Source organism: Triturus cristatus, chromosome 6 (assembly GCF_964204655.1).
Source record: "Triturus cristatus chromosome 6, aTriCri1.1, whole genome shotgun sequence".
Classification (NCBI taxonomy): domain Eukaryota; kingdom Metazoa; phylum Chordata; class Amphibia; order Caudata; family Salamandridae; genus Triturus; species Triturus cristatus.
The window spans coordinates 4,193,322-4,265,410 of NC_140589.1; the positions used below are offsets into that span (position 1 = coordinate 4,193,322).

The following is a 72,089-nucleotide window of genomic DNA, read 5'->3' on the forward strand; positions in this document are numbered from 1 at the left end:
CCAATAATCCGAAGCGAAGAATTGTGGCTCTCAGGCGAGGCATGTGGCCATCTCTGAAGCATCCAGCCCGTTGGCGCCGTCCAACAGAGAGGATTCAATGCAGGAGCTGCAGCCAGTGAGACCAATCCTTTGCGCAAGCCCTGGGCCTTTGCCCATCCCCTTTGGATGAGTGTAAAACTAGACTCTGAGGTGAGTGGAACAGTCTGGGAGTTTGAACCTGCTAGCAGGGCACAATAGCAGTGCTTAATCCAGACAACAACGCCTTCAACATCCGGTGGACTACATGTGTGCGCCTTCCATACAGAAGGTCTAGGGGCTTCGGTGGCCCATGGGATGGCTCAGCAGTGCCACCTATTATGCCTCTTGGATAATGTGCCTCCACCCGGCCATCACTCATGCCCTGTGCCAGCACCTTATAAGCCTCCCCCATGGAAGCGATGCCCAAAGCTGCCTCTTGTGCTGATTAAAGTCACCAGACGTCATTCATTTGCTCTCCACACTTGAAGGCACTGGTTTGATCCTTTTGCATTCATGCATTTATAAAAAAATAATTATCTGGTTCTTCTATAATGTTCCTGTCATTTTCTTTCTTTTATCATCTCAAACAGTTATCAGTCTTGCACAACGTGAAGATTTGAATTTACCTTATACAATGAAGGATATTATGACTCCAGAAACCCACAAATTAGGAAGGCAGTGGTGGAGTCAAGGGGTGGAGTAAGTCAAGGTCCGTTTATGATCTGTTTGTCTTGCTGGGATTGAAACGTAGAAAGAGAACAAGGGCTCAGAGGATTGTGTTATATCCTAGCCACGTTGTAGTTTATGTCCTTCAGCCCTCCAGCGGTGGAGCCCTGTAAGGATGATGCAACATGGAATGTTGGTGTCTGGAAACCACCGTTGGATAAGGGCTGAGCACCACGCTGGCTGCTCCTGGTGGGGCTGTATGATTTCTGTGTTATTGATCTGCAATAAATACTCCTAAACACATAGAGAGAGAGGCTTTTTTATAAATTTATTTTTATTTCTTTAATGAGTTTTTATGTAGCACAAACATTACCTGAAGGCGTCAGAGCACTTTACAAAAGAACCAGTTGCGTTACATAAGGACTTTGGATTACATGAGTTCCATAAGAGATACAAACAGTAAAAAATGCAAATGTACAAGTTGTGAAGTCACTCAAGGAAGAGATACAAACAGATAAACTCTAAGATCACGTAGATAGAGTGGTAGTAGGTACAAAGGTCTAATACATATACTAGTGGTCAGAGTTACATATACACAAATTGCAAATTTACTCAGGATTACATTTTAACAGCGATTAGGCTGCAACAATTATATATGACATATTTACAGAGCAGGAAATTCTTGCCATCGTTCAGCCAGGTGATCAGGTGGTGTGGCACTTGGGGGTGGTGGTCTTGGGTCCATAGGGGTCCCCGAAGAAAACGTTACCTAAAATGACAGCTGCATTGGTTGCTGGTTCAGTTACATGATGTGTAAAACAAGAGCAATGGAGCCGGCCAAGGGGTCAAGTCCTGGCAGGGAACACCATAAAGGTCCGAAGTTGACAAAACCAGTGGTGGTTCCTGGGGTCACCCAGCGTGAGGCCGGTCACCCTCACCGCGTTGGACTGCACAATAAAGACGTGAAGGGGGCCACATTGGGATAATGCTGTGAAGGGGCAAGATTCAAATACGGGGGTGACCTGAGGGCGATGGTCAAAAGATGGAAGGAAGGTGCTGACCAACAGGGAGGATCAGTCCGAGTGTCAGTTGCACCGCAAGATGGGGCATCCTGCTCATGGAGGTAAATACCTCACAACAAAATGGCGGGCAAAGTGTGCACAACTGAACCGGCTGAAAAGTCAGAGAGATCACCTACCCCAGGAACAAGGCTGAGCGGGAAGGCAAAGTCACCAACATGTGAAGGAGGAACAGCGGGGTGTCATCGATCCCTCGCCGGGCATCGAAAGTATGAGGCTTTTATTCAGAGGGCGTCACCTTTTGGTCTGATAAACTGATAATAAACTGTCATTCACATGCTGCTTCCGCCTCCGTGCAGCGTACTGCATGGGGCGATGTGTTAGCAACCCTTGGCTCCCCCGCAGAGCCTGTGCATAGTGACTCCGTCTGCCTAAAGATAGCTCCTTTCGTTTCAGTGACGAAGGGGCATATCAGCAACAGACGGCAATAAATATCGCAAGCGCGCTTAGCGCTTTCATATTTATCGATAACGCGTTATCAACAACGTGTTTCTCTAGGGCGATAAATAATCCATCAAAAGCGGCGTTATGCGTGAATATTGCTGGTAATCCAGCTATAGTCCCGCAGCGATCGGGGAAATCTTGATGATTGGGAGATGTGGATTCAGCCATTGAATCCACCTCCCATGTCAAAGATAGGGTAGTCATGAAAAAAGCAGACGCACAATACCGGCGATGACAGCGGTTAGCGGTGCTTTTAATATCGCTACGGGTGTCCTGGGCCGTATTGTAAATACGGAGAAGGACAGTTAGCGATCCTTTTCCATTGGTTTTCGCTGGGAACGCCTACTTTGCATCTCATTAGAGATGCAAAGCGAGGCGTGAACTACATGGGAGCTGAATGAAGGAAGCACGCGATACCGTGTCCTTGTAAATAATGCAATATAATTATCGCCAATTTTCGTCCAAAATCGGACGCTAAAGCAGCGATAATTATATCGCCAGCCCTTGATGATATGCCCCGAAGTTGGTTCAAGGTGTGCTTTAGTCATTATTTTTTTATTTTAACTGTAACTACAGGCTTTTTTGATGGCATGCACTTTGGATGCCGCGTTAGATGAGGATTTATTTCCCATCTCCTTTGTGAAGTGCAAGTGACAAGAAAACATTGCGCCTGCAATCTGAGAGTTTGATGTGATGGTGATTGTATTCGAGCCACCTTCACAAGGACTCATAATAAAACGCGTGGTGCGACTGAAATGGCTGTTATTTCTAAACGTCACTAGGAATTGACTGAATGTTTAATGTAATACAATGTATCGCGAGCATCCAGCAGCTGCCATGAGCCGCTGCATTTTCTTTTTTCGTTGTATTTTGTGTCCTATTCTCGCATTAATTTGTGACGTCTTTGCCAGTGCTTATTTGCAGCTTTGCTTTCTTGCTCTTTAATGTTTTTTTCCCTCTATCTTTTCTCTTGCTCCGCGTCAGAGTCTGTGATGGAGGATAAACCCTGGTCCCAGAATACTTCGCGCAGGCGCCTCCGCCTGTACCCCCTTGGGCCCCTTTCTCTGGCGCTGGTCACGTTTGGCGAGGTGTGTGTACACCACAGTGTGCACGACTGGACTGGCAGCGCGCCCCTGGGCATTGGCACCTGGGCGCACTGAGCAGCGGGTCCCAGATGCTCTGTGAGAGTTGGTGTGAGCAATGCTTGTGCCCCCGTCACGCGCCCCTCGTCGTGACTGGGGGTCTTGCAAACCGCCCTGTGGGTGGACGTGGTTTCAACCCCCGCGCGTTTCCTGTGTTTGTCATCACGGTAAGTGGCCATTACATGCGTGAGATTAGCGCGCGCTGACAGACGGGGGGCTGGGGGTGCAGGCCGGATATACTTGGGGTTCAGCCCTGGAGGACGCTTTAGTGTCACTTCTGTACTGTACAAGGCACGTGTCTTTATAAAAGGAGGCCTAGCCATTGGTTTTATTTTCTTGCTGAAAGAGTACCCCCAAATATGCGGGGTGCACGGCCGAAGACGAAACAACGGTTTCTGCAAAGAGCTGGTGAAATGTTTCTGCCCTTTGGAGTCGGGCAGAGTGCCCACTGCCCAGCTACGTCATCTGTGCAGCAGGAAGTTATTATTGTCATAGAGATAGCTCACTGATGACAGTGCGTGGGCCACAAAGCGCTATGACCGTGGTCCTTGCATGCATACAGGGGCGCACATGTTTGCGTGAGTAGTCTTCATGTGTGTGACATGCACAACCACTAGAATTATGTGGCAATGGAGAAGCAAATTATGCAACAGGGTTGACTAAATTGTGCGGCCAGGAAAGGCCAGTCATGTGTGGTATTGTGACACTTCCGGTGGCAGAGTTACTTCACTATTCCGGTATTTTAACACATTGATACTGCGGGGGCAATAGTTTCACCCCATTAATACCAATGTAACCCCTCAATCGTCATCTAAAAAGGGACAAGTAAACACCACACAGTTTGCCACTTTGAGGCACCACAAGGGCATTTGTTTCAGTAACTTTCATCCGTTGGAACTAAAAGCTTTTTTTGTTGAAATCTATAAATTAGACAGCACTAGACAGAATATGTGGCAAGTGAAATAAATCCGTAATTATGAGGAAAATAAGTCCTGCTCTTGGCTCTGCGTCTATGTAGGGCGTCAGGGGATGTTTGACAGGACGCACACAGTGTTTGTCTTGCCACACAAGGCCAGCTGCAGAGTGATACAAAGAGAGAGGCTGGAAGTCGTGCTGAGTGGGTCAATGCGCCAGTGGCTGCGGCCACAGACTCCGAGAGGTGCTCTTAGAGACTCCAGCGCACCAGTGCGAGACTGCAAGTGAGGGAGACAGACACATCTGTGAATGTCTGCTGTGAGGGCCAGATGTGACTACGGTCATAGGGACACTGGAGACATGAAGACAGGAGGATGGCATGAGGTAGATACATAAAGCACCTCTTATGCACGGCTGCACAGTGCACACCCCTCAACCCACCAAGCCCTGGAAGGAGAGACCTGCTCCTTCAGCCTGGGTGGACTTTTTCCTCTTTGCGTAGGGTCAGCCCATCCCCGAGGGGGCAGAAGATGGGGGAATTATGGTTAACGAGACAAGCAAACAGTTTCACAGAACCAGGTATAGACCCCAAGTTATGTCAAATCAGGATGACTGGCGATGGAAAAGAGATACACGGTTGCTGCTTAACTTGAGGTCCCCCTCCCCAAGAGAAACATGTTATCAAGAAACGGCGATAATGGACTTGATAATATGCCCGTGAGAATTCCCATAGAAGCCCATGTTCTGGTGTCAACCTGGGCTTCTATGGGAATTCTCTGTGGCATATTATCACGCCCATTATCGCCGCTTTATTTTAACGGCAGGCTTGATAATATGCCCCTATGTGATGGCATAAAATGCCATCAGAGACGGGATTGATGGAGCAAGGTTTTGTATAAAAGAGATTTGCTCGTATGCAATCCTCTCGAATAACATGTAATAATGTAATCAACCTGTTTTTGTGAATACTAATATTGCATTACATTCATTATACTGTATCCAAGGGACGCTTGCCTATGTGTATTACTAACCAGTAATCCGAGTTTCATTAAAATGGCCGCCGAAAACACGGGATTTCTACTACGCATGCGTCTACTGCATCTACGTAGTATGACGTCTTCTTTCCCTTGGGGAAAAACTTTGCAGTTTTCAATATGGCCGCTTAAAACTCACATGTTAATGCGCATGCTATGCTGGAACTAAACCATGCAAGTTTGACTAAACTGCTAATGCGAGAGATATATCTAAGTAAATGGGATTAGAGTAGAAATAAGAGGTATACAGTGAATTAATTTATTTTCGCATTCTAACATGTTTTTTCTTTGACTTTATTATTAGTTCATATTTGGGCCTTGGAGGATGACTGAGATCCCTACCCACCTGATGTATGCGCATGCGCATCGAAGCACCCGCCCTGAACTCTGATGGCACAATTTAACCACAGCCAAGGACGTGCTCACAAGAAGCCCATGGGAAGCTCAACTCTTGAACCTGCAAGAGGAAATAAATAATACAATGTTGCCTAAATGTATTGATCAACATGTGAAATGTGGGTGGGAATAAAACTTGGGAAAGTAAAATTAAGGGGGGGGAATTAGACAAATGAACTAAAGAAAATATTACACTTAGTATGGTGTGACGACCTCTCCCCATTGCCCGGCCCAATCAGAATGAGAGGTTATCACGATATTGAAACATTGGGGGTGGCTCTGCTCCATCACAAGCAAGCAATGGGATATTAAGGAAAAAGGATTTACCCTAGATTAATATCCGCTCAAAGATGTCCCCTCAAGGTACTTTATATTGGCTGACACATTACATAGCAGGAGACAGACTAGGGTGCACATTGTTATTGACACTCTGAATTTGTGAGATGATGTGATGTGGGGTAGAGGTAGAATATAACAGCTATCAGAGTTGCTAGAAATATTTTTATATCCAACCACGGTTGTGAGTTTTTGCACATACACAACATGTTAATAACTGAGAAATCTATGAATGTTCAGTAAAAGATGTGGCCAAATCGTCAAAAGCTCGCACGTTGAAATACCCAATAGAAAATAAAGGTTACCCAAAGAAGACATAATGGTAAACCAAGGACGCTGGGGACCCTTGTCATTCCAGGTGAACGACCTTTCAGAGATGAAGCTCGGGAAGACATATTACCCACAAGTATTTATTTATGTTTTTTATAGAGTGAGAACTTGACCTGTTAGGGTATCAGAGCGCTTTGCAGGAAAACATAGCCATGTACAGAATAGGCAAAGCATCACCCAGCTACGGATCGAATGAGAGAGGGCAGGGTGCAGGATACAGAAGGGAGATAGGGCACGTATTTACAGATTAAATATCCAAATACTCAAGACGAGAGAACATATTCACAGACTACGTTAACCAATGTTCACGACAGGCCCCAGGTTTCTGATAGGGAGAGCTAGATAATCCGAAGGGAGGCAATAGATGGCCATGGATCAGGGCCGTAGTGGTGGTAAAGGCAAGGATTAAACGAGAAATGTACCCATAAGGAATGTTTTGGCATCCTTTTTGAAGCGAGTCAGAGAGGGTATTCTTCTGATGTCAGGTGGGAGAGAGTTGCATATTCTTGGAGCAGCCCCGTAGATAGCCTGGTTGTACGTTTTTTTTCCCGAAAGCACGCAGGGTGGAGCAGGAGGTCTCTGGCAGATCGTGAGTTTCTGATTCCTCCGGTGAACACAAGTTTCTGCCTCAGATATGCGGAGGAGTTAGAATATTGGGCGTTGTGCACGATGCATGCTACTTGGAGCTGTATTCTTGCTTCCAGGGAAAGCCAGTTGAGAGCTTTCAAGTTCGGGGAAATATGGTCCTATTTCCTCGTGCCATTGAGTAGTTTGGCTGCCTCATTGAGGCAGGCTTTTAGAAGTGCCAGGGAGATCTTGGGCAGACCCGAGAGGGTCCAGTCTAGAGATGACAAGTGCTTGGACTGCCATTTTTAGGTCTGGTGCTTCGAGGAAGGGTTTCAATTTCCTAAGGTAGCTCAGGTGGAATCTGGCTGATTTGGCCATTGAATTGATGTGGTCCCGCATGTTCAGTTTGCTGTGGAGGGTGATTCCCAGGGATTTGGCGAATCCACAATGGTCGGTGGGTAATTCAAGGCTGTAATAGCTTTAATCCATGATTGAATCTCAAGGTAGGCATTGCGCGGGGCGATCAGGATAAATTCAGTTTTCTTTGCGTTGAGTTTGAGTTGATTGGAAGTGAGCCATTGGACAGTGAGTTCCAACACTTCGTTCAGGGAGAGGATATCTTCGAGAGATGAGTTTTTATGTAGATCTGAGTGTTATCAGCATACATATGATAGGAAATATTAGCAGTGCGTAGTACTTCTGTAAGCGGTTCCAGGTAAGTACAACGTGGTGGGAGCCCACAAAAACTAGATCCTATCCGGGGATCGTTAGGGTCCTTTTTGGTGTCTCTCGATCTGGCTGGGGCACAAACCAGCTGGGTGCTGGGTCTCTGCATGAAAGGGCAGGCTGCAAGAGTTCAAAGCAATACTAGGTAATGCTGGGAGGGCGTTTGTCTGCCACAGTCAGAACTTCAACTCACCACACTTTTTAGATGCCTTGTAAACCTCTTCTGGTCTCTGGTAAGTGGAATCAGGGGCTTCCAAGCACTGTATCTACATCTTTGACTTCTTGTTTTGGCTGAGGCTTCGGTACAGGCAGGGTCCACAGCAGCTCAGGCCACCAGATCTGTGTATTGCGATCCTAGCCTCACGAAATGGGCAGCGCTCCGCTCCAAAAGCTCTAACAGCTTGGAGGTCTATCAGTGCAAGTGTCAAACATATCTCTATTGACATTTGTATTTCTGCGACTAGAAATCCTACATACCCAGGTTGCGGAAGAGGTGTCCTCCTCACCCTGGCTTCTGTGAAAGTCATCCTCCTCCCGCAATGGCCTGTTGCCTACATGACACCAGGTAGATACAATCTCAGGCCTCGCCTGCTCAGAGAGAATCATTTTGTTTGCCTCTCAGGCAGCACCTGGGACAAAGAAAGCAGGAGAGAACGAAAGGGGGATGGGGCTGTCCTTGTACATTCTCTGCAGGTATCAGCCATCCTACCTTTGCTCCTGCTATTTATCCCAAAATGTGTTTGTGGTCATCTGACCGCAACCCCAAAGAAATATTCAACAAAAGTGTTGCTTATGTTCTTGCGTTCGTTTTCATGAAAGATGGGCACATAATATTTGCATCTATTCAAACTAATTAAAAAAAAGTAAACATGAATGGGCCCCGTTTGTCACAGGTCATTGGACGTAAATTAGAAGGGAAGGGTAAAGAACTGTGTATATGTATGTGATTTTCATTTACACCACTCAATGTCTGTTACAGTTAAAAACATAGGGGAATATTCACAAGGAGCTATCGCTGAATTAACGGCACTTTATCGCAGCCAAAGCTGTGATAAATTTACCTCCCCATTCACAAGCTGGTGGTAACAGCCCACGGCGCCAGTTACCCGCGATAGCAGCCACAAAAAACATCGCCACAGAGGACCCCCACAACGATCGCTAATGAGATGCAGAGTGGGCATTCCCGTGCCAAAAGCCGTGACAACATCTCACCTCAACATTGTCAGCGACCCGCCAGATTGCCGATAAGAACACAAATCCGGCGAAAAGGTATGTTAGCACCAGGAAATATACAGCTGCTCTGACCTGGTGTAAAGTCGGACGGCAGCCTGCACCACAAAAGGGAGCACAGCCCAGGGCCACATCAGAAGGGCAACACATGCCATGAAGCCACTCATCATGCGACCCGGACACCCAAGAGGGCCACAACACCCACCACCCCAGGACCTAATCCCCCCCCGGACCACCACAGACGCAGCGCAGACAAAGACAGCGGACCCCCCAGGAAACGTACCAGCCGCACAGACCCAACATCAGAAAATGTCACCGTCCACTACAGGCTGAAATGGGCAACCATCCTACACATCCAGACCATCATCGCCTAACAGGTCTACGGCATCAACACAGCCAACAACCAACATCCCACCCCACACAAAGCTGCTGGCTTGGCGGCACCTGTTGGCCCCTGGTACTCCCCAAACAACACCTGCCTGAGTAGGAGGAGTCTCACAGCCAGCCACATCCAAGTCCCCCACACCTGTCCTGGACATCACCATCACCCTGGTACCCCAGTCCCCATACGTCCAACACAATGCGCAGGATCCGCTGGAGACCAAGAAAGGACCATACGCCATAGCAGGATGCACGCACTTGTTGGGAGCAATCAACAGCATACATGCACTACCTGTGCCCCCAGGTGACACAGCACACAATCACCGCAACAGAAAGCACACGTCCCACCCCAATGTGCAGGCAACAACACAACACCGTGGAACCTCCAACAATGTCGCCTTCAAATACACAGCCAGTATGCATGATACCTTCATCCTCCGGCAGTCCATCATCAACCAGCGCTCCCAGGATGGCAACAAGGGAAATGCACAGCCCCTTGGCAAGTTCCAAAAGAACACCCCACACACCTCGACTCCACAACCATGCAGCTCACACTCTGGCAATGCACACGTCACAAAATAACAACCAACATGCACACCAACATGCCCACCCACCAGAAATGACAGAACAACCTACAATGGTAACCTGGGCAAGCCCTGAACATGAGCCATCAATGGCATGGCACCTCAGCCACATAGTAGCAGAATGTGGGGAGAGGTGGCAAGCAGGCATGTCTGAAGGATGCAGGAGAACCATGATTGGGAGAGTACACAATGCCAAGAGTGGCAAAGATGTGCTGGACAGACCTCATTATGCAGAACACACCCATATCCATGGGGACATACACCTCTGGTGTATGGAGTGTAGTGGACAGTGGACGCAACCATGTCACCCCAGCCAGTGGGGGACCTCACCGAAATGTTGCCTGTTACGCCCCCCCTAAGCATCATCGGAGTGGGATGGCCTGGCGTACACCACGCCAGCGTAGGGGTGTGAATAAAAAGCACGTAGGCCTGGGCGTGGTCCTCTTCTGGAAAGACCCATGTCTCTGCCAGGGTGGAGCCTCTCACCCCGCCATGAGGCCGACGCCGTCCTGGTGAGCAGAGTTGCCTTTGATGCTGTGTGCCTGCCAGACCACAGCACGCTGGACCACGAACCCGTCAGGCCTGCCCCTGCGCTGCCAGGCCACACTGATCACCTGCTGACACAGGCTTGTATCAAGGAGGGCCCACCACATGCCGGCGCAAACTCAAAGCCCAAGTCCCGTGACCTTGGCAGCCTCCTCAGACCATAATTGCCTCCGCTACACAGGCACGCTTTAGTCCTTTCTCGTTGATGTACTCTACTGCCGCCTTCGGCCTACTCCTCGGACCAGTAGGTCCCATATGTGAAACTGTGTCTTGAGTCATGAATGGCAGTGACCCCAAATCTGGGACAGCGGCCACAGCACCAAACCCCCCTGATCAGTGAGGCATAGTTCCATATGGGCATCTCGCGACACGTGGTGCCACTAACCCTGTTCAACCTCAGCTGGCAATACGTGGTGCCACTAACCCTGTTCAACCTCAGCCGGCGACACGTGGTACCACTAACCCTGTTCAATGTCAGCCGGCTACACGTGGTGCCACTAACCCTGTTCAATGTCAGCCGGCTACACGTGGTGCCACTAACCCTGTTCAATGTCAGCCGGCCACACGTGGTGCCAGTAACCCTGTTCAATGCCAGCTGGCCGTACTTGGTGCCACTAACCCTGGTCAACGCCAGCTGGCGACCCGTGGATGAGGGACCAGGACTACCCTGCGGACCAGTAGGTCCCACATCCAGCACCTCGTCGCAAATTACAAATGGCAGAGTCCACACTAGTGGTCGCAAGGAGAGGAGTAAGAGGAAGATGCGGCTCAGTCCGGATGAAAGCCGGGTCACATACACGGAGGTGACCGAACACATGGTGCCACTGAACCTGAACTACGCAGGCCAGTGGGGCCATCCAACCTATGCCGGCGACACTCGTTGAATGGGCCGTGCTGACCGCTGCCTCAGGCCTACACCACGGTCAGGTAGGTCACATATTTGAAACTGAGTCTTTATTACACCATGGCAGTGAACGCCATTTAAGGCAGAGAACAATTCACTATACTCCCTTCGACGTGGTGCCAACAAGTCTGTGCATGGCATCACAACCACACGTGTCTGTGGGCCTACGTGGACTACTGTCCTCGGCCTACGCTGCACACGAGTGGGTCACAGATTTGTAACTGAACATCAGTAATTCAAACGGCAGAATACATTTCATCGCACGCACAGAGAGGCGCAAGAGGATGACGCGTTGCAGTCCGGAGGTAACAGTATTATCGTTACGGAGGTGAACGAACACTACCGACAACAGCTCTTGTGTCACTAACTCTGTGCCTCATAAGCCAACGACACGTGGCTGTGGGACACTGCTGACCGCTGGCTCCGGCCTACACTGCGGTCCAGTAGGTCACATAGTCTCGATTTGGCAATGGTGGAGTTCATATCAGCGTACCGGCCTCATCGCAGACTGCATCCCCTCTCAGCACCGGTGCCACTAAGTCTGTTCCCCCGACATTGATGGACACTCACTGGTCGTACATTGGTGGTGTTTGAGTCTATGGACTAGAGGCTCGTTTTCATCCACATGTAGTTGATATCAAATTGTTGACCTCTCACCCCTGCTCCAACATATACGGCGTAGCGCGCTGTCCTTCTACCGAAATCGCTTTGGGTCTTTTTAGGGGTTTCGAAGCGCTACAAAAATTCATCAGCGAAACAATGTAAAGTCGCATTAAGTCTACATTCATGGCAGCCACACTGCAGCTCCTTTGCTGGTATATTTCACTGGATTGTAAAAAGCACGCTTGATATTTTCAAAGTGTTTCTAACTCAAACTAAGTTTGGAGCGCATGGTGGAGCCGGCGCGTGTGCTATGTTTTTGGAGAGGAAGTCTGGGGCACGCGCCTAGAGGCTCCTCTCTTGGAGTTTGGCGCCTCCTTTCGGACCAGCGGGGGGTCCGTCGGTTGGGACCCACAGATGTGCACATCCGTTAGCCCACAGAGGGTTGCCACAGACTTCCTCCTTGCAGAGCCCTCTTGCTCCACCTTGGACAAGGGTATAAATAAAGCAGGGGTCACGGGGAGCGCTCCAGACCTCAAGGCGCCATGAAGCTGCTACTCCTGTGCGCTGCCCTCGCCCTGATGCCCACCACGCCCCTCGGAGGCCCGCTGCCAGCTCGCGCCAGGATGGTGAGGGGGTTTTACTTGGATGAAATGATAATAGCTGTTTTTTAAGTATATGTAGTGCCTCACGTTAAACTTCCGTCGTTTTTAAGCGCTCGAATTAACTACTTAACCGATTTGTCGTCCTAGCATGGATTTAGGGGTTTCATGTGTGCTTCATGGTCTTCTTTGGTAGGTTTAGATCGCTTCAAAGGGAAATGGCACAGGGCGAGAATTAAAGTCAAAGCCTTACCCTCCGACACCAAACCGGCGAGGGAAAGAGAGCGCCATCTATGGGCCGAATAGCAAAATGTGTAACAAGAAAACTGGCAATCAACCCGGCTTCCCTGCTTAAGCAAGTTGTGTGATCCTAGGCACATATTTTATTTGGCCTTACCTTACTTTTCTTCGTTATCGAATCCAAGAGCGCGTTCAATAAAGTTCAGGATGAGAGCTGCACAGAACCCTCTTGTGTTTGTTGTATTGGACTATCCGGTGGCTCCAGCTTTACTTTTATTCATTTTTAATTTACGGATTTTCACATAGCGCGAACTTGACTCGGAGGTATCGGGTATCAGAGCGCTTTACATAGCACCAGAGGCGTTACATGACGACACATGAGGAGCTAGAACCGAGGCCACATGGAGGGTACACAACAAATAACTTTAGTGACGCAATGGCTTTGTCGTGTGGGCGGGACAGATGGGTGAAAATGTTTTTAAGTTCACTTTTAAAAACTATCACTTTTATTAAATGCCTCAATGCAGTGATACAGTCTCGGCTCCCCGTGTTAATCTATTGTCAATGCAGAGACATACTTTGCTGTGATAAGCTGAAATGCTTCCACGCTTTAAAGAAATACACTTTTATGAATGTTGAAGACACATACCATATTTTGACCTGGTTTGGTTCATGATTTACATGACAGCTATTTTCAAGACTGGCTCTTAGAACCAGAGCAGACCTCTAGCTTAGCTCTTGTGCACCTCTTTGCTTGTTTCAGGATGATTTAGGATGATTTACATGCCAAATATTCTCATTGGTTGGCTCGTGGACTGGCCACACTCTAGGCTTGGCTTTGGTTTGGCACCCTGTTCATTTGTTGGCTTGCACCCCTCTAGCTGCTCGATCATTCCATGCATGCAAGATGGTGGAGACTCTCCACAATTTGAACCTCAAGCCAGGAAGAGATGTTGCCGGACACACCTTCAGAAGAGATTGACAGGTGTGTGCCTGACGCATCCTTAGTCACTTACAGGGCCTCAAGCTTGAGCGAGCTGGGCCAGGGTGCTTAGATTCAGAGGAATGCACATGGAGCTGACTTCACAAAGAGCCTTTTATCAATAATTCTATTATTCAAATTCTTCTGGTGCTTGTTAATTTTTTAGGTCGAAGCCACCAGTTTGCTAAAGAACTCTTGGGGACATTCAGAAAGCTGACCTAGGAATGATTTCCGCTTGTTTCTTACCATTGGGTTTGTGGTCTGCAACTCACATTTTCTGTCTGTCTGTTTGCTGGCTTTATTTGCTTTCGCCTGTCTAGCTTGAGTTCGTCCCTCCTGTTGCACAAACCTCGTTTACTGTATTCTCCCATGAACTCGATTTCTGTAAACAGGACTTTAAATCTAGTTCCTATATTGTTGCGTTTGCTGTGCATTCAAAGACAGAGGTCAAATAACAAACACTCTCTTCTGAGGGAGCTTGGTGTTTACTTTCCAATATCTGACTTCAAAGGGAGAGAATGTATGTGGCGATCATGCCGAGTATCCGTGTAAGAGGGAAGGGTGTAGGATGTTTTTTTCAAGCACATAAATTTTTTTTTTAACTGTGCTGATGTTTCAGAATATATTAGAATTAGTACAAATGAAGCACATTTTGTTTGTAATTCTGAAGTGTGGTAGAAACAAATGTTTGAATACAATCAAAACACATCAATACACTTGGTCATGACATTTGCACACATTTTCATTTGCGTGCAGTAAAACCGTATTTCATTGCTAATGTAATGGTCATTTCGATTGAAAATGTGTTCTCTGTAATGAAAATGCACATAATGCCATTCCACTCCACTCCATGCCCTGCCACTCTTTGCCACACCACTCCATTCTTCGCCACTCGAATCCACTTCATGGCATGCCACTTCACTCTATGGTCCTCCACTCTAAGACACTCTATGACACGCCACACCATTCCACACCTAACCACTCCAGTCTACCCCACATCACTCCAATCTACCACACTCCCCCACTCCAATCTACCCCTATCCACTCCACTCCAATCTACCCCAGTCCAACCCATTTCACACCAATCTGCCTCACGCTAATTCAAACTGTACTGCAACCTATCCAACTCCTCCCTACTCTAATCTACCCATTCTACTCCAATCTGCCCAACTCCAATCTACCATAATCCACCCCACTCCAATCCACCCATTCTATCCCACTCCGCTATCCCCAATTCACCATACTCCATTCTACTCTACCCAGTCTACCACACTCAAATTCAATCCAATCTACCACATGCCACTCAAAGCTACCCCACTCCAGTCCAATCTAAACCACTCCACCCCAACCCAACCCACTCCACCACATTCCAATCTACCCTGCCCCACTCCGCCCCAAATTACCCTACTCCAATCTACCCCATCCCATCCAACCCCTCCAATCTACCACAATCCAATCTACCACAATCTACTCCATTCCAATCTGCCCCACCCTATCCCAGTCTACTCCACCCCAACCCAATCTACCCCACCTCAACCTAATCTAGCCCACACCACTCTATCCAACTTCACTCCAATCTACCCCACTCAAAACTACCCCAACTCAACTTTACTCCACTCTAATCTACCCTACTCAACTAAAATCTACCTCTCTCCAATCTATTCCTTTCCACTACTAGCTACCCCACTCCTATCTCACTTCCATCTACCCACTCTGCTGCAGTCTACCCCTCTTCCCTCCAATGTACCATACCATAATCCACCCACTCTACTGCACTTCACTCTACTCCACTCTAATCTACCCCACTCCACTCTCATCTACTCCTCCTATCTACAATGCTCCACTCCTCTTTGCCCCACTCCACTTCAATCTACCCCACCCCACTTTGCGACATTCTATGGCACTCCACTCCAATTTACCTCAATATATCCCACTTCACTCTACCCCAGTTTACACCACTCCAATCCAATCTACCCAACATCACCCCAACCTACCCCAATTCAATCTACCCCACTTCCCCACTCCAATCTACCCCATTCTACTCCAGTGCAAACGACTGCACTCTGCCCCAGTCTTGCCTATCATGCCCATGGACTGGGACAACATAGTGTTACACAGAGATAGAAAACCTTTTACATATTAACATGAACTTTTGTGTTCTAATAAGGCATTCTCCCTGATAGACTTTAAATATTGTTTACATCGAAACACTCTATTTAGGAACGCATTTGATGCCCCGCATGTTATCATGAATTGTTGTATTCAAATGAAGCAATCTTCTGAGCGGGTGATTTGCCTGTAAACGTTAAAGCTTTTTGCATCTGTAACTTATTTTATCAAGTAATACTATATGGTGCGGCTATGTTTACTTAGCATTGATGCACCTTATTTAGGCATTCCACTAATTAGACACCATTGTTACAGTTTTAATTAACTGAAATAATAAAGAAACCATTCACTACTACACTCTACCTCCACTCCACCCCACGTCAACCTACCCCACACCACTCCAATCTACCCCACTCTACCCCAGTCTACCCCACTTCAACCTATTCCACCTGTCCCACTCTACTCCACACCACTCCCATCTACCATGCTCCCACAATTTACCCCCCTCCACTCTACCCCAGTCTACCCCACTCCACTCTACCCCAGTCTACCCATACTCCATTCCATGTGAGCCTACTATAACCCACCCAATCTACCCCACTCCAATCTACCCCACTCCAATCTACCCTGCTCCCCAATTTACCCCACCCCACTCCACTCTACCCCAGTCTACCCCACTCCAAACTACCCCAATCTACCCATACTCCATTCCATGTGAGCCTACTATAACCCACCCAATCTACCCCACTCCAATCTACCCCACTCCACTCCAGTCTACCCTGCTCCCCCAAATTACCCCCACTCCAATCTACACCTTCCACCACACTCCACGTCACTGTGAGCCATGTTGAACAGCAGCCACAGTGGTGGAAATATTTGCTAAAACACATTGCCAAAGCCAATAGTTCTGGCATAGGAGAGAGCCATTGGCTTTGCCAGTGCTTGCTTTGTCCTGGTCGTCTTCTCAGTTCCTTACTGTTACTGGTTCCCTTTCCTTCCACCATCCTACCACCCTCTCCTTGCCCCTCGGCCCCAATTGTGTACAGGCGAAAAGGAGCTGGGGTACAACATAGATGGTTCACGCGAGGGAGAGGAGGGGTCGCTGAGTGTTCACTGGCTGGTCTCCGCTGGGAGGCAGTCAGCTTGGTTTGATTTAGGAACACAGAGAGACCCCACCCATTGATGTTGCCAGCCTTAAAAGAGGCGAATGGAACAAAGAAATGTAAAGCTGTCTGGGGGCGTGCAATACCATGGTGAGTATGTCCACTGGCGCTTGTCTTTAGGAAGCTTGACCCGCAGGTCCTGAAGCGTCAGAATGAGCCTGTGCTGTCATTGGGATTGCTCAGGAACCCCAGTGGCATCACTAACCTTCATGATAGTCGACAGGCCACCAATTCTCCCACACATTTAATTCTTGTAATTATCAGCTGCCGATAAAACTCTGGAGCTGAGGCACTTCTCTAGATGGAGGCCAGTGTGACTAGTAAACATTGGGGTGAAAGTGTGGATGCCACAAACTGTTCGTTGGCCAGTGCTGTAATGGTGGGCACCATGGCTACAGCCATTGACCAGTAAGAAGAAGGACTGCTACATGTGTGAGTGTTTGTGTGGTAAGTGGTGAGCTGTGGGTCTCTGGAGTGTGACAAAGATGTCAATGGTCATAACTTTCACTGAAGCCCCTGTGTATGGGAGCTGAGACAGTCACTAAGCATTGGGAGTGGATGTATTGTTGAGACTTATTCACAAACTGCATTTTATTGTACTTTTAGCGATACTACTAAACTACCACAAAATACTGTTCACAAACCTACTAGTGTAAATCCTCCTTTCTTTTCCATGGAGCCATCCACATGCAGTCTCGACAAAATAGGTGGGGTTTAGGGAGGAGTAAGAACAAGTAATGGGAGGTTATTGAGGGAAATGTAAGAGATGTACACTCACTCACAAAAAGAGTAAACGCATTGCTATTTATAAACTGCCTTCTAAAGTTACTGCAGCCAAAAAGGACCCAAAACAGTAGTAACTATGCTCCAGTTCAGCGCTGGATAAGTCCAGCACCACCACCCATGGCCAACCACTGGACCTGCAATCGCCTAACATCAAAATCAATGAAAGTAAAGATGAGAATCGTGTGGATTGGAACATATTGGATTTGGTGCTACCACTGAAAAACACTTTTGTTGCTAAGTTTCTATGATGAAAGGGGTCAAAGAAATAGTACACAGACGTTCTTGTAAATGGACTGGGCAGCCGACTGAATGGGGGTGCGGTGCTACTGTACTCGGATGAGTAAGTTTCCTAGTTTCTTATGGTTTAATGTTGGTTGATAACTAAACATGCAATTAGAAATATTTGCTAGTTCTGTAAGGCAAGATGAGATATTTCCCCCGTTCTGTAATCTCCTGTGTATGTTCGAAGACATATACTTGGATCAAAGCAACAGACTTATAATGCATAGGACTTATTATTGGTGCAGTGTAAAAACGCTATTAACATTTAATGAGAACAAAAATGAAGGTAGGGATTGAAAATAAAGGCCTGTAGGAAATAATGTTAAATGAACTTAAATGATTTAAACTATTTAATAATATATATATAAATGCAATATAAAATTAAAAAAATATCCAAAAAGAAAACATATTTAACAATGTATCAGTGTTGTTAATTTTATTACTTTTAAATTATTCAATACATTGCATTTATTAATTATTCGTACAAAATACAAAAATATATGTGTTTAACTTTAGATGGGGATTTTATCAATTTAAACTTAAGATAAATAATTTCTATTTAATGTAATATATTTAAATGAATTAACTATTTAGTTCAAAATTAAGTTAATAGTACTTTAGCATCTTTTATTTTGTTCTACATTTAAAATAAATATAACACATTAATTGGCATTATTGTTTAACATTACAAATATTTTAAGAATGTTTTCAAGTCTTCTTAAGTGTTTCTACTTTTCTCTATACCTTACCATCTAGAGATCCCTGTCCCTGGGGAGAGACCTCTCTTTGGTAAAGTATCGGGGAAATGTAATGTCAATTCTCCACAAACGCGTCTGAGTGCTAGGGCGCAGATGTGGAAGCAAGTGACGCAAATCTATTTCGGACTTTCAGTTCCTTTGCTGGCTTGTTTACAACTTTCCATGCGGTTACTTATCAATATTTCTTACTATCAAAAGCTGGGCTTTCATACCACATGACGAATACGCGCCACATTTTTCAACAAGCATTTCCAAGGGATTTCATGTGAAAGTGCCCAATGCCTCCATGTTGGCTGAATGTTTGCACCGCCTTTCAACGCACGAAACTGCGTAAACATTATGGTTCCACTAAAGCCACAGTAAGCCTTTCAATGTTCCTGACAAATGCAACATCTTCCTCTTCCGAGAAGTACTTTTCCAAACTCCCCTCTGGGCTATGATTAAGGGTTTGATGTCCCTTTTCCTATCATCTAGTCTCTAGCCGGCTAGTGATGGGAAGCCCAGTTGGTGCCTGTATGTGCCTTGTTATATAAAGGGAAACAACGGTTCCTGTGGACTCATCAAAAATTATTCAAGCAATATAATTTGCACAATCACAATAAAAAGAGGGTAGAATAATGTCAGAGGGCAAGGAACCACAAACACATTTGTACAATTATGACTTGTTTTATAAACACAACAGACTTAATATATACATTGTTTAACCCCTTCGCTGCGGCGGGAATTCCGCCGCAGCGCTGGGGGGGGTTTGGGGGCAGCGCGGTGGCGCTGTGCTCATGACGGAGCCACTCCGTCATGAGCCACGGTTGAGCTGTGCTCATGACGGAGTGGTTCCGTCATGACTCCGCCCACGGCGCTAATCGCCCGCACAGGCGGGGAATTAGCGCCGCGTGGGCGGAGCGGCCGCCAACGGCCGTGGCATGACGGAACCACTCCGTCATGAGCACACGGCGACCGTGGCTCATGACGGAGTGGTTCCGTCATGAGCAGGGGAGGGGTTAAATTTACAATAGAACAGATATTTGTGCACTGTGTCTCCTCAAGGACGGTACAATGTCATTGTACCGTCCTTGAAGCTGACTCACGCAGCTTGGGAATACAGATGCTGTGCTTCTTCGCGCACAGAATATCACCCAGACCGACACAGTGCATTGTCACTGTTTCCAGAACTTACCAGGGATTAACCATACCGCTATGGCTATAGCGAGTTGATGTAAAGAGCCGGTCAGCCAAACCGTACCCGTGACTGCCAGCCTTTCCTCACACTGAGTACCCGGACAGGTCCTCTTGTGAGTAATACCCTTTCACTTCTCACTTGTGGCACATCACTAGTTCACAAGGCTGCGCATTAAGCAATCCAGATGTCCCTGCATCACTAGTCCTGAGGAGACCCCGTACTGATAGAGGGTCGAAACGCCGTCGCGAAGCTGAAAGAGCGAACCATTGCCCAGCGCGTATTATTATATACAGTTGCTGGTTACAAAGAAATTATACAAGAATGGCCGCCTTTTAAGATTTATGGAAACCTTGTATATAAATATACAACCTGTCACTTACGATTAGGTTCCATTTTTCACTTTGGGACACAGTGCACAAATATCTGTTCTATTGTAAATTTAATCAATGTATATAATAAGTCTGTTGTGTTTATAAAACAAGTCATAATTGTACAAATGTGTTGGTGGTTCCTTACCCTCTGACATTATTCTACCCTTTTTTTATTGCGATTGTGCAAATTATATTGCTTGAATCATTTTTTATGAGTCCTCAGGAACCGTTGTTTCCCTTTACCCTCTTCCATGCTCATGACGTCTCCCGGCCGTCATGAGTTACGATGGGTGTGTGCGGACGACGGCTGGGAGACGTCATGACCACGCCCGCGATTGGAATGTCAGCACTGCGGTAGCGCTGCGGCGGAATTTGCGCCGCAGTGAAGAGGTTAAATAACCATAACCCTGGTTCCGTTAGTGAGTAGGGTTCCCCTGTCCTTACGCTTTTGTATGTGCCTTGTTAGCACACTCATTCCCAGAGCTTTGTCATTTGATGTTGACGGCTACCTTATCAACTGGTTAATAGTTTGAAGGTCAATGCCACCGAGGTATGGTATTTTACAGATATGTTTATTTTCCCCAGGCACAGAGTTGGCCGCTTGGCAAAGGATGGCATGGGGCTTCGTGGGAGAAGAAACACCGCCTGGGTAATTATTCAATGCCACATGTATGCTTGAGGGAGAGACTATTGTCACTTTATGTTCTCATGTCAAAGTCACAGGATCCAATGTCTCAATTTCAAATACCATTGATTTGTTGTCATAGGATGGTATGATGCGCAGAGGGAGGACGGATCTGGGGAGGAAGACCCCGAACCTTCAACTCAAATCCTGAAAGTTAATGAAGCTTCTGGTGAGTCCTGCTAATGGATGGCTGAGAGCGAGGGTGATGGCTGGGAGCAATGCCTAGAGGTCACAGAAGATCTGCAAGGTGCCATGATGACAGCTAAGGGTAGTACTTGACTTGAGCTAGTAGGTACTAGTGGTCGGCACCAGCACTTGTTGGTCCTGACCTGGTTACATGTCTGTGGTAATCCACATATGTTGCTGCATGGTATAGTAACATAGCGGAGACTGCAGGTCGTTCGTGGGCTCTTTATGAGATAACTAGGTAACACTTCTAGTAGTAGATGCAAAAGTAGAAGGTCAATAAAGCCCCACCTGGAACAGTGGAGAGGTACACACCTTACTTATCACAGATCGCCACCAGCTAAGCCAGCGGTCCTGGCCACACTACATCTTGGCAAGGGGACAGTGTAGAGGATGACTATTTTCACACACACATGGATGCAAAGAGGCTCTTGTAAGCATCCACAGGCCGAGTAACGGAGACACCACAATGCACCTGCTGGAGGATGTGCCGATCCTCCAGACTCTAAGAAACAACAACCAGAGGTCCGCAGCTGCCGTCTTGGTCTCGGTGAGGACTGGCCATCCGAGGCATTGATGTCTCATGCTATATAAGTGAAAGTGCTTGATGTGGAAGTCACTAATGTCACACAATTATTCGCACAGAGACCATCTATGCATACTAACCTGTTGGCCAAGTGTTGAAGCACATGGGGATGCCAGCCCATGACTACGCTCCTCAGTCTTGGTTTGGATTTGCAGCTCCATTGGGGTGGGACTTGTCATGTGCAAATAGAGGTGCACATGTGCACACGCTGTTATTTTCTTGGCATACCACAGCACTGGGCTGCCTCCTTTCAATCTCCAGCCTTCGCAGTGGCCCATAAACATTTCAATGGTTGCCCAGTGGCTGCTGACACCAACCTGAATCCATCTCACCGACAGCCTGTGGGTGCTGCCTACCCTGGATGCCTGTCAGCCGGGACCCTGCCCGCTCAACTGTTGGCTCCGAGTATGGACCATGTACACATACAGAGCTGCTGAAATATACAGAGCAGAAGTGGGCTGCAACTGGCGTGCACCAGTGAGTCAGGGAAGCGACAAAGCTTCCTACAGGTTAGCTACCTTTCCAGACCATTAAACATATCTTTCTGTTCCTCTTGAACACCCTGATATAAGTTCAAGTGCCTCAAAAGGTTTTGCTTAAAGGTTCTTTTTGGGCTGTAAAAGCAGAAAATAACTGGTCCATGGGACCCATTCCACAGCGGTGGCTGTACGGTGGACTGACATGGTATGGGGATCTATGGACTCCAGCACCAGGGATCACAGCTTCTGACATTCACATAAATATGAAGCCCCTCATTGAGGTCTCGCTGATTCAAAGGCAGCCATACAACTGGGATAGAAGCGGGGGGCTGAGCCAAGCTGAGGCCAAGACAAGCCCTCCTTTGAAGTGCTGCACCCTGGAAAAACTGGAACTCATGGAAGTGGTGCACACTTTCACAGTCAACTCAACTGCACGAATACAGTGGGACCTGAGGGAGGGATAATAACTATTTTGCATGAGAATCTGAGCTGATGCTTTGTGCTTCTGGCTGCTGAGCACACAAACTATGGGCCAGGACCACACAGCAAGTATCCGCGAGCACCGCTAAAATATATGTCTCTTTGGCTTAACAGACGCAAAGAGAAAGATCGAGCAGTTGGTGCATGGGTGCTTCCATAATGTCTGGAACAAGATCTCTGGCTAGGAAGGGGCTAGATAGTCCAGATAGTCCTGCTTTCCTTTGTTCACCTCCACCTCATGCATAGTAACTCGTTTTGTTTGGATGGACATTGCTTATATCACAGCAAACACCGGCCAAACATCCAGTTACAAAGGGGTTCTGTCTTTTACTGTGTTCTCAGATTTTAGCACACACCACAACCACATCCTTGAGTAATGCTTGGAGTGCTCGGTCTCACTATCCTGAGAGGCAACTGCTAAAGGGGAGGACTCTGTAATTGAGTAAGAGGGGAACGGGGGGGGGCTAAGGCCACCAGCGGCAAATGACTCAAGTTGTCACAGAGCCCAGGAACCTCTGATTTCCAAGGTGAAACCTGAACCAGAGCTCAAATCACAAAATAAAAACTCATAACACCAAACAGCACTTAATTTGAGCCGGTGGTTTCTGGTGCACCAGCACTTGATTATCAACACTGGTGCTTTTCATGAGCACCAGTTGAGGACACATTAATTTACGGGGAGATTAAGTGATTTGCCAGAAATAACAGGATGTTAAGCCAACGCCAGACTCAAACCTGGTTCCCCAGCTCCGAGGTCTGCGGCTCTAGCTGTTGCGCCACATCCTCCCTACTTTCATAGTCCGCAGTTGGTTCTGTTTGAGGTGGTGCTAACAGCAGAAATGGGCGGGTGGAAGCTGCCTCCTGACGAGAGCCACAACACCTATTTTATTATACAAACTAACCAGTGGCACCAAGGTTCCTGAAATGCTGTGGTGTGCTTCTGTTCTTCTGTGGTAAAGAGACAGGCCTGAGAGAGGTAAGCAGCTAAGAACCTCACTGATGGAAAAGTTAAAGCTTTAAGCTGGAGTCAGAAAGGCAAAAACCTTATGATGAACGTGAAGCAGGGGAGCCAAGGTGGAAAAGATCGTTAGGTTTTTAAGGATGCGGAGGAATGAGAAATGAGTAACATTTTCATGTTTCTTGCAGAACACTGTAGCCAACCCCTTGCAACTTGCACAAGTGATAATTACACTATACTCAACAATTCTGGGTTCAAACTACTTAAGGCAGGAGCCTTCACTACACATTCTTTGATACCATCACACTCTTTTTGACACTCCGCATTCCATTCAAATTTACTTTTGTTTTTCAACAGTTGATGAATGCTAAAAACCTTACTTGCCAAATTCTACTCATACTTTGCATAGTATTCTACTAGTTCCAGAACAGACCTCACCTCATCCATCTTTATTGTTGCAGGGGCTCCCTGTTAGTCTCAACTAGTGCAGGTTTAGAGGTTACGCCCTTGCCACTCAACACATTAACTAAGTATGTTACTGATTCAACGGCAAATCTGCATTTAGCATATTCTACATTCAAAGCTCTTTCACCCAAGATTTGAGTACTTTTCTGGCACTCCATTATGTTCCTCTTTGCTTTTTACCTTATATTAAAATATAGTCTTCGAAACATTTGGTGTTTGACATTTTTCTGAAGAACTGGTGCATCAAATGTTGAAAAACACCAGCCGCTGAAGCTAACCAAAATGGCATTCTCCTATACTGGTAGCAACCCATAGGCATAATGAAAGCTGTAAATGCCAACAATAATTGTTGGAAATCAGCTGATAGATCAATGGTAGAAAACCATTCGGCATCCCTTACCAGAACTAGCATTTCCGAAATTTTAGATAATGAAATCTGTCAATAGGGATGTTATTGTTCAAATTGCAAATGTCTACACACAAACAGATTTTTCTATTGCTGCACCTTGCTACTACGATAGGAGAAGGCCATTCCAACCCTTTATTTCCTCCAACCTCTCCTTCATCAACAATCATTCATGTTAGGCTTAAGTGGTATGTGTAGGTTGCCTTGATCATACCAACCTGCAACGGAGGGTCCATTCTTTGCCACATATTAATTTCCTGTGGCTTTCCGATTTTTGAACCTAAAAATTAGAGATCTATACCCTAGTAAATGATTCCTTCACCAAAATACCCTTTCAGCTTTATGTCTGGGTTTTCTAATTTAGGGCCTAGTTTTGTTACAAACTTATTATTCCACATCTCTTCATTTATAATTGTATAGGGAGATCCTGAGTCTGCCTAGATTTGTATCTTAACACCCCCTAAGGACTTTGTACAAATAGCTTTTGAAAAAAATAGAAATTTATATTCAAACCGAAAGACCCCAAACCATCATTGACATTACTTATCTGTGCTGAAGTTGTCTATTCTTCCTCGCATGAACTCCTTTGTTCTGCACATTTCACTTAGTTGTTCTTTTTCCTTTTGCATACTTTCAAGAAGTGCCCCATTATTCCACATGTCGAGCTCTTTTTCTTTAATGGAAGACATGCCTTATTCTATGCTAAATGTGAGCTGCAGTCACAGCCATAACACTTAAGACCTTCTCTAATCTTCTCTGCAGTCTTAGATTCATTCTTTTAAGAAATGTTGTATATTTTTCATTATCCTTGCTCCCGACTTTACCAACCGCCTCCACCTGAGTATCATTTAAGTCATATTAATGGCACTTACACTTCTTCTTGATAATTCTGCCTTCCTGACTATAGCTAAAATGTCCTTTAATTCTGCATACCTATTTACCCCTCTTGAATTGCGGTATCTCTAACATGCATTACAACTCGGTCCCCGACTAATTCCTCTTGTATAGGTCTAATCTTGCAATCGAGTACTAATTTTTGAGATCTACCACATATTCATAAATTGATGTGTTAAGTTCCTGTTTCCCCTGAAGGAATTTCCGTCAAATTATACCACTAATGAAACAAAGGGAGAGGGAGAAGTGTAGACCCGTTCGCCGTCCCAACAGTTAAAAAAATTGCAACAACGATAGGAGTCTTCTACCTATATCTTTTGTGTCTTTTCCATAACATTATTTTGTTGCTGTTCAAAGGGCCATTGATTTGGAAAACCCAAGGGGGACAATCACGATGGAGGTCGGAGAGCCTCTGACCTTTGGTCAGAGGCTTTCCGACCCCAATCGTCGGTTTCAATTTTGACCGGCTGATTATGTATCAGCCAGTCAGAATTAAAACTGGCCAGTCATTCCAGATGGATTCCGACGGGCCCAAGAAGCCAGTCAGCCAGTCGGAACCAGCTCGTAATCCCAAAGTGCTGGCCTTTCTGCCTTTGGGATTACCATGCACGGTTTCTGGAATGGTTTCCATGCCGGCCTGTCCAACATGGAAACCATGTCAGAAAGTGTGTTTGGGGCCCTCTGCAGGGCGACCTTGTCTGTGCAGCCTCTGGTTGGGGACAAGGGGGGCACCTATGGTGCCCCCCGTTGATCTCTGCATCTCGTGGAAGGCACCTTGAGGTGCCTGCCATAGGGTGCAAGGATGAACAGCACCTCCCATTTCCCTATGTGAGCATGTATTACGGCCGGTTTATGGCCGTAATGCACGCAACCATAGGGAAATGTAGGAGTGCAACCAAACAGTGTTCGGTCGCATCCTAATTAGGCAGTTGCGACCGCTGACCTGAGGTCGGTTGGTCCCAGGACCGAGACGGTGTCGGGGGGACAATGTAATGAGCCCCATAGAGTTTGTAAACAAACCCTCACTCCCCTACCTAGTAGGGGACATGCTTCATCATTGGGTTCCCACCCTGGTGGCCAAGTGCTTCCAGGGTGTGCTGCGACGCCTGATTACAGCAGAGCTGGTTTCAATGATGCAGTGATATTGTGGCTGTGCCATCGTGAGTTGAAAATAAAAATAACTTGAGACTCCTATACACAAATTGTGATTTTGTTTTCAGGACTCTCTGTTAATATTAAACAAGCATTTGCAATGCAATAGGTCTCGCATTTGTTTGAGTTAGAGCTATTGGCATTGTAAATGGTAATGTCTTTTACCTATGTGTTACGGAGTGTATGAATGTGGTGTGTACTGGAATTATGTGAGAGCGATTGGATTCGTTAGTTATGTAATTGTGTGGTGTGGAGTTGTGTTGTGAAATTATGTGGTATGTGTGATGTAGAATTATGTGGATATTAATTATATGGTATTGCATGTATTGGAATTTTGTGGAGTGGGATTGTATGTTCTGGAGTGTAATTATAAGGAATGGCATTTTGTGCTGTGGAATGGTATGTAGTGGAGTTTAATTATGTGGTATGCAGTTCAATGTTGTGGAAGGATGTGGAATTGTGTGGAGTGTACTGGATGTATTTGGTGTGTTGTGCAATTATATTGTTGAGTTGTATTATGTGGTTTGGTGTTGAATTATGTGGTGTGGATTGTAAATGAGTGGAGTCGAATTGTGTGGTATGGAAATGTGTGGATAGCTTTGCGTTTAGTGGAGTGCATGTATGTGGTATAGATTGGAATAATGTGGGTTGGATTGGAATTGTTTGTTGTGCAATTGTGTGGCATGGAATGTGTGGTTTTGAATGGAGTATGATGCGCCTTGAATGAGGCGCCTGGTAAGGAAATATGCTGTGCCTTGACAGGGACGATGAGGATTGAAAGAGATGCTGTACGGATTGTTGCGCCTTGAAGGTTATGTCTTGAATGGAACTATGAGCCTTGAAAGAGATGATGTGCCTCGGTCGGGGTGATGCACCTTGAAGTGAATGATCTTTTGTGAAAGTAAGAATGTGCTTTGAATGATGCGCCTCGAAACCAACTATGCGCCTTTATGCAGGATGGCGTTTGAGACTGGGTGGTACATCTGCTCTGGCCTCCCCTGCTGAGTAGTGGGGGAGGGAGAGTGGGTGTGCATGAGAAGGAAACGGAGGGGCTAAAACAACACAGACAAGTTATATGGCGATCAGCTGTAAGGTGGCGGTAAAAAACAAGCATAATAGTGAATAAGAAGCCAACATTTACAAAGGACAATGGCACAAGCCAATGAAAAATATGGGCGGAGAGTAGGCGGCGCGTCAGTTTCATACTCAAATACAGCATACCTTGCAGAGCAGCGCATGCACTGCCCAGGCTTGACCTAAAACTATGGGTGGGGAAGCTCTTGGGTGGGATGGGTGCTGGAGCACAGCATTAGAAAGCAACAGATGAGCGGGGGAAGGCAGAGTGTCAGCAGGGCAGCCAGACTTTGCACAGGAGTGAAAATGGAAAGTCAGACTACTTTTCAGATATTCACATTCACAAGATGCCACAGGCAGATACCAATGCTTATGGACAGCTTTGTAAACCAATGCCTGACACCAGTAGAACCACAATAGCCAATGGCTGAAAGCAGCTGTCCAAAAGCCCCCACTTGAATATGTATGTTGTGGGGTGTCAAGATTCTCACCAGGCATCTATAAAGGTCTGTAGGTGAAACCTAACCATCTTTAAGAAGCACTGAAAATGATTCACAAGCAATAGCTGTGCTGCATAAGGTTTCACACCCTTTTTCCCGTCATTCCTGGTGTAAAACCGGTCTCTGAGAGGTACTAAATCACATTTGTGTTTCCTCGTTACATGTTGCAAAAGGTGGAAACTGTTGTGTGCGTGTGTGCAAAGTTCTGTGCTATCACATTGAGTCCGGTGAGCAGTCTCTGTGAGACACATGCTAAAATCTTAAACTTTTAAACCCAAGCTTTCACCATGTGCTGTGAGTTGCAAGAGATCTTGCAAAGTGAGAAAAACAGAGGGCAGCATTCCTTTCGCACTCCCACTTGCAGGGGAAGTTCTTCCACTTCCTTCCTAGGGCTTTTTTTTTAGAAGTTGGTGTGTTTTTCTCACATCCGGCAACAAAGGATGTGTTGTGCTGGTGCTGCTTCCGAGGCTGGGGCATTCACTCCTTGTACGAGTTATCGTGTTTGAAAGCACGGCTCTTGTTTGCCTGGGGGGCGGGGTGTGAGTGCAACTTCTGCACTCTGTTCTGAGGGGGGGAGGAGTTCAAGAAAATGCAGCTCTGCCTCACCTTGTCTTGTAAACTTTACATTTTTGGGTTTGTCTACTGCAAACAAGTCATTAATGTCATAACTCTGATAGCGTTGTTCAATTTAAATGAATGCGAGAGCTGCAGCAGACCTTTCTGAAACACAAGGTGGCGCTGGAGTAGCCAGGGTAACCTGGGACTTTATGCAAGCAAGGCAGTGACCCTCTGCCCGAGTAACAAGACGTAGGTATATCGGGGTGCAGTGCCCACACACACAACAGACCCCTATGCCACTGCGCCTGCTGCACTAACATTAACCACACCACTGATTTCAGTCACCTTTACATATGTACGTGCAGTGCCCGCTTTTGAAAGTGCTTAGTGACACCTTAGTCGATCCTCGGCTGGGTCAGAGGTCACTTGAATATTTTAAACAATACATGCAAGGGACACATTCGAACCTGTGTAGTAGATATCAATCAATAAAGACCCGGTGCCTGGAGCTTTGAGTGCTCAGAACCTCCAGTCCTCTCCCCTCCCCCTCCCGGCCCCGGCCCCAGGAGCCCCGGGCGCGTTCATTTATGGCTGCAGGGACAGCCTTACCGAAGAATTCAAGCAGAGGCTGGGGCAGCTGCTGACAGGCAGCAGAGGGGGAGAGGCAAAGAGGAGAAAAATAATCCATTGCTTTGCAATTCCAGTGCAAGTAACCACAAGAGAGTAACATAACTCATTCGCCCTGACATCATGACGTTTGTACTAAAATCAGGCTCCTTCACTGTTACTATAGGAGCCCAGGGAGATGACGTCCGTTAAATGAAAAAAATGTAGCATCTAAAGCCACGTAAAACAAATGGTGTGAGGAGGTGGCTCAACATTTAACGCTGCCGAGTGCCGACTTTGGAGCAGGAGAACAGAGTTCGAACCTCGGCGTGGGCAGCATCATTTAATTATAAATATCTCATGTATATTAAACGTAAATAAATACGGGGCCGAGAACAGGGTTTGGGTGGGGGCAGCATCATTTAATTATAAATATCTTGTGTATATTAAACGTAAATAAGTATGATGTGGCAGCAAAGAACAAAAGTAGTCCCTAACAGCCAACAGCATAAGTTAACTGTAGTTGGTCGATGCCTAGAACATGTGCGTGGCTGAGAGTGAAGCCGGCACGCATGCTAATGATGAAGTCCGGTTACATTATCAACCAGCAGTGAGTGCAGAGCACAGCTGATGGGGATAGAAAACAAGGAAGTAGTCCCTAAATACAAAAATAACAGCCAGGCAGCGGAGCTAAACTGTAGTTGGTCGGTGCTGCTTCCTGCAAAACGGAAGCAAGACGGAAGTGATGTATTGGACCACCAGCCAATGAATGAGCGAGATAAGACGAGCAATGCCAGATGTAACTAATGGCAAGTGACAAAACAAATAGAAGTGCAATGGGTGGAGTTTCACCACTAATACTGAATACTTAATGCCTCGGAGAGGCAGCGCATGCGCTGCCCTATGCGAGACCTAAAAATCATGGGGGACAGTTGTGGCATATTTAAATTGCTCCAGCTTATTCTTGAGGTGGTCAACATGTTTCGGCTAGATTTTTTGCTTTCAGGGTCAGATTGGCTTTCTTCAGGACCAAAGAATGTGATAAACTCTGGGTGTTGTGCAGTCAATACTTACAGAACCCCCACTGTTAGCATGCAAACCTACTGCATCCTTGACAGTCCCGTAAATTTTAGTACACATGCGAGTTTAGCATATTCATAGATAAGTGGGAGCAATTTAAATGTCCCACAAATATCCGCCATGATTGAGTGATGGTTCTTTTATAAACACCTTGTGTTTTCCAAATCATTTATACCACTACACACATTAGGTGCAGAATATTGATCAAAGCAGCTTATAGCTTATCAAAAACATTCACATCACCTCCCTCACCTGTATCTTTGACCATATGTTCATATACTTTCAATCCCTGTGGACCACCAAAATGCAAAAATATCCTCTTCTTCTTATCCTCCAAAATATTTCCTTCCTCATCTTTGGTATAAAAATAGTTTGAGAAAATACAGTTGGTCTAAAATGTCCTATTGTATTCTCAGGCTTACCATAAGCCCCCTGCCATTTAACTATTTCTGACCACCACTTAGTCTCCACTCTCAGTAGGAAGGGTTTATAAAACTGCCAATTAATCCTTTTTAGGTCTCGCCTGACCCAGTGCTTGGGCGCTAGTTTGGCGAGACCTTAAGTGAGGGCTTCAAAAAATGCTACCGCCGCCTACAGCTTGCAGTGCATGTGCGCGGGCGCACGCAAGCTGTGGCCGGCGGTAGCATTTTCCCCCCCAGCTTTTTAGCCAGCTTGCTAGAACGGGCAACAAGCACGCGCGCTTGCGTGCGCATCCCTTGCGCGCACATCCCTTGCGCGCGCTTCCCTTGCGTGTTTTAGCGCGTCATCGCGATCACTTTCGCTTTCACAGCGATCGTGATGACTTTCGTGGCCAATGCTTGTTTCCTCCAGTTTCCTCCGTTTTAGTTATATTTATTCCAGTTCGTGTATCGCCTCTTTCTTCCTTTGCCCATCCAACCTCCGTTTTCGTTATATCTCCTGCCCCCTTTCCACCTAATATGCTTCCTACCCCACCCTTATTCCTCCCCTCCTTCCCGCGTGCACCATGCAGTCCTTCCACGTCTCACCTCTTTCCCCACATTTCTACCTGCACCGCCTCTAATCCTATAACCATCCTCCCCACTTTGCTGTCTCTTTCTACACGTGGTCTGTCTCATTTCCCTCATTCTCTGACTGCCTTTGTCCCAGTACCTCCTGATGCACACCACCACACGTCCCTCTCTTAACCTCTCACTCACGCTCCTTCTCTCCTACGTCACTCCCCCTCATTATACCATGTCATTGCACCTACTCCTCTACCCCCATCTCAGCCTACGTCTCACTTCTTCCACATCATTACTTTCCCAGCCCTTCCTTTGCTCCCTCTCACCACCTTTACGCATATTCAGGTGCACACTCTTAAGTGTGCACACACCCTTTTCATGCCCTGTACTCCCTTTCCTCGTGTCCCCTCTAGAGCAGCACTCTCTTTTAATGTTCTCTCCTCCACTTTCTTCCTTCTCATCACTTCTCTTGCCACCCATTTCTTACAACATCCCACCCTTGAGCCCCCTCCCTCACTTTCTTTTCTTCCCTTATTACGCTTCCACATTTCATTCTTTCACCTCTTCCCTCTGCGCCTCACGGCCTACCTCTTCTCCTCTCCACTATTCCCTCGGAAGCCTTTTCTCTCCCTTTTCCTATGCTCGCTCCCCCACCCTTCTCCCGCCCTCCACGCCCTTCACTTCTCCAGCCTCCGTCTCATCCTCTCATCCGTATCTCATTGTTTTCGTCTCCACCGCCATCGTCTCATCTGTATCTCGTTATCTTCTCCACTCTCACCTCATTGTCCTTATTTTCTCTCCCTCTGCTTATCCGTCCTCATCTCCTTCTATTCTCCCTCACCCCTCTTTCTCAACTTCCGATGTTCTTTTCTCACCTTGCAGGGTCCTTCTACCCCTCTACCTGTGTAAAATCCTTCTCTTCTCCACACCTCTTTTATTCTCTCCCTGCTCGCTTCTAGCACGCTTTCCATCCCCACTGCCACATATTCATCTACTCTCCCCCCTCTCCATCCTCCCTTCTCAACTCTTTCTGGCCTTATTTCCTTCAGGACATTCTGGATTCTTCACAGCTCATCTGGCCTCGCTAAACCCCCCAACCTCCTCATCTCTTTCTTGCCCCCTCTCCAGCCTCCCTCTCCTCTGGCCTCACTTCCCTCCCTGCCCTCCACAACTCTTTCTTGCCTCCCTCCTCTCCAGCCTCCCTCCACTCTGGCCTCGCCCCCCCTCACAAACTCTTTCTTGCCCCTCTCCTCTCCAGTCTCCCTCCCCTCTGGCCTCGATGCCCCCACCCTCCTCATCTCTTTCTTGCCCCCTCTCCAGCCTCCCCCTCCTCTGGCCTCACTTCCCCCATCTCTCTTTCATGCCCCTCTCCTCTCCAGCCTCCCTCCCCTCTGGCCTCCCCATCTCTTTCTTGCCCCCTCTACAGCCTCCCTCTCCTCTGGCCTTGCTTCCCTCCACATCTCTTTCTTGCCTCCCTCCTCTCCAGTCTCACTCTCCTCTGGCCGCACTACCCCCCCCACCCTCCTCATCTCTTTCTTGCCCCGTCTCCAGCCTCCCTCTCCTCTGGCCTTGCTTCCCCCCGCCCTCCTTATCTATTTCTTGCCCCTCTCTTCTCCAGCCTCCCTCTCCTCTAGTCTCATTCCACTCCCATCTCTTTTTAGTTTCTTTCTTCCACCTACATCCTCACCCTTATCTCAGCCACTCCCCCCTCTTCTCTCCACCTTCCATCCTTTTCTCCTGGTCCTTCTCTCCCACTCTTTATTCTCTCACCTCCCCATCTTTTTCCTGCCCCCTCCCCATGCTTTTCCATTTCCATTTCCTTTTCTCTCCTTCCAGAGCTTCTGCTCCTTCTGTACTCACCCCTCCCGATCCTGCCTCATCTTATTACCTTTTAGGTCTCCACCCGCCATCTTCCTCTTTTTCCATCGATGTTCACTCATCTCCCCCGACCTTCTATCATCTTTAGATCCCATTTCATCTCCTCTAGTATGCCCCCACTCTCCTTCCCCCTATCTAATCCCCTCCTAAATCTGACACCTTCCTACTGCTGTCCTCACTTCACTCCCCCTTCACTTTCTCTTCTCTCACATTCTATCCCCACTGAACCTCCTGTTCTCTTCATCTCTCTATTTGCCTTCCTGGCACACTTCTCACTAATTTTACACTCCCTTTCCTCTTCTTTCCTCCTTCCATTCTCCTTCCCTACCTCTGCCCTCACCAATCCCCCACAACCACACACACACAACCACAACCACACACTCAATAACACAAACACACAACCACACACACCACCACACACAACCACAACTACACACACAACCACAACACACAACCACAACCACACACCCAACCACAACAACACACAACCGCACCCACACACAGAACCACACACACAACCACAAACACACACACAAAACCACAAACACAACCACAACCACTCACACACACAAAACCACAAACAAACAACCACAACCACTCACACACACAACTGCACACAACTACAACCACACACAACTACAACCACACACACACAACCACACATACACACACACACACAACCATAACCACACACAGAACCACACAACCACACACACACACAACACAACCACACACAACCACATTTCATCTCCTCTAGTATGCCCCCACTCTCCTTCCCCCTATCTAATCCCCTCCTAAATCTGACACCTTCCTCCTACTGTCCTCATTTCCTCCCCCTCACTTTCTCTTCTCTCACATTCTATCCCCACTGAACCACCTGTTCTCTTCATCTCTCTATTTGCCTTCCTGGCACACTTCTTGCTAATTTTACACCCCCTTTCCTCTTCTTTCCTCCTTCCATTCTCCTTCCCTACCTCTGCCCTCCCCAATCCCCCCAACCACAACCACACACTCACAACCACAACCACACACACAATAACACAAACACACAACCCCACACACCACCACACACAACCACAACTACACACCCAACCACAACAACACACAACCGCACACACACACAGAACCACACACACAACCACACACACAACCACAAAACACACACAAAACCACAAACACAACCACAACCACTCACACACACAAAACCACAAACAACCACAACCACTCACACACACATCCACACACAACTAGAACCACCCACAACCACACACAGACAACCACACATAACCACACACACTCATACACACACACACACATAACCACAACCACACACAGAACCACAGAACCACACACACAACACAACCACACACACACACACACACAACACAACCACACACAAACACACACATACAACCACACACACACACCCCACACACACACAACCACACACACACACAACCACACACAACCACACACACACACACTCACACACGCAATAACACAAACACACAACCACAACCACACACAGACAGCCACACACACACAACCACCCACACTCAACCACACACACACACAACCACACACAGTTTTTTTGGCTGTCAGCATAAATACGCTGGCACCAAACACGATGAACACCTCGGGAAAGTTTGGGAAGTCACCCCCAACTTTGAAACCACTTGCTGTTGCAGAGTGTGTGCTGTGCACATGGCAATACCTTGACACAGCGCACTGTTGCAAGGAATGCTTTGAGCCTCGGAGGCTGACAGACCTCAGTCTGTGCATTAGTTCACCCCATCTTGGCGCTGCATAAAAACAGGGTGCCCACTGTCCAGCATGAAGTGAGACATTGTGATCGGGGCTAGCGATGCTGTTTAGCAATCTGCTTAGAACATTGTGTTTCATTTAGGGCTATAACATAAAGGAGCACTGGCAACGCTGATAAAATGGATTTCATTTTGAGCAGTGACTAAAACTTTAAAAAAGCCTGCAGCACTGAAACAAGCATTTGCAATGCAATAGGTATCGCATTTGCAAAAGTTTCAGCTATTGTCATTGTTCATGACAATGCCTTTTTTTATCTATTTTATAAAACAAACACATAAATAAATGGCATCATTTCCAATGCCAATAACTAGTGTTGCATTATTATTAGCAATGTCAACTGCTCACACTTTTATAATGCCAGACCTATTGCATTGCAAATGCTTCTTGTAGCTCTGCTACTGCACTGCGTGGTTCTCCTGGCATTCAATACTAGTCGCCAAATGTAAAGACACAACACTCTCTGGAATCTCAAAATCCAAGTTTATTCCTCATAAACGGCAGTACATAAATGCCTGTCCAACGTCTCCGATTTCCCTGCGGCAGCTGCGGATTCCTAAACCTTAAGCATTCTGGAATCAGAAGCAGCTTCTTGCAGGCTACAATGAAAGTAACACGGAATAACAACATAGAGGACAGCAAGATAACACAACAAGACCAGTTAAATAAAATGCCATCCTAACACCTCCTACCCCACCACTTTTTGGTGCCACCAAGGAACCAAAAGGAAGGGAAGTTAAATATTTTTTATTTCCCTAGGTCACACAGATCACCTCTGCATTTTTGGCAGGACACAAAGACCCATTTTAATTGTTCAAGAACCATTAACATTTCTATGATGACTCTGTGGGAAGTGATAGATTAATTTCTTTTAAACAATCAAGCCACACTGTATATACGGTGTTACGACCAAGTGCAAAGTACGTACTTGATCCTGCTGGTAAACTACATGCAATACAGACCATGCCATAACATGAATTTCCTATGACATTCAGGCTGTACATACATATGGCTGATATCTCAGCTCCATCCTGCATGTCCTGCAGGGGTGTGGTCACCCCATGGAGGAACAAGGCTGGATGCGTTTTAGGCAGCGGAACTGCAAGACCTCTAGCAGAATTCACCTCCTACTTACTTATGACAGGGTGTATTTTAGATGCCCACAACCCTATCCTATGGAAATTAAGGTAATAAACTTTCACCTGGAGATTTGTAGCAAATGCTTCAATTAAGACCATTAATGTGAGTTGCTTTCAAAATAAATCTGTTTTTATTTCACAGTTTGTGGTACCATGCAGACATACTCCTGCTCTCCAGGCGTGGAACAATGTGTGTAACAGAGGAGCGTGTAGGGTTCATAAACAGATCACATCAGGCAGAAGGGTTCGAAAAAGAGGTTTCCATGACGCTGCTTGTACTCTGTGGCTATAGTGGTGAGGGTGCAAGCATTAGCTGCAAAGGAGTTCATAACAAGCATGAAGCCTGCCAGCCTTTGCCGTAGATGGCTGAAATATTCAGAATATAACCTCAGTTGCTTTTCTCCTGTCTTCATTTTTCTCAGGTAATTCTCCCTTTGGTTGGCCACCCCTTGTATTTGGTGACATCGCAGTGGACCCCCTGGGAAACGCAGACCGATGTGCCTCTGACCGGTGCCGCTGGCCCAGTGCTGCTAACGGGCAGGTGCTAGTGCCCTTTGAGATCTCCCCCACCTACTGTAAGTAATAAGTCACAAACCTTTATGGATTTTAAGTTGTTCCTGCAGTTTGGATTTTATTCTCGAAAAACCTGGTCTCATTACTTGCATGCAGTCACATAAAAATTAAACGGTGATTAACTTTTCAGACTGACTCATGTCCTGTGACATAGTAATTATGATTATTAAAGTATTTATAAAGCGCATTCTCACCCCTGAGGGATATCCCAGCGCCAGACCTCATACTTGCTTAGTTCTAACCTTCTCCAAATCCACCCCTTCTGGATTTCTTGATTCGTGCACAGTATATCAAAGCATCAACAGCAGAGCAGGGATCCCGAGTCGGCTTATAAAATTTAATTCTGGCACATTGGATTGCTGGACCTTGTCATAAAGTGCTCTGTGTACGTGGCAAACTAGCTTAAAAATGAATCTCTTACGAACTGGAAGCCAGTGAAGAGAATTGAGAGAGGCCACAGTGGAACTCCTGCTCGGCTTGTTACAAATCAGTCTTGTCGCCGCATTCTGAATAGACAAGACGTGTGAACAAAGAATCCGGCATGCCCATATGTAGCTTGTTACCGTAGTCTGGCCTACTAATAATCAAAGCTTGGATGCTGTTCCTTCACCATGTCACTGAGATCCACCAAATAATGTGTGAAGAGTGCGCAGAAGTCCAAACCAGCTCCTGCACACTGTATGTACCGCCTTCTGCATTGGAAGAGAATCATCACTTAAAAACCCAGATTCTTCGCCTCCCTTTTAGACCTTGGTGTTGGACCTAACAACAAAGGCCACCAAGAATCATTCCATACCATACCTTGCAGACCCAACCAAACACCAAGATTTCTATTTTGTCTGCATAATGTTTTAAACAATGTGCCCGCAACCACCCTGCTGCTTCGGCGAGGCAGCCACCTAAATTCCCTCGAGTCTCAGAGTACTTGTCGTCAATAGAACTAATCAGCTGAGTATCGTCAGCATACATAAAGATCTCAAGGCCTAATGCCTAGACAATCCAAGGTGACAAATAGATGTTAAACAAGGTCGGACTCAGAGAGGATCCCCGAGGAACTCCACATTGCAATCCTGAGGGTTTGATGTAAAACGGGGCAGCCGTAGCGAACGAGATCTTTACTTATAAACAAGCGAAACCATCGCATGGTAGAGGAACGCAGACCAATTCCATGCAGCCTCGGAAGCAAAAGGAGATGAGACTCTGTGTTGAAAGCCGCAGACAGATCTGAAGGGATCAGGGCTGCTAATCTGCCCTGATCCACGAAAGACCTAATACTGTCCAACACCTCCAGTGTCAATGATGTGGACATTTCTGTCATCACATGGGCATGAACTAGCAAATCAGAGATCCATAACCACCATTGCCGCAGGCCATACACACTGTGGCTATCACAGAGATAGATTGGACGCTTAGCCTGCTCTGTGGCCAGGAGTCAGATATGGTTAACATAAGTGGAGCTTCAATGCCAACAGTTTCATTGAGTTTGTCATAAATAATGTAGACTCCACTGTAGGTGTGGCTGTTCTTGCAATAATCTTGTGGAATCACAACTAGTGTTTTGACTTGTTTCTCTGATTCTTTGTTCCTGTCAGCCCCAAATGAGCGAGCTGTGATAATGGGCGCCATACAATCGTTCGCAGCACGTACCTGTATTTCGTTCAGACCTCGAACAAACGAACGCGACTATCTCTTCATCGAACCACAGAATGGGTCAGTATGTATGCTTCGTGGGGCATTTTCGAGGGCAGTGTTTGATGGGTATTTCTGGACAGCCCATATGATGGAACAGTGTCTGAAAGGGCATTTTTGGCATAGTGCCAGAAGAGAATTATTATGACAGGTTGTGTGATTGCTGCTGATGGCAGTGTCTAAAGGCTGATTCTCAGGTGAGTGCATCTGTATATGTGACTGATGCTGTTTGACATCAGCACGTCTGAGAATACGTCACTATTGCAGAAATGAAGAATATATAGCAACTGTAAAGCAATCTTTGAAATCCCTAAAAAGATAAGGACAAAGTACAAAGTTGTCAGTGCTGCATAAGCGTGGCGTGGCTTTACTGGATGAATCAGATAAACTCATAGCAGGGCGAACACAACTTGAGGTTAAATGATAATCGAATTGTGGACCCTGCGGGCTGGAGATACTAAAGGGATAGAACTCTCAACTAATCCCAGCAGGGTTGGACTGGCCATCGCAGGCACCGGACATTCCCCCAGTGGGCCGGAGGGCTGTGGGACGGTTTTGTTACAAGGGGACGGTTTTGCTTTGATGCACAGGCCAGTCAGTGAAGGTCTCACTTTGCACTGTTAGTAATAGGCGTATGGGGGGTTATCAATAAGTAACGATGGGGTCTGTATATTAGGAGTGGCAACATAAAGAAACTTGTTCCGTAACGAGGTTCACTAAAGCGCCATTAGAAAGTAAGGAAAGGGATGTGCTATTTACGTAGGGTTTCATTATTGAAGTGGTGAGAACCTGTACTGCCCCTTACTCCATTTCCTGAAGGGCAGTGAGGCCTACATGCAGCCGGGTGAGAATCTAGTATAGAAGAGCAGCCAGTGTACGAGTGCTCATCACAGTGCGCCCTTCCACCTCTGCAGGTGCTGGTCCTTCATTGGACGGACCGGGGGTCGTCAGGTGGTGTCCATACAGAGGAACGGATGTGTCTTCACCGGCACGGTGCAGCACGAGCTCCTCCATGCCCTGGGCTTCCACCATGAACAGAACCGCAGCGACCGCGATGACTTTGTCACCATCCTCCTCCAGAATGTGATGCCAGGTAAGTCTGGAAGGTGCGACGTAACTAACCTGGGTTAAGATTTGATCTATTCTATGCCCTATAGATCTCATAGAATATATATTGATTTCATTTACCTGGGTTTGTTGAACCACTGTATTCTGAAATTCTCCTTTTTTGGGATGCTATGAGGGCGAGGGTATATGGGGAAGGCAAGGGTTATGCAGTCTTATGGTGAAGTCATTAGCTGGAGGCAGTACCAAGCCTTTCACTGGGAGTTCACCTTTATATTGGATAGATAAATATAAAAGGTACAAATGGAACAGCCACGACGACACATAAAGGAACCGGTGTTGCTGGACCAGTAAGCTCAGTCCTGTTACAAAGAAACAAACATAAGCAGAAGTTGCAGCATAATGGTGAAGGTGCAAACCACGTTTTACAACAGTACACGATTGACGATATCAGCAAAGTATGTAGTTTGTCATTTTTCGACCTTTTCACCCTATAACCCGTTTTAGTATTGTTTTATTTTTCTTGAGCCGAGTCTTGGGGGCAGGGCCAGGGTGAAGACAGGATGGAGTGGGGGGGGGGGGCACTGCCTTCACTGTGCATGTGGGTTTGGCCGGCCAGCCCAGGTGCATTACTGGGTTGGAGAGAGCAACAGCTCCGAGTCTGTCTGGGAGCGCAAATCATCGGCACGAAGGCCAATCGTGAAGCTGGTCTCATGCAAGAGAGCAGCTTCAGGATTGGCCGCAGGCCAGTCTGGGAGCCTGTGCCTGCCTGCAGTGGAGAGGAGAGCGGCAGATTATGCGTGATCCCGTATGGTGGCAGATAACTTTAAAAAAAATGTTATTTGTCTATGTCGTCCCCCCATCCATCCCCCTGTCCCCTTCCCCGCCCTGTCCCACCTCTATTCCCAAACACAAGCCTCCTGAAGATGATAAAGATGGCCGCCACAATGCAAACAGAGCCCTTGTTCTCTCTGTGTCTCCTATGTTCTTCCACATTAAGGGGACCAAGGGAACTCCAAGTGGCACAGGACCTTCGGTGGTCTTGAGAACGAGAGGCCTCCTCCTCCAGCTTTCCGTGTCTCATTCCTTACTATATGCAGTGTGGAAGCACACGTCTGATTAGTACCTTAGGGTACTGTTTGCCATGATATTACTGGACCTGAGACTTGAGCAACTCGTATTTTAATAACGTGAACAGTGATTGCTTGTATTTATTTTCTCTTAGGCATGGAGCATAATTTCCGAAAGGTGAACACCAATAATCTTGGCACTCGTTATGACTATGCTTCAATTATGCACTACTCAAGGTACGTTTTGTGAAACAAAATTCGCGATGCCATTGCTTAACTGAGAATATCTGTTTTTGCATCATTAATACTACCTAAATGAGTTATCAGATCTTGGGAATCTTGGGTTGGATATGGCATCAGGGGCCGCATTATACATGCGGGGCATTTTCCTTCATTGCGCTGGGCGCACCTTTTAAAAAGTTTGCCTAGCACAATGAAGGAAAATGCACTGTATTATGATTAATGCAGTGCCCCCAGGTCAGCCGCGAACTCGCGATGCCCTGGGGGCAGCGCATTCAAGTGAAGAACCAAACGTCTGCTTTGAAGCCGCTCCGTGATTTCCAGTGCAGGCGGCACCCACCTGTACTTTTAAAGGGGATATCTAGGGGTTCATAGGACCTCCTTTGCTCCGCCAGAGAGCTACTCTTAGGGGGCACACTGACAGTGTGACACCTTTTAGGTGGTGCACTGTCAGTGTGCCTCCTGATAGCTTCTTTGCCTCTGTGCCCACGTTTGTAATACAGCACAGGCACAGAGGCCAATGGATTCTTTCATTTGCATGGGGCACGCCCTCATGCAAATGAGGGAACGCCCCCTGAAGATAGCGTTGGCGCTTTATGCGTGCCAACAAGCGACAGCGCTATTGGTATTACAGAAGGGGCTGCAAAAGCATCTATGGCCCCTTCTGTAATACCAAAGTGCCCCAGGGCATGCACAGCCGTCCGTTGCACCCCCGGAGCACTTTGTGTAATATGGCCCCTGATAGCTACTCTCATTATCACTTGCATATGCCTTCACCGACTCACCTGCACTGATACACCTATTTTTCACTGTCATTCTATAATTTCTAGACGTAGCAGATAACGGATGGTTATGAGATGTAAAGTAAGCTTGTTAAATCTCACCATCGGGTTTTACGAAAAGGGGGCTTGGGGTATCTGCCCAAGAAGCCAGTTTGGCTGTGGTGCAAGTGCTATACCAAGCGCGTATAAGGGTAAATAGTGAACGAATGGGAACAATGTTGTATCATTCCACATCCCCAGTGGAGCCCACAGGCTCCTGAGGACAAGAAAGAACACTGAAAACATTCCTCTTAAAATTCCTCAGTACTAAGAACACTAAGAAATAGATCTTTTATCTCAGGGCTAAAAACTCAGGGGCCGATTCACAGAACTAACTTAAGACAAAATCCTAAACTTACTGCTTTTAGGATTTTGTCTTAAGTTTGTCTTACGACAAACTTAAGAAAGACTTAAGACAGACTTAAGACAGACTTAAGACAGACTTAAGACAAACTTAAGACAAAATCCTAACTTAAGTCTGTCTTAAGTCTGTCTTAAGTTTGTCTCAAGTCTGTCTTAAGTCTGTCTTAAGTCTGTCTTAAGTTTATCTTAAGTCTGTCTTAAGACTGTCTTAAGTCTGTCTTAAGACTGTCTTAAGTCTGTCTTAAGTTTGTCTTAAGATAAACTTAAGACAAAATCCTAACTTCTGTGAATACCAAAAGAAGTAAGTTTAGGATTTTGTCTTAACTTACTTCTGTGAATCGGGCCCTTATTCTTTATTTCTTTTCTTAAAATCTTGATTTTGTTTGACATCAGGTGGTCACCGGATAATTAATTAGCTACATTTCTGACTTTTTGCAATTCATTTGAGTCACAAACCTTTGCAATGTCACCTGAAGCGACACAGAGAATGGCGTAGGAAGTGCAATCTCGCTCAGGTAAATCGAAGATTAAATCAAGGGAAAGCCTACTAGAAAGAGTGGTCAATATTATGACTTACCAAAAAGAAATCAAGAACTGTCAAAAGCTAATCATATCTGAGATCAGATTCTGTGGACACCCTCAATACTGGATGTAGAAGGTTGTAGCCCATCTTGAAGTAAGTGTGCAGAGTTTGCTACAGGTTGCGAAGATGTATTTAGCTCATAAGATTTAACACATTTGGTGTTCATGGTTAATGGACACTAACATTTGACTCACTCCAGCTCACAGGCTGCCATCCACAAGCAGTCTTCTCAAATACTCTTCCTATGCACATGCAATGTGACCCGCCTTGTCACTTAGAGTTTTCACAGAGGGGTCATTGCCTCTATGCTGACAATAGTAGGAGATTGCCTTGCATCTGCTCATACTTGTATTTCATTACAGGACCGCCTTCTCACGCAATCGGAGTCCCACCATTATACCCAAGCCCGATCCTAATACTCCTATTGGGCAATCTCGACAGTTCACCGAAACCGACATCGCAAAGATCAACATGTTGTATTGCTGTAAGTAAACAAGTGTGTCATGAGTGGTCCTCTTCATGTAGCTTATGTTGCTTTGTAATTGATGGGATGGTGTGGAGACTACTGGAGGCACCCAGGGAGCGCGCCTCTTTATACCTCAGTATTATAATATCAGGGCACCCAGCATTATCATTTGGGGCTAATAATATACGTTATGCTATCTTGGATTTTTTCTATAGAGAAGTGTTCACATTTCCAAGACCTTTCAGCGCTGTACTAACTCAATGCTGAGCCTTCTTGAAAACTATACTTTTCTTCCCCCTGCGTCCATGAATCTGCGGGGCATGTTCACAAGTGAGTGGTGAAGCGCGGTGTTAAGCAAAAATTGCTAACGCCACGATCCGTCAATCTAAAATGCAGCGATGCGCCGTACCTACAATGGTACCGCACATCACTGCGTTTTCCCTAGTGCTGGCGCCAAACTCAGCTGCCTATCGCCAACGTAGGCATCCTTGCACCATAGTGCAAGGATACCTGCGTTGATGGAATGATAGCTTATGTGCCGGAAGCTGACCCTTCCTGCACATAAACAATCACTAATGGTGACTTGTAACTCCTATGTGTGCGGCATTGTGCAGCACACATAGAAGTTGCAAATTGTCATTTCTTTAATGATTGTTTATGTGCGGAAAGGCACACCTTCCTGCACATAAACAATCATCCACGGCCATTTGCTGCTTCTCTGTGTGCTGCACAATGCAGCACCCATAGACACAGCAACAATTAAACATTTCTCCTCACCTCTCCATGTTGACACCCGGTTTTCCTTGGCCTAAATTTTGGAGCTGTCCCATATTTACGCCACCCTTGTAAATCGGGGGCAGCATCAAAATCAATGGGTGTTGCGTCGGTACGCCCGCCACAACACCCATTACTCGCCCCTTTCACGCTAATTATAGCATGAAAGGAGACCTTAATCACAAGGTGGCGTTAAGTCACATTAAGTGGCTTAACCCTGCTTTGTAAATAAGGCGAAGGGATTATCCCCACAGGAACGTAGCAAAAAGTGACGTTCCTGTGGCGATAAGCCCCTATTAAAGCCATTAAATGTTCTCGTTAAAGTATAGAAAACCTTCCTCCTCCCTGTCTATTCCACAGCTATGTATATTGTGAAGTACACTGTACAGCTGTAACAAAACCACTCTTTTCTGCAGGCTTTGTTCTCTCCCTCTACACTTTAACATTCCTTCTGCTTCCCACGAGGTCTTGTCATATTGTTTACCTGCTTTGAGTTCATCCTACATTCAATCTTAAAATTACTCAAAAGTATGGAAATCTGCTCTGTTGCTGGCTGTGATGTGACTGGTCTTTGCGTGGGGGTGTGCACTGTTACTTATAGTGCTATAACTGTTCTGTGTGAGAGCAAGGGAAGCTGGCACTGTTGCCTGTGCTCTCACTCTTGTCTGTCTAACAGAAGCTTGCACAGCTGCTGCTTGTACTGTGACTGTTCTGTGTGAGCGCAAGGGAAGCTGGCACTGTTGCCTGTGCTGTCACTCTTGTCTGTCTAACAGAAGCTTGCACAGCTGCTGCTTGTACTGTGGCTGTTCTGTGTGAGCGCAAGGGAAGCTGGCACTGTTGCCTGTGCTCTCACTCTTGTGTCTGTCTAGCAGAAGCTTGCACAAATGCTGCTTGTACTGAGGGTGTTCTGTGTGAGCGCAAGGGAAGCTGGCACTGTTGCCTGTGCACTCACTCTTGTCTGTCTAACAGAAGCTTGAACAAATGCTGGTTGTTCTGTGTCTGTGATGGATGCTTGGATGGCTGCTGCGCATACTTTACCTCCTCTCCGCTTGTGCAGTACTCCTGGATGTAGCATACCTCTCCTCTGTGCAAGGGGAGCGTGCACTGCTGCTGCTTGTGCTATTACTGTGCAGTGGGCAGGAGGAAGGCATGTACTGTCAATGCACCTGTTGTACTTGTTCGGTCTGTGCAAGGGAAATCTGCAGTGCCGTTGCTGTACTATACTATCTATGTGTATGAAGGAAGCTTGCCTTGCTGCTGCCCACGCTGTGACTTGAAGCTTGGCAAAATCTCACTATACAAAAGAATGCAAGTGGTAAAACCTATTCATCCGCCTTGTTCTTCCCTCTTGCAGCGAGAGAGACGCCTTCGAGAACTCTACTCTAAAGCCTGCAGGAGTATGAAGATGAAAAGTGCTTCGAAGAACTGAACTGCGCCTTTGCTGACACACTGTCTTTGTTGTTCGCACATACTCAACATTTCTAAATAATAAACCTATGTGGACATCTGCTTTCGGGCTCTTGGAAAGCTTGTGTGTGTCTACTGCCCAGTCATTTAGGCATGCTGTACCTAAAATTGCTTGCACCACTTAGTTTAGTTTCACGTCAGTTGCGGATTTAAAAGAGGTCAGAGATGCCACGCCCTCTCCCCCAAATCCCGAGCTTATATCTTGTTTCTGGTGTCTCCCGGTGCACCGCTGCCGATGGGTTGTCGTGAAGTGAAAATTCACACAAACATAAAATGCATGTAAGATTAAAATGCAAGCAATTAGCTTGCAAAAGTGGACCCAGTCCTTAGCTTTTGACTTACACTTTGAGGATGAAGTACTTGCGCATTAAAGTAAATGTTGTGCAATTCCTTGTTTCGTCTTCTTGGGTTGCTGAGCATATGCAGGGTGCATGCAGCATCGTGATTTGTCGGCGGAGGGCGATGTACTGCTAGGCAACAGCAGGTTGGCTGGGAGGCAATGCTGAATGTTCAGTGATCCGAGGGCCTCTGGGTTAGAGGGGTTCCAGAAGAGTTTACAGGGGTGATATCTCGTGGGTTGGAGGGGACATGTGTTGGCGTCTCTAGGGGCGCAGTCCGTTGAAGTGTACCTGTACACTGCTGTATAGTGTCACTGGGGCCAGCAGGGCAGGGATCATTTTCTGTCTTTGGTTTGTCATCTTTGTGGGGGCAGCAGTGGTGTAACTAAATGAGGGGGCCCCACTGCAAAGTGAATGGAGGGGCCCCCTTCCGGACTTATCGGAAGATCTCAGACCAGGATACTGTACTGAAGGGGGGCGGGGGATTGGCCTGGAGCTCGCCCCCACACCTGCAATGCAGGGGCTGCAGGGGCCTTTGTTACGCCACTGGGGGGCAGCTATATTGTAGCCTTGGTGGAGGCAGAAATGCAGTGTCCAAGGTGGGTTGGGGTGTGGTGGTTATGCTGCTAGGGTAGGGTCTTGAAGTGGGCAGTGTCTGAGGTGTGGGCAGGGATTGTTGAAGCAAGAGGGTAGGGACTGAGGTGGCTGCAGGGGGTGTGGTGGCAACTAGATAGTGACTGATACGATGATGGAGCTGTTGCAGCCAGTCACCTAGTAAGAGTGGACTAGGAATACATTTTGGTACACGTGAGTAGTGACTGAGGTGAGTCAGGTGGATTGTGAGTGAGGTGAGGCAGGGGTGTAGGTGCAAGGCTGGTAGAGGATGTGGAAGCAAGTAGTTTGTGGCGGGTGAGGTAGGCGAGTGGCTAAAGTAGAGTCAAGGGTGTAGGAGCTGGTAGTTAGTGAGTGGGATGTAGGCAGAGATGTGGGGTGAGTGAGTTGGGTCTGGAGTGTGGATAGTTGTGCCAGAGAGGTACTAGTAGGTGGGATGGGGTGTGTGGAGGGAAATGGCTCAGGTAAGTAACAAGGTGGCTAGTGACAGAGGTGGGAGCAGGATACCGACTGAGGGAAGAGCAGGTGGGTAGTGACTGAGGAGAGCAGGAGGGTAGTGACAAAGCTGGGCGCAGGTGGGTATTGATTGGAGGTGGGGGAAGATGAGATTTGGCTAATAAGTAGGGGGAGAGCTTTAGGAGACATGTGGATAGCTTGGCATATATATCTGCAGTGGGAGCAGGTAGATTTTCCTGAGTCCTATCTCACTCTCGGTCCCTTGTCGGTCCCTTGTCATATCCCAATACCCCGAAAACATTCCAAACCCTATCATAGTCACATCTCCGTCCCCATCACCACCTTTAACACTCTCAGGCCTTGTTACCCTCCTTAACACCCTGCTGGGTCTTCTTACCCTCCATGTCACTTTCTACATCCCTGTCACCCCCCAGTTCCTGTTATCTTGCTGGCACCTGTGGCTACCTCAGTCGCTGTCACCCCCTTACCACCAGTCCCTGTCACTGTGCCATCCCAATTGCTCTCACAGCCCGTTGCTGCCAGTCTTCCCCATCTCTGCACACAGTTCCTACCACCCTCCCTACCATTATCACCTTCCCTGTCCTTCACAGTCCAAGTTCCTGTCTCACCCCAAATCGTGTCATGCTCCCTTTTCCTTTATCTGTCTTTCACGCCCACAGTCTCTGCCACTTTTGCAATCTTTGTAACCCTTTTCATTTTACTTTTATCAATCTACCAGTCCCTTTTGTCATCCCAAAACCTGTGACACTCCCAGACAACCCAATCCCAATCATAGCGCTGCCACACTCCCCATCTCACACACTCCTAGTCCCCATCACCCTTATCCCGGCATTAATTGCCTTCGGAGCTGGACAGTACTGTACCTTTGTCCATCTGAATTCCAATATCACAGTACAAAAGTTCAAAAACAAAACGGTGTTGGTTTCAAACATGAACATTTCCAACTTAGCACATAAGGAATTCTTTTCATATTCAAAACTTCCTTGAGATATCTTTAGGGTCCTGCAAAGTTTGTGAAAAATACCAAAATATATCTAGATATATTCCAATACAAGTATCTAGAATGTCTTGAAATATGTCATTTACAAAATGCTGGACAACATTAGCGGTATTACAGATGTTTATAATGCCTACACTTGCTGTAGAAAGCTATCTTCCCTTTCTACACCTCCCTGCTATGGACCGAGCTGCAGGCTTCACTGAGATCAAAGCGGGAAAACACCTTGACTTTTTTTGACTTAATCTAAGAGGACACAAATGAGGGGGAGAGGATGGTGATTGTGAATGATAATAACATTTAAGTCTATAATCCATCCATTGTTGGAATTCACCATCTGGTTTTGGTACGAAAAATACAGCAGCTGCTTCAGGAGAAGCCGGATGGTGAACATATCCTGTAGGCAGGTTATCTGCAAAATAATTGTTTAAAACAATATCTTCCTTTGGTGTTAAAGGGTAGCTTCTGCCATGTGAAATCTGAGCACTTGGCTGAAGGTCAACAGCACTTTCATATATTAGTTGTGGAGGGAATTCATGTACTCTCTTCTTGCTTAATACGTCTTGGAAGTCCCTGTAAGCATGGGAATATTTAGTTCTTTCTGAGCAGCATGATTGCCACAGCATAATAGTGGTAGCTTGAAATGTTCCTCTGATGTTAGCCAACCATTCTGTCTCAAATATAAGCTTCCCATAATCCTGTATTCCTCTTTCCAGTTGATCTCAGGATGGTGTGTTCAAAGCCAAGTGGTTCAGAGATCTAATAGACATCGTCGAAAGTTAAAGATTCTATATTCCCATTTTGCATTGCAAGTAAGAGTCTGGTCTGACCCCAGCGATGTCCCATCAATGACAAGAATAGCTTCTACCAGTGTTTTTTAATGAGCGGAAATTCTTGCTTTTTACAAAAATCTTTATCAATGAAACAAACAGATGCTCAGCAATCTGTCAGTGCAGTAGCATTCAAAGTCCATGAGGACTAGTGTAGGTAATCCGGATGTGAAAATTAGAATTTGTGATAGCAGGGCTGTGTCCGGTGTTTGCTCTTTAATGACAGACCTGCTGGTTTGACTCGCAATCAGTGGGGCGATTCAACACCAGTGCCAGGCATCTTTTAACTGCTCCAGAGGCCCATTATAAAATGACGTTACTGCAGTCCCATTTGTTCGGTGACCTCCAGCTTGAAGTGGTTGGAAATGAATGATATCAGCTGTCTTTTATTGTCAGCAGGCCTGAAGGAGCTGGCTGAGTAGCCTGACACCGATAAAAAAAATCCTAATGAAGCTAGTCAAAACGATCTGTAAATTGGAGATTGGGAGAATATTCCCATTAATCGAAGAATGGCCTAGATAATAGTTTCTTTGGTGACATTTGAGAGAACACACACTACCTTTGAAGTATCAGTAGCGATGGCTTGTGGCTTCTTCAAGAAACGTAGGTGACATTGAGCGATAAATGCTTGACACTCTTGTAGGCCTATCGCATACTTCCGAGGAGGGGCCATTCCTGTCCTTCTATTGGGTATACCAGTCCCTACTTTAAAAGTTACCAAAATATCTCTGGATTTCATGAAACTTTCCGGAACCAAAGCTATACTGGAGCTGTGGATTCCTGGACAATCTTTACTTTTACCCAATCTTCTTATTTTAGTTAACAAAAGGCTTCCTTCTGGTCAGGCAACCTCAAGATGTTCTTGTATCCTATGAAGAGGCTGAGCCACGGCTTGGATGATAATAAAGTCGGAGTCCATGGAGATCCGCCAATCCTCCGGCAATATAGATTCATTAGCCAGGCACAAACAAAACCTGAACCAACTCAGTCATGCCAGGGGAAAATGGGTGCGGGGGATGGGGAAGTAAGAGAGACAATGCCGAATGTCTCAGCCTTGCCTCCTTGATATTTGGGATGGTTGACCCAGCCTCAGATTGGATGAGGCAGCAGCAGTGGTAACATTCAGACGCATTGCATCATACAGGTCTAATGACATAAATACACACTGCAAACATGGATTTCAGTGTTAGTTCAACTGGTGTGGTAATTAGGTCAGATCTTCACAAATATGGACTCACCGGATGCTCCGAGTGGTAAAGCTGGTGCTGAGCACACAAAGCACCTGGAGAGGAGCTCGGAAGCACCATGAGATGCTGTTACCTGGAGCCTTGCTGTCTCAATAAGAGCCGCAGGAGAGGCGGTCCGAAGCTGACACAGGAGCAATCCTCAAAAGGTTAGTCCTTAAGATCCGAAGGAAAATTCAGCAAGAGGAAGAGAAAATGAGCGCAGAACTCGAAATAGTGGACACATTGATAAATCGAGGCAGCCCTGCAACCAAAGGAGGTGACTCTCCTTCTTAAATTGTCTCTCAGTCCCACTTGGCTGCGTGCAGCCCATGAAGTATTATCCACTTACTGCAGTTAACCATCTCAATATCCTCTAATAAGCCCAAATGTGAAACCCTAGGAGTTAGAATGAATCTCCATCCAAGACCCTGAAAACAAGCTCAGCATCTGCCACCCGCATTCTCTGGACCGCAATGCAACTCCACACTCCGAATGTGACATCTCTCCTCTCCGTAAGAGGTCATAGGACGCCGGAGCTGCACTGGATGTGCTGGGGATGTACGCCCTGTGTAAATATTTGAACCGGATTAACCTCCAATGGGCTGATATGGCTACTTCTGTTTGTATCATGAGTGCAGTCTTTCCAGTCTCCTTCATTATGTTCTCTATCTCAGATCACCACACTTCAACCAACTTTTAGCTTCTAAAGCTGAGGTCTTCAATCAAATCAAATCCAAAACATCTTTATTCGGCCAAGCATGGCCATAAAAAGAGAGGCACAGCACTATTTCAAAACAAGGAACAAAGTAAGTAAAAGATTGATGGCCACTATCCAGGTCATAAAAACAAATATAATAAAAACAATTTACAGACAATATCTCTACCCTTGAATAACTCAAAATTTGGGATTTTTGAAACAGCATCAAGCACGGAGTAACAGTTGTCACAAACAATGCCGAGGGCTGACCTTTCATTGGTTTTCTACCAACCACTGCCGCTTTAAGAAAGAAACCCACCCCAAAACATAGATTGCGGCTGTTCATCAGCTGTAGGTGGAATAATGCTTTGCTGCATTTGCAATGACCCAGGTTAATCAAAAGAGATTTAAGAAAGAAATCTAAACAAAGGAAAGAAAAATTTACAAAAAAAACATAAAATATAACAGTGATTGCTCAGAAGAGCCATCGCATGGACAAGGCGGAGCAACGTGCCCCATAGGACAAGGGTCCTTCCAGAAGCACACAAGCCACCAAAGAGTACCTGCTTCAAAGCGGAAGAGGCGAGACCCCTCCCAATGTGTATGATCTAAAGACGAGAATGGAGCAGGTTCGACAGATTAAAAAAATCTACGAAAGGTTGACACAGATGGTTTCGACAATTCAGAGTTCAGCGTATGTGTCGTACAATAATCTTAAAAAAGGTCCTTGACCCTTGCGTGTCGTCTTTAGTAATGGTCTGGGGTATCGTGATAAGGCAGACAATCCCAATGCATACAACGTTTGGAAATATCATCTTACCATGGGATATGAAGTCCATTGTCTAATCTAAGGACATTATTTTTCCCCAAAGGGATGCCTCTGGATTAGGCAAACAATGACCCACAACAATATAGGGGCCAGCCTGATCTCATCAGTAAGGCACTGCAAATGCAACTCTGAATGTATAATAAACATGGGGCTAGACGGTGGTAGATACATCATCATCCGTAGGATAAGAGTTTCTTCAGCCTGAAGAGGGGGGTATTAATAGAGCCCCAGAGCCATACATGGCAGGTGGGACACACTGAGGTCTGCAATATTTTTTGCTCTGAGACTCCGTAGGCAACTTTATTTTTTAATCTGGCCCCCTTACAAACTTTTATGGCTAGAGTTGGGGGAAGAGGAAGGGCAGAGATGTGCGCAGGATATGGTTTATGAGATCATTTCAGAGGTACTTTTACTATTGCTCAAAAGCCACTCTAAATATGAGACTTAGAAGCAAAAGCCACTACAACCCATAATTGGGGCTTTGTGACACTGTTACACAGCTGGGTGCCAATGCAACTGCACCTGCTGCACTAATGATAGCTGCAGCCCTGAGTAGCAGACTGTCTCCTCTGTCTGTTTCACCCCTTCTCCACCACACCTGACCATCACTCAAACCTTGAAACAGACTATTTGTCCCTTTCAGAAAAAAATGAGCTCCTTCATGTTGCCTCCTCTTTGCAGCAAGAGTACCCTCTGCCCTGATGGACAATGAGCCCCCACGGCACTTTTATCAAGAAATACAGGAATAATTGTGATTCAGTGAGCCTCTCACACCCCTTGGAACTGGTGTCACTGCACCCACTTCGCCAATGATAGGTTCTCCCTTGCAAACTGAACAGTCTCCTCTGCATGTTGATAAAAACAAGGGCCCCTGTTTTGCCTCACCCCCTCTTTGTCATCTCTCTGAGGCTCAGCCAAGGTGCCTCCTCTACTTTAGTTTTCCGCTCCTTTGAGCCATTAGTCTGAAGCCCCAAACACAGAAAGGCACAGAAAGTGTACACTGGGCCATAATGCAAGCAAAGAAGGATAGTCAAACAGTAAAACAGCCCAAATGGGGTTCACTTGTCCCCTCACTTCTCTGAGCACCAGGGTCACTGCACCTGCAGCCCCAGAGCTACCTACAGCTCTCTGAAGCAGGCTGTCTCCTCTGCCCAGTCTGAGGCCCAAAGCAGGTTGTCTGCCCTTTGTATAAACAAAGGGGGGAGGTGGTCCTCCTGACCCTAAATCCTTCTCCTTGACGGAGCCTTGCTGTTATCCATTGGCGAAAGGGACAAGGGTGTGCGGCGGAAGTAGGGTGTGGTGCATTATTTGGGAAAACGTGATAACAGAACACGCGGCACACCTCAGTGCTGTCTCCAGACTGCCCATTGTTTCCCCCTGGGCACTCCCCTCATGGGCTGGAGCCACTGGAGGATGGTTTTTATGTTAAAACCTACCAGTTGCAAACAAATACTGGGGACATTATGAAAGTTTATCCAGGAATTCATTCTGCCCAGGAGCTGCTTTATAGCTTACCACCTGATTATGAACAGTTCTGTTGCTGTTCGCTCCTTGGTTCATGTCTTCTGCACCACAGGTAAGTGGAAGACAACTTTAGCTGTCCATCAAATGAGACTCTGTACCCTCTGACACAATGTCCCAAGCCCAGATACTCTCCGGCTCTAGCTGTAGTGCTGGGCCAGTAGGTTGGCCAGCACCGAGCGTGCAGGACAGAGACACACGGGGACATGGTGTGTAGTATACTTCGCTCGGTCAGTGATTTCCTGCCCGGCAGCCGCATCAGACACTTTTTATTTTCAATTGTGCCGTAGTGCGCACAACTAAACTAATATCAGCACGTCGGCAGGGAGTTCGCAGATCACCCCTGCACCGACGCGCAGATGAACAATGTTACATTTCTCCTTAAACTTGAGGAGAAATGTACATTGTTAACCAACGCACAGATGAACAATGGGATAGCTTTGTGTGAATAGACAAGGCCCTCTGCGCCTCGAATGGATCTGATCCGTTCGAGATCCTGTTGTCTTGAAGGGATCTTTCCTTGCCTCTTTAGCAGGATTTTTTAGGCCGGCCGTTGATAATTGAGTGTCCGATCAGCTGGCAGACCCAGTGGAGTGGAATGGCATTATGTGGAGTATGCATGGTGTGATAGTGCATTTTCATTACAGACAACACTCTCAAACAAAGTGTGCTTCTGTGCAACCTCTGCGCTCCACGTTACCTTCTCCTGCATGCTTCTGTGCCGGCGACCCATGACCCTACTGCTCTCTTTTGCCCCTGTGCGTCATGGCCCAAGGTCATGAGAGCGCCACTTACATTACACAATGTCAGATTGGTTTCTTAGGCATGGGGAGATTAAGTGATGTGCCCAGGATCTTGAGTGATGTCAGGACTCGAACCCGGGTAGCCAGTTCCAAATCCGACATCTCCTTTCTCCCTTCACTGACCTCCATATTTGTCATGCCGCCCATGTGCTTCTCCCACCCTCCGTATTGCTTTAAAGCCCCCCGTCCCATTTCCCAATCAGTTTTCAATATCAAAGTAATAGGTCCTGAGGGTGAGACCTGCTGGCTTTACCAGTGCTGCTTTATAGCTTACCACCTGACTATGAACAGTTCTGTTGCTGTTCTTTCCTTGGTTCATGTCTTCTGCACCACAGGTAAGTGGAAGACAACTTTAGCTCTCCATCAAATGAGACTCTGTACCCTCTGACATAATGTCACAAGCCAAGATACTATCCAGCTCTAGCTGTAGTGCTGGGCCAGGAGGACACACAGGGACAAGGGGGCAGATTTATGAGCCCCTTGCGCCTCATTTACGCCACTGTTGCGTCACTTTCGTGATGCAGTGGCGGCGCAAATCCTGCGCCATGGTGCAGGGTACTTACAATGTGCCGCATCTGGCAGATGCGTCACGTTGTAAAGCCCTGCGCCAGAAGTAGGCGTTCCTTCGCAGGGGGGGGCGTTCCGGTGCAGGAACGCCTCCTAAAAGTGGCTGATGGAATTTTACTATATCCTTTTTACATTATATGTCCATTGCTGTGATATGGAATTCTAGACAAATCAGTATGCGCCTTGTCAAATATGGAAGCTTAAAAACCTTTCTGAAGGCCGTGATGTGCAAGTGCTCCAATTTGTCGGTCAGCAATCCAGGGAAAGCAAGATGGCCATAGCTCAGTGTTGGAATTAACTTGGCTGCATTACTCTTCGAATGCCCTCTGTTGAATGGCTTAGGAGCTTTTTGATGTAATCTACATAGGTCATGTGTGACCTTGGCCGCTTTTGCCTCCAGTGCTTTTGCCTGAAGTGTTGTTCTACCGGTGTCTAAGAAGTGTACTCCCAGATAAGTATACTTATTGGCAGTGGCAAATCTTAACGGGCCGAGATGCTAGCCCAGTAGTGATTTTTTGGGGTTTGTGGCCAAAGACCAGCACCTTAGTTTTGGCTTAGAGTTTGTTTTCCTTATTAAAAAGATGTAAGGTCTCCAATGCCTTTTTCATGCCTATTCTAGTTTGTTTTCCCTCATGGACTTGGCCTACCTTTCAATCTGTGAATACCTCTGTACCATGGTGGTGAGCAACCAGCTGGCATATGCCACGGGGGTCCATGCTCCTCAATGCTGTTCTTGGGTGAGGACAGCACCTAACCCCTTTGGGCTGGTGTCAACTGCGATGGTTGTTGGTTTTTTTGGATCAAAGTATCGCAGGGTGGTGTCTGTTGAGAGGGCTCTCTTTGTCCATTGGGGCCTTACCCAGCCCCTCAGAGGGGCTGGCTAAGGCCCGTGAGATCAGGTATGAACCGTCCACAATAGTTCAGAAGACATCTTTCTTCAGACACACTGGTCAGGCCCGGGCTTCCTGGACATCACACAACTTCTCCAGTTCTGGAGCTACCCCTTCAGCCAAGAAGGTGTACCCGAAGAACCTGATCTGTTCCTTTAGGAATTTGCACTTCCCTGTGTGAAGCATTAGTCCCTCATGGACTTGGCAAAGATCAGGATGTCATCGCTGACAATGATGACAACCTGCAACCCTGTGAACATTTCTTGGAAGGTATTTTGGAATACCTTGGTGGCGCTTGATATTACGAAGTTGAACCATCAGTTTATATATCATGAGTTGGGGTGTAAAGGCAGCTGGTGGTACCCAGAGCGTACATCAACTTTGGAAAACCATTTTGCCTTATCGAGCATCCCGATGTTGTCATCAATTGTGGGAGTTAGATGGCATTTTTGCTTGATCGCGACGTTTAAAAGCCACATATCTACGCAAATGCAGACTTCTCCAGGTTGCTTTTGTCTCTATGCTATGACTATTGGGGATACCGAAGGTGTGACGCAATTGACTTTCTCAATTATCTCGGCTTGTTCTAATATGTCCAGCTTTTCCTTCACCGTGGGTCTCAGGTGAAATGCAATGTGCCAGTGACATAGCACTACTGGCTCTATGGATTGGTAAATGTTCATATACAGTACTTTTTGGTGCTGTTTTGAAGCTCCAGAGAACATTGAGAGCCCCTGCCTGCATACTTACCTGCCATTCCGGATTCATGCCGTGGGTGCTGTTGCCTTTTCTCCCTCTGTTGTCACCGCTGTGCTGCTGACCACGTGGCCGCCGCCGCACCCAGGGAAACTACAGTCCCCAGAATTCCTAGCTCCTGTGAGCGGGCCAGGTGAGGGGAATTACGCGCCCGGAGGCGCCATAAAAACCAGAGTATCTCCGGGGGAGCGGGTGCTGTTTTGAAGCTCCAGAGAACATTGAGAGCCCCTGCCTGCATACTTACCTGCCATTCCGGATTCATGCCGTGGGTGCTGTTGCCTTTTCTCCCTCCGTTGTCACCGCTGTGCTGCTGACCACTCGGCCGCCGCCGCACCCAGGGAAACTACAGTCCCCAGAATTCCTAGCTCCTGTGAGCGGGCCAGGTGAGGGGAATTACGCGCCCAGAGGCGCCACAAAAACCAGAGTATCTCCCGCGTCGCGGGACGCGCGCGGGCTGGCGCCGGGCTAAGCCCGGGCAAAGGGCGGGCCCTCTGTGGCCCTCAGGGGACCGAAGGAGACGGGACGGGCCACCCCCCTTTCGTCTTAGTCATTACCCTGGACTTAAGAACTGAGGTGACTGTGCTATTTCTTTCACAGGTTGTACGAGTGTTTGTGTCGGCTTTTATAGCTGTTAAAGTGGTGCCTTAATTAAGTGTTCAGTGTTGTAGCCACTTCTTTGGTTATCCCGTAGAGAATGACTAAAGTTAGAAAGACTCCTGTGGCTACAAGATCAATTACTAGAAATAAAAATGTATCATCTACACCATTACCGTCACTAACAGCCATAGATCTAATGCTACAAAAAACTATAGGAGCAGTTGCTGACGCTATTCAAAATACGGAGAGGCGCCTTTCACTGACTCCAAATATGTGCTTCCCAAATCTTGACATGCATACAACTGTTAATAATAATACTGTGGAGTCCGTTTCTAGCGTGGAGAATTCACTTCTGCTACAATCTTTCACTGGGTTACCTAGTGGTAAAAGTTGTATAAATAATACATCTTTAATTTCACTTGTTCCACCGATTAGTATAGAAGGTAGCCCCTTGATTGTTCCTAATTGTGGGGATAATTTGCGCCTATCTTATCCAGGAAACATGCCATCAAACTCTCTAGGGGAAGTACTTGCAGAAAGTTCTCCCCTAGTTAACAATATAATAGCAGATAATTCATCTCCCCCAAAAAAGCTGAAACGGCGTTATGGTAAAAAAACAAAATCAATTGTGCGGAAAACTTATAGACCGCTAGGTAATCATAAGCACTCAGCAAAAGACGTTTGGCAAAATTTTAAACTGGCTAAACCAACTATAAAAACATCTAATGTGATTGCAACATCTTCATAGCAAGATGCATTATTGCCCAATGAAAAACAGCCAGAGAATATTAAAACTCTTATAGACCAGTCAAGCCAAACCGAAAGGGTGGGTATATTAGATAAATCATATTTAATAGAATTGGAACAGTTATTTAGCTCTCTCCTTCAGCCTATAAGTGAAAAAATATTTAGTATTGAGCTATTTTTGGTGAAGTTTGAGAAGTTTCAGAGCAAGGATTCTATTAGCATGCCCAAACCCTCCATTGCATCTATACAGATTGACAATATAGATATTGTCGACCCTAATTTGGCATCTCTCTCTTCTTTGGGTGTAATAGATCATAATGACCCAAAACTGCCTATAAGTGAATACAATGAAACAGCAGTAGCGTTGACTATGCCCACCACCTCAGATGACCCAATAGTGGACAGTGATGGAAGCGAATGGGCTACGGAAGGTTTATCTCCTGTCCTATTTGATGATCAGACTGAACCTGAAAGGCCCATATTAACAGTAAATACAGCTTCTAAAACACGACCATTGCAATTACCTATGTTGCCACAACAAAATTAAAAACCCATTCACATTAATCTCCCTCCAGAATCTCACTCATACACCATAGTAATGATAGGTGTACCACAATTAGAAGAGGGTAAGGTAGAGTGATATGGGGATTTGAAAAATAAAGTTAGTCATTGGCTAACCGCCCATAGACCGATTCCTCGCCATATTACTGGTAAAATAACAAACGTTAGGAGGGTCGATTGGGTGGGCAATATATTTAAATCCACCGAGGGTGATTGCATTGTTGTTACCTTCAAGGATAATCGTGCAGCAAAGCACGTTACCAGTTGGAAGGAAGGCCCGATTAACAGCCTGATTCGCACTATGGATTTAAGTTATTTTTATCCCTTAAGTGCTTATAGTTCTAAAAAACTGACTCCAAACCCTAATATAGAACAGGAGGAAAATCATGTTAACCGTAATTTATATTATAACGATATAACATCAATGAACTATGATCCTTATATCACAAGAAACCATAGACAGTATAGGGGTGATAAATCAAGGGAGACTAGACAGGTTAACCACCCAGTACCTTACCACGAGAAATGGGAGGCCCAATATGGATTGCATTATCACCGTAACCATTTTCAAATAAAACATCCTGACATCTACTACAATGTACCTATTTCAAATAGGTTTGATGTCTTCCATGAGCAGAATGGCCTAGAGGGGGTTGACTGACTGCATGATACATCAGCTTTATTCACGTATATTGATCATAAGCTTAGTACTTCTGTCCATGGTAAAAATTGAGTCCGCTCAAGTAGCAATTGTTCCACCCTTAATCGCTGCAATAGTTAGTAGTAATTATATAGAGCCAGATATAGACTTTTTAAGAGATAGCCTCGAATTAGTCGAACACGAGCACATTAGCACATTGCATTATCCGTCTGAAACTTTAAATCTTCATCCAGCCCGTGTAGAACCAAATCCTTCTACAATAGAAATCACGGGAGTTATATATGCTGAACAATCAAATCGTTTATCAGAACCTACTTCTACTGAAGTTGCCATTGGTATTGAGTCTGATGTTGTTTATAATGCAAGTTTAGTCTCCTGGAATGTAGCAGGTTTGGCTGATAAAATAAGTGACCCTGCATGGCTGGCATTTGTTAAAAAACATGTCCTTATATGCCTTCAAGAGACATGGTTGGAAGATAACAATGCTTTCATAGAAGGATATCAAAGCTTTTTTAGACCTGCAACCCCTCAGCTAGTGGTAGAGCAAAGGGGGGTCTGGTTATTTTTATAAATTTGGCTTTTTCCTGTCATATACGTAATCGACATTATGCAAATAGAAATGTGCAAGTACTCGAACTAAAGAGAGGTAAACACGCTCTGACTCTGGTTAATTTTTATAATGCTATATCCAGTCAAGGGGAATGTAATATATTGTCTCTGAAAGAAATGCTGAGAGAAGGCGCAGGTGTATTGCCATGTAATTTATTGATAGTAGGAGACTTCAACGTACACCCTTGTGGTAATCCACGAGTCACTCCCATGGGGTCTCTGGGATGTAACAACGTGAATGGTTTTCATTTTGCCCACACTAGGTGTGGACTCCTCCTAAATGATCTGATAAATGAAAACAACTTGTCTGTAGCTATGTCTATGGTGTCGGAGTCTAAGGTTTATGATGTTCCAACATTTAAAGGTTCAGGTCAGGGGTCTTTTATAGACCACATATTCCTATCCGCAGACCTTGCCAATCAGGCTTCCGGTTTTACTATTCAAACGAATATTTACAGTGACCATAACCCCCTAACTATTAGACTGGGTGGGGGTGTATTTGAACAGCGAAAGCACTGTGAAGATCGGGGAACCTTAAAATGTATAAACGGAAAACGTCGTCTGAAATGGCACCTGGTAGATCATGAAAATTTTTATAATGAAATTAATAAGTTATGTGGTCAGGAACTTGCGGCTTGTGTATCAACATCTACATCTCCAGAGCAAATCATAGTTATTTTTGAGGATGTGGTGACAACAGTAGGCTCTATGTTACTAGTTCCAGTGAAGGGACAAGTCAGAAACAATCCTAAATGGTTCGACCATACCTGCTCTAAGGCAAGCAGAGATCTAAGAAATGCACTAAAAATTAAACCTAGAGATTCAGGTCTAATTAAAAATCTCTGTTTGATTTATAAAAAATCACTTGATAAACGTAAAAAGGAAATTAAGGCCTGTACCTGGGAATCTTTGCTCGATCCTTCAATCCTGGGTAATAGCAGCAAATTTTGAGAAATTATCAATAAACCTCTGTTTGATAACCCCAGCGATACTGCATTAGGTACTAATATCCCAGAAGAGGATTGGATTAACCATTTTAGTGTAATCTTTAAAAGCAATGAGCAACGGGCAGATTATGATTTTTTAACTCCTAAGGAGAATTCTCTGTGCTTTTTGGTCAACGAGGTAGAAAAGGCCATTCAAGGGCTAACTGGTAATAAGGCACCAGGCCCGGATGGTTTACCTCCGGATCTTTTTAAATCTTGTAAATGTAAATGTAAATGTATGGATACTTGTATAGCGCACGACTACCCGGAGGTCTCTCGGCGCTTGTACAAATACCGCTGTGGAACCCATCCTGGCTTTTCCCTGTGAGGCGTCCACTCCTGGGCACCCCCAAGGTGGAGGCCAGGCATCCTTAGCGTTGTGGGGGCCGTTGTGGAGATTAAGCAAGCTATTGCCCAGAGTTGCAGAGTGGGACTCCATGATTGAAATGGCACCGAGGCGAGAATTATCAGGTCCGTGGAATTTTGAGCCCAAGACCCGCCGAGGCGGGGAATTGAACCCTGGTCCCGGGCTAGACCTCTGCATCAGGGTCTGCCGCTCTAATCATTGAGCCACACTTCTCCACATTGAGCCACACTTCTCCACAGGCCCCTGCCCTCACGAATGTAATAAATGCAGCTGCGATCTATGGATGTCCAAAGTCATGGGGGCAATCGACTATAGTTCCCGTGTTTAAAAAGGGCGACCGTAGTAGTCCATTATGCTACAGGCCAATTTCATTAATTAATTCTGTAGCAAAAGTAGTAGGGGGTGTAATCTTGAACAGGTTAATAATATGGGCACATGAGAATAATGTTATATCCCCAATACAATATGGCTTCAGACCTGGACATTCAACAGTAACCCAGTGCCTGAACCTATACTTGATCGTAGGTAAATATACCTTGGCCCGGCAGGGAACCATTCATATGGCTTTTATGGACCTATCGTCCGCTTTTGATTGCGTGGACAGAGGTAAATTATGGGACATTATGTTAAAGATGGGCGTTGAGCAGAATCTAATTCACTTATTGGCTGATTTGCACTCTGACACAAGAGCTAATGTCCGTTATACTCAAGATTTGAAAGTGACGGGGGACATTAGAATCAATCGGGGTGTTCGACAAGGATGTATCTTGGCCCCATTCCTCTTTAACCTGTACATTAATGAGTTAGAAGATTATTTGTTAAGAACAGGTGCGGATTACCCATATGTAGGCCGAAGAGGTGTTCCAGTTCTGCTCTACGCAGACGATGCTGTCCTGATTTCACGGACAGCAATCGGTCTCCAGCCACTCTTAAATTCATTTTATGTTTTTATGGAGTCTCGTGAACTAAGTATTAATAATTTCAAGTCCTTTGTTATGAAAATTGGCCAAGGGTCACGAAATCCAAATTCTTTCATCATAAACGGGGAAAAAATTCCAACGTCCAAAACCTTCTCATACCTCGGGGCCCTTCTTGATGATCAATTATCTTGGGGACCTGCTGTTCTTAAAAGGAAGGGCGAGGTAACTCGCGTTAATGCAGCCATACTTGGTTTCGCGAGAAAAATGGGCAATAGCCCGGTGTCTGCTTTGCTTAAACTATATCAAGCCAAGAGCGTTGCCGTTGCTTGCTACGGTAGCGAGCTCTGGGGCTATAGCCAGATGCGAGACCTAGAGGCTACAGAAAATAAATTTTTAAAGAAAGTTTTGAGGCTGCCAAGGGGAACCGGAAACTTCTCGGTACATGAGGAGTTAGGTGTACCCTTTCTTAGTGATAGAATAGCAGCAAATCCTCTATTATGTTGGATGAACTCTTGGCTAAACAATGATATACCTCTTACTCACGATATATTAAGAGAAGCCTTAACTTGGGATGGTAGGCTCAAGGTCCCGTGGCTGAAGTACATAAAAGATCGCCTCACTGAACTGGGACGGCCGGATCTATTCTCAACCCCAATTACTATAACTAAAGCAGATGTTACATTCGTGAAAAAAACATTTATGGCAACTAGGTATTTTGCTCGGGAGGAGGGTGAGCTTTTGAAAGTCAGTGTCAGGAAACATGTCCTACTTAAAACATGTTTACAAATGGAACCGTATTTATCATGGCCTATGTCTGGCTACGATCGTTTTCTACTGACAAGGTTCCGTTTCGACCTGTTTCACCTCTTACTGGCAGTACCAAGAGGGGCCCATCGTGGTCAAGTGTTGCCTGCTTGCAGCTGCGACGGAAAGTCTCCACAGGATATGGCGCACTTTCTATTTATTTGCCCTTATTACACAGTACCTCAGAGGCTATATTTAAAGCCTTGCTTAAAAAAACTAAAATTTACACAGATTAAACCAGCACTTTATTTCCTTCAACTCCTGAATTGTGACTGCACCCTATATGTTTGCAGTTTTTTTAAACTAGCCATTATTTTTAGGAAAAGTATGGAGGGATAACTATGCTGCTATTATTGCTGTACCTTTTAATCTTTTTAACTTTGTATAAATATTTATATTCTTAAACTTGTTCATCCTGCCTGTTGCTCTTGTTTATAATGTTTATATAATCTACCTGTCTTACAAATGAACTGGATAGCTCGTTTTTAAACTGTTTATGAAATATGTATATGAATGTATGTTTATGAACTGTGCTTTTATGATTGTAAAGATTACAATCGAATAAAGTTATTACTACTACTACAGTACTTTGTCTTTCAGTCAGCCTATCCCTTGGAACAGAAACTCAAACTCTGCTAGTATGTTCAAGCACTCCTTGACTTGCACACCAAATGCAAAGGCGATCAAGTCCAACGTTTTGGCAGTGTGGCCACTTACTAGCATGCCATGTTATCCCTCTACCACATAGAGGGTGGTATCCACGCTCCCTCTCTGTGGGATACGGATGACCTGAAACTTCCCAACATGTACAGTGGTTGGGTTTGGTCATTTGCAAAAACCGTAACCCTATCCTTTGCAAGTGTTGGGGGGGTTAAGCAGTGTGTGATGGGTGTGCGCCGACATGAGGTCAATGGATGCTCCAGAGTTGATCATCGTGGTGATGGTGTGTTGGCCCACCTGGAGTTTGCAGTGCGGGGTTGAGCAGCATGTGGTGCGGTCGGGCCCCACTGTGAAAATAGTGTGTATTGTGTACTCAGCAACATCATCGTCATCCATGTCTTCTGGCCCACTCAATGTTTCCGCAATGGTGTTAACTGTCTCCTTCGAGGGTTTGCGTTTTGTTGATCTGCAGACGTTGGCAAAATGAGTGCACTTGCCATATACTGTGCATTTTCGGCCTTTGGTGGGACAGTCATTCAGTCAGTGGGGTTGACCCCACAATATCCGCATTTGCCCTTTGTCTCCAGACATCTTTTCAGGGGCTCAGTGCTGAATTGTGGTTGGATCGCATGTACAAGTACTGCTTTAATTGTCCAGTGGACGGCATCTTCCATATGCAATGCACAAGCTTTTGAGTGCTCCTTTGATCTTCCTAGTGAAAGAATGTCTCACAGAAACTTTCGGTACTCCAGGAGTATGGCTTCTCTTAGCTTGGTGGAGACACAGCCTTGGATAACCTGGCCTCTTATCGCTGGAATGGCCATTGCATTTGCAAAGACAAACAGCTTTACTGATTAAATTATACAGCGCACAAATGATAAAATGTGGAAATGTCATCACCCAGTGTATTGATTTGTTTTGATCCTATTAAATTATTTGTTTCCACTAAACTTCAAAGTAACCCAAAATGTGCTTCATGTGTGCTATTCTAATTCTGAAATATCTGCATAGTTAATTTACGCATATTTCCTCAAGCACTCCTTCAGCAGCCAGCATAACTGTCACATAAATCTTCTCACTTTGAAGTCAGAGAAAGAAAAGGAAATACCAAGCTCACTGGAAGACAGAGCCTGACATGTGACCTCTGTCTTTGAACGCCCAGGAAATGAGATTTTAAATCCTGTTTACAGAAATCCTGTACTGGTGTAAGAATACGGTAAATAGTGTTTGGGCAAGGGAAGAGACAACTCAAGCTGGTGAGTCTAAAACAAATAGAGGCAGCAAATAGAAAGCAAGAAAATGTGAGTTACAAACCACAAAGCCAATGGTAAGCAATGGGTGGAATGCATTTCCAAGGAAGCTTTCTGAATGTTCCCAAGATGTCTAGCAAACCAGACTGCTGTGGAGTAAGGTAGACTTTGATCTAAAGAGGCAGTCATTATTTAGAGGGATGCTAGCAGGGTTGTTTTCAGACTAACCAGAAGGCATGTTGTTTGTAGAGTTTTGGTAGGTGCTAGTACTAGAGGAAGTGTTTCGATTGGTGTTGATTAGGTTGTAGCACTTTTTTCTATCAAGAGAAATACACTTTGTAAGAGTTAAAGGTTCATAACATAGACCCCAAATCTGTGAAATATTAGAAAGAGCTCCGTGTTTCTTCTATATTTTTTCTCTTGATTAAGCCCGCTTCCTCGGAGTTTAATCTCAAGCAGTACTGTAAAATAACCTTGTCCTTCTGGACACGTTCATCCTTATACCAACCACCTCCTTCGTTCCTGTTTCCGCTCAGCGGCTCAGCTACCCACTTAATTTTACAGTCAGCTCAGCTACGTTTAGATTTGAGAGATTCCCTTTTCCTCGCATGCCCGTTATAAGTGCCTCAACGAAACCTGTCTCAAGGAGGCAGGAGTTTAGTTTTAAAATAGTATTACGCTGTTTGTGTACAATGACATTTTTGAATTTCATCTTGTTCTGTCATTTTACTAATGTAAAGTCAGAGGCGTAGCTAGAGCTGGTGGCGCCCGTGGCTATCCCTCAGATTGCAGCCCATGGCATCCGCAGTCCTGTGATTGTGTGACGTTAAGTCTCGGACTCGAATTTTGAATCTCCCCTCACTGTCAAATTTCGGGCACAAATATTTCTCACATGTATCATTGGAATGCTAGTTTTACATTGGTCTATTAACTAATGCAAGTAAGTGTTAACTATGTGAACTCGCAATTGTAGAGGGCTGCGCACAGCACCCCGGGACACTCGCTTAATTATACTGGTGTGATTTTTTTAAATACTTTTAAACATTTTCGTCATCCTGCCTGACTGTGACTGCTATGTGTGTCTCACAGGCTCTCCCGAGGCTTGCCCAGCAATCATGCTATCACGCACATGCTCACTGCGGCGGCCGGAGTCCGTGAGTCAGCTGACTCTAATGAATTTATGGTATAGGCCTGAGGCAACTGAGATTTGTGTAAGGGCCTCTCACACCCTGCTATAGTCTGGGCCCGGGTCCCATGTGGGACAGAGAGAGCAGCATGGAGTTTAGTGATTCTTCTCTCTTGGTTTATTATTTGAGCTCTTTCCAAACAGCCGCAATGCCACATGTTCACAGACAGGTACTCTCATCAGCGTGCGTCCTGACTGTCACTCGAGACAGACTACTTTTTCACTTACCTGCATGTATCTGGATCTAAAGGTGGGGTGTTGGATTTAGGGGTCTTTCAACACTTTCTGTGCGGCAGGCTTTAAACAGCAATGCAGGGTGGACTGAATACCCGACTGAAGACCAAGCTGCTTCTGTGCCATGGCCAGAAAACAAAATGTCAATCTTTGCCTGAAGTGTTGTCTGGTGTATTTACACTTGGTGTGTAACTTGTCACTTGCTGTGTGACACTAAAGATATTTATGCCAGGACATCAGGGCAGGCTCTGGCGATGCTCATGCATACTACAACTCTGAATGACTCACGTGCACCCAGCAATACCCCTTCTACATTGGTGGGGTCCAGTAAAGATCTGTGTTCTCTACTAAACTGTTGTCTTGTATTGTCAGTGGCTCTTATTGCACAGCTGTGCTCCAGTGGTACTACAGTGTTGGACTTGGCCCTTCTGGCAGGTTCACCCCCGAGACTTTTTGCTTTTTATTGGTGACTTGGTGTAGTGCTTTTTGGTTTCTGCGCACTTTACCGCTGTGTCCCAGGGTAAAGTGCGTGCGTGTTGTGAGGTTGGCCTGCCCTCCCATAGGAATGCATGGGGGAATGTATGTGTCCTGGTAGTTCCTGATGCGTGGGGTGTGCAGGCTTGAGTTTGGTATGTGCGGACTCATGTGATTGAATGCTGCGCGATGATGTGTGCGGCGTGCATGTACCTAGTGTGGAAGTGCCACTTCTAGAAGTGGGCACTTCAGTGTGCAGTATGAAATGTGTGGCTTGTCTGGCGATTGGCTGGTGGAGGTCATGTGACGGACTAGGGAAATCCCCAGAGTCAGGAGGAGTCACCCAGTGGTGAATGGGGAGTTTAGCATACTGATGGCTGGGGAGGAGTACACCTGGGTCCTGAATAGGACAGGGCTTTCCCCACACAATGCTGGCTCCGGCCCCTGTGGTGCGTCTAATGACCCTAGCCCTGCCAGTGAATAGGGAGAGGAGCTGAGCAAAACAAAGTGCTCAGGAACCTGTTGTAACTGGTTCGCCCCTTCCTTACACCTTCAGACAAAGACTTTTACTGTATAAAAAGGGGCTGTGTCCCCTTACAATTTGTTCTCTTCCAGGATCAACTTGAGGGGGGCCTGCTGCTGCTGGGCGCCAGGAGAGACCGCCACTGGGGACTGCCTCCCTGCTGGAGGGCCCTGTGAGCTGGCCCCTGGGCCCAGTCTTTGCCCCCCTGCCTTTTGAAGACTTTTTGTTGCTGGACTTTTGCTGGCAGCGCCTGGGAGCGCTTGGATCTGCTGTATAGCGCTAGAAGCGCTTGATTTGGTGGCCTGGCACTTGTAGCGCGCTCCTGTGTATCCTCGGTGCAAACGAGGGAATCCCCGGCGTAGGGATTCCCCCCCTCGTGTGCCAGGTCAGGCGGGAGCCCACCCCGCATTGTGGTGTGCTGGCGGGTGCCTACCCCGCTTGATTGACTAGTTAGTTGGCGGGTGCCCACCCCGCTTATTTGTGGTATTTACGGAGGGAGCCCACCCCTCTTGTGACGGGGAGAATCACCGCTGCGGCCCGGTTCGTAACCGGAAGTCAGGCGGCCCGTGTTGGGACGTGGGCGGGACGTGACAAAGCAGGAAGCGGACGGGAGCCTACCCCGCGCTCCTGCACTGAAGCCGGAAATCCTTGTTGACTGACGCGGGGCTCCCGTGAGGTCGAGGGAAGCCCCGCGCCGAGAAGAGGAAGCAGCGCCGTGACCGCCCCAGCCTCGCCGCGAGGGAAGTGCTGATGAGTGCGGCCGTGCCCGGAACCGAGAGAACAGAGGCGACGTGGGAGTCACCAAGCACCAGCCCGGTGAGTGCGGAAGGGCTGGGGTGGGACTCCGTGTGCACACTGGCTGGGAGCGCTAGTGCGCTCCAAAGACGAGGCCCGCATCCCTCCCTTGAAAGAGTCCCCCGTGTGGGACTCCGACGTCCAGGGGGCATTTTCCTTTGTTTCTTGAGCCTCAGGAGGGCTCCACCGGTGGCGGGGGCATTCTGGTGGTTTCTGAGCGTGAGGCGCTCCAACGTGGTGGCAGTGTTTTGTCGAACCCCGTGAGGCTCCCACTATTGGCCAAGTATTTGTTTAGAGCGCAGTGCACGCTCCAACAGACGGGGGCATTATTCTCTTCGAGCCCAGTGAGGCTCCAACGTTGCGGGGCCTTGTTGTGCAGAGCCACGAAGGCTCTAGGGGGCATTTTGTATGGACAGAGCCCTAGAGGGGGCCCCAGAGGCACGCCGGTGCCTGAGCTTGTTCCACAGCTGCCCAGCACTTAGTGGGCAGCTGCCACATTTAGGTTGTGGCACTCTGAGTTTTGGACTGTGCCTCCTGCGCAGTCTTGCCCCTGACTCTGCTGAACACGGGGCGTCCTAGCCCCTACCAGGCCAGTTGGCCCAAGGACTGCCACAGGTGGTGGCTCATGGGGAGTTTGCGCTGTTGTTCCTTCCTTGCACCTCTGAATGTGTTTTTATGCGTCATGTGCCTTGTTCCTTGCACCTCTGAATGTGTTTTTATGCGTCATGTGCCATTGCTTTACACCTCTGAATGTGGTGCATCATGTGTAACGTTCTATTACCCCTACAGGTATTGTGATACTTAGGTGGTTGTTTGCTTTCTCCTAGTACAGGTGGTGCTAGTGAGGTTCTAGTTCCCTGCGTGACAGTCTCCTAAAGTGGTTAGGGTTGCGTAGGTGGTACTTACCTGATACCAGTAAGTACTGGTTGTGTGCTATACATGTTATTTTTGTGCTACAGTAATTTTATATTTTTGTGCTAAGTTCTAAAAGTGCTAATTCCTGACAGTGGTCCAGGTGGCCCTGTCTTGTACAGATCCCTTGTAAATTCTGCCCGTGCCTGTTGGCACATTGTAAAGTGTGTGTTTTTATCTAATGTGTTGTGTATATGTCAAGGCTCACCTTCAGCTTCCCGCTGGTTGCCGTTGTCTTGCACAGGAACAGAAGCTGCTAGCTTCCCGACTCCCACTACTAATCACTCAGCCCCAAGAAAAGTCTTTGGCTCTAACTGATCAGCAAGGGGGAAGGGGGAATTGGATAAAATAACAAACGTGAGAAGAGACTGGTTCTGGACCTTCTGGTTTTCCTATCTGGAATTCTTCTTCAGCTATCTCTCCGCTACTGAAGATTCCTAAGGTAACTAAGCACACAACATTATATTATTATTATTCCTACTCTACTCTATTCTGTCTCTTTTCTTCTTTTCTCTATGGTGTTTCCTACCTACCCAAGTATCCTGAACTCTGTGCCTCTCTTCTTGTTCAACTCTGCCTTTTTTCTTCTTTCTTGTTATTGATGTCACTAATTATCTGTAAAACATATATTCGTTTTATTCTACCTATTTATCTTGTAGTCTTAATATCTTTTAACTCTCTCTTTTGACCTACCATCAATCTTTCTTCTTGTGGTTTCTCTTCTTTCTTTTCTTGCTTCTAGCTATACTAATAAGTGCAGACTTCTAGATGATTCTTTGTGCTTTAACTTCTCCAGTTGCTTCCTCTCCTATGGTTACTGCGAATTGTTATGGCTCAGGTAAGTCTTACTCCTTACTTTCTTAGTTGGCTGTTCTTATTGTCTTTAATATTTTTTCCCTTAGGAACCTCTTGAGTAAAACTGCAATATACTTCTTTTCTTTTCAGGACTCGGTATACTGATCTCTACTGTCCCTGGTAAGTCTTTACTTATTGCGTCACCCAACACTACCTTTCATTTAATGTGACCTTAGATAATCTATCAATAATTCACTTAGCTTTCTTCTGTCTTCTCTTCAGGTGCTGTAGAAGTCGTATCTCGTTTCCTGGAGCGACGAGGAAAACTCCGAACTCTACTCTCAGTAAGTTGCCTCTACGGACTCTGCGGCTTTTTTTTTGTTCTCTTCGGTAAGTATCGACACAACTCTCTTGCGTCACTCTGGAAAACTTCTTCGACAAGGTATTCTCTTCAGAACTGGGAACTCTCTCTAACACGTCTTCTCTGAGGAAAAATCTTGGTGAAGTGCGCACTACCTCAGGCGCGCGCGCGTCACATCGTCTCCCTCTAGAGCTGTTAGCAACTAGACCGCCGACCCCAGCGTCTGCGCGGCCATCTTGGAAATGCGGGCATGCCACAAACTCGACCATTGAAACCCATTCAAGACTGAAGCGCCAATAGAACTTAATTCCTTGCGCTTCGTTTTGGAACTCACATTAGGGATCCTGACAGTACCCCCCACCAAGGATGGTCCTTCCACTCTGGGCTTGGTTGGATTGCGCTGATAAAAAAGTCTTATTAGCCTAGGAGCATGAACATCTGAATCTGATTCCCAAGACCGCTCCTCTGGACCGTAGCCTTTCCAATCTACCAAATAGTACAGTTTACCTCTGACTAATTTTGAGTCCAGAATTTCTTTCACCTCAAACTCTAGTCCTGTATCTAGCTGGATTGGTTTTGGAATTGGTTCTTTTCTCAAATCAGAAACTGCCTTCTTCAAAAGGGAAACATGAAATACTGGGTGAATCTTGAATTGGGAGGGTAAGGTCAATTTATAGGTCACTGGACCGATCTGCTCTGCAATTGGGTAAGGGCCGATAAATCGTGGCTGAAATTTTCGGTTCCCTTTTAACCTTAAATTTTTTGTATTCAACCAGACTTTATCTCCAATTCCTAGTGGAGGGGGTTTCATTCTTTTCTTATCTGCGTATTTCTTATACTTTTCCTTAGCCTGTGCTAGATTCTTTGACGCTTCTTCATGCACTGACTTTAAATGAGCTACCAAATCCTTGGCTGCTGGGACTGTGAGCTCCACATCTTGTACTGCGGAATTTGGATGTCTACCATAGTTTAAGTGGAACGGGGAATATCCAGTGGACACATTCTTCGCGTTATTATGAGCGAATTCTGCTGTCCACAAGTAGTCCAGCCATTCTCCCTCCTGTTTCAGCAAGAACAATCGTAAATATTGCTCCAATTCCTGGTTCACCCTTTCCGTTTGTCCATCCGTCTCCGGATGGAAACTGGTGGAAAAACGAGTTTCTACTCCTAACCCTTTCATAAAAGCCTTCCAGAAATGTGAAACAAATTGGGTTCCCCGGTCTGATATTACGATCTTGGGTATTCCATGTAATCTGACAATCTGTGTACTAAAGTGTCTTGCTAACTGTTTTGCTGTAGGGATTCCCTTTAAGGCCAAGAAGTGTGTCATTTTCATGTATGCATCTACTATTACTAGTATTGTATTTGTCCCTTGACAAGATGGTAAGTCTGTAATTAAGTCTAGGGTGATTGTATGCCAAGGATGAGGAGGAATGGGAAGGGGTTGCAACAGCCCATGTGGTGCGTGCCGTTCTGATTTTCCCTGAGCGCATATCTCACAAGTCTTTACATATTGTTCTATGTCTTTACTCATCTGTGGCCACCAATACTTTCTTTTAATTAGGTCAGCTGTCTTGGACTCTCCCTTGTGGCCAGCCAACAGATGATCATGGCATTCCTGCAAGACTTGCTTCTGCAACGCTATAGTCGGCAAATACAATGCACCTTCTTTAAATGGTAATTCATCGCGAACTTCTCTTCCAGGTTCTAGTTGCGCCCATCTCTGCATTTCTTCTGGGGTTAGAGCTTGGATTACCTTTTCCTTAAAGTTCAATATATCAGTGGCGCCTATAATCTTGGTATCAGGTATGATCACTTGAGCGCTTAGTGGACTTCTTTCTTCTCCGGTTCCCAACCTAGACAAAGCATCCGCCTTTCCATTCTGTGCCCCCGGCCGATAGGTTATCACAAAATCGAAATCGGCAAAGTACAGAGACCAACGGAGTTGGCGAGGTGTCAATGTTCTGGCTGACTTCAGGAATTTTAAGTTCCGATGGTCCGTGTAGACTGTTACCACATGGTGGGCCCCCATTAGATAATGTCTCTACTCCTTGAAGGCGTCTTTTATCGCCAGCAACTCTTTTTCCGTAATCGTATAATTGATTTCTGCTGGTGTCAACTTCCTGGACCGATAAGCCACCGGGTGTAACTGGCCCGTTTCCTTATTCCTTTGAGATAGAACCCCACCAATCGCAAGGTCCGTAGCATCTGTCTCGACATAAAAGGGCTCCATCGGATCGGCATGAAGGAGGATTGGCGCAGTGGTGAACTCTATCTTCAAATCCTTAAAGGCTTGCTCTGCTTCCTCTGACCATTCGAATTGTGTTCCCTTCTTCAGTAGTCGCGTCAAAGGTAGTATTCGTCGGGAAAATTCTCCAATAAATCTCCGATAGAAATTGGCGAACCCAATAAACGCTTGGACTTCTTTCACACAAGTGGGCGACTTCCATTCTTGTACGGCCTGAATCTTTCGTTTGTCCATATGAATGCCTGCTGGCGAGATTACAAAGCCCAAGAACTCTACCTGTGGAACTCCAAAAGCACATTTCTCCAACTTGACAAATAGTTTGTTCTCTCGCAATTTCTGCAAAACTCCTCGAACTTGTGTTTGATGCTTCTGCGTATTCGTTGAGTAGATTAGTATATCGTCAATATACACAATTACACATTGATCAATGAATTCACTTAGCACATC

General features: G+C 46.3%; 1 protein-coding gene across 1 annotated transcript; it reads left to right on the plus strand.

Annotated features, from left to right (window-relative positions):
• Positions 1 to 12,428: 12,428 nt before the first annotated feature.
• On the plus strand, positions 12,429 to 45,452 carry LOC146813620 (hatching enzyme 1.2-like). Its single transcript, XM_085610099.1, has 9 exons — positions 12,429 to 12,527; positions 20,954 to 21,017; positions 21,136 to 21,222; positions 36,721 to 36,873; positions 38,464 to 38,581; positions 39,475 to 39,653; positions 40,851 to 40,932; positions 43,065 to 43,186; positions 45,297 to 45,452. Exons 1-9 carry the CDS (start codon positions 12,444 to 12,446, stop codon positions 45,326 to 45,328), a joined length of 921 nt encoding a protein of 306 aa, XP_085466225.1. The 5' UTR covers positions 12,429 to 12,443; the 3' UTR covers positions 45,329 to 45,452.
• Positions 45,453 to 72,089: the final 26,637 nt, after the last annotated feature.

Bases quoted from the DNA above. Each gene is read 5' to 3' on its own strand.
- LOC146813620 (XM_085610099.1), top strand. From the start codon at position 12,444: ATGAAGCTGCTACTCCTGTGCGCTGCCCTCGCCCTGATGCCCACCACG. The intron at 12,528-20,953 runs GTGAGGGGGTTT...TATTTTCCCCAG, and splicing joins TGCCAGCTCGCGCCAGGATG to GCACAGAGTTGGCCGCTTGG. The intron at 21,018-21,135 runs GTAATTATTCAA...TTGTTGTCATAG, and splicing joins GGAGAAGAAACACCGCCTGG to GATGGTATGATGCGCAGAGG.